A 58,211-nucleotide genomic window follows, 5' to 3' on the forward strand; every position below is an offset into this window, starting at 1 on the left:
ACCTCCCTTTGACCATGTTTTGTGATTGATATGTAAGGAAAAATATAGTTAAGTGGGATCTTATTAGATTCGTCACAATGTATATTTTCAAAATATCAACTTTTTATAATTTTTGCTTATCGATAATTGAAGATATTAAGGATTTAATTTATGCATTAGCAAACGTGACTAAAGAAACGTGTCAACTAAAAAGAAATGGAGGAAGTATAATTTAACAAAAACAAAATTCATGGTTTTTTTTTCAACCTCCATGGCCCTTGCTTTGTAAGGTTTACTATTGTGCACGGTGGTGAAAAATGAACAATAATTTTATTTTTTTTTAATAATTTCATAAATTAAATATGTGTATTGGAAATGAAAAACTATTTGAATTTCAAATATTAAATTAATCAAAAATTTCATTTGAAATTCAAACAAAATTTCAAAGTTAGTGGAGTTTGGGGCCCAATTGAGCAACCAATTTAAAGCTTCCATGTCAAAGTGTATGTGGGGACCACATACATTGATCGTATGTGTATCCTTTTCGCCTTGACCGAAGTAGTGGAATGCATGTGTGAGTGTGTGACATTATTCCAAACACCATACATCTTTTTATTTGGGATTTCATTTTCAGTAAGACAATACATAAACATGATTTGAGGATCAAACATTCGGACGTAAGAGCACTCACAACAATGATCATTTTTTTGTTTCTTCATTCTCTATCTACCCACTTTCTCTCTTCTTCAATCTTTTTTTCATCATGAGCATTTTTAGTGGTCATAATTTTGCTCATCATTCTCTCTCCTACCTTTTTTAATACCCCACAAACATTACTTCTCTCTCTTACACATCACCATATTCATATTTAATAATCTTTTGATTAATGAATTTCAGCATTAGCCCACTAGTACTATTCATGTAAAATTTTGCTCATAGTATGAGCATTTTATAAAATGCTCATGAGCATTTTAACTTATGCTCATTGATGGGGTGAAGTATTTTATGCTTTTTGCTCACCAAAATGTTTATGAGCATATTTTTGCTCACTATCGTGAGTGCTCTAAGAGCAAGGAAATGATCCAATAATTGACATGCATGCACACATACTACATACATAGCTTGTTATTTTAATTATGTCTCAATAACTTTTTGTATTTCTCTATATCTCTCCCACATTACACGAAATTTCTTGTTTTCTGATCTCATTCTATCCTTCCATACGAACTCTCGTGCATCTCTTTAGTCCTTACTCCTATGTTGAATTACATCTCAATACCTTTTCATATTTCTCTCACATAGTTACATACCATACTTAGTAGAGAAAGACATATATCAAATTGACTTTGTAGGTGATCCAATTCAACATGCAGAGCATCTACTGGATATATAATTGCATATTGTATGTATAACATGGCATTTTCGAAAATATTGTGAAATATGAAGTCCTATTAATCAATCAATTAGTATAAATGGTACTATAATTAAATGCCTATAATGATGCTCTAAATTAAATTGTTAAAATGATATTCACATGATGCCGTCCTCGATCACCACACATTATTCATGTCTCTTCTCAATTAGAGATATGAGATATCGGAAAAGATATGTGTCAATCAGTGGGTTTCTCTCTTCCTTCATTAATTTTTTTTATTATTACTATTTTATTTTATGGAAACACCCAACCTTTTTTGTTTTGTCCAAATGCACCATACAAACTTACAACCTATCATACAAACCTTTTTATTTATTTTTTTATTTTTTTTTTGAGGAACCTATCATACAAACCTTAGTCTTAATCACTATGTCAAAATTACATTGGTAAGTTAAAACTCAATCTTACCTAACCACTATTTAAGGGTTCTTTTGACATCGTTTTTTGTTTTCTTAAAATAAAAAAAAACCAAAAATAGAAAACAAGAAAAAAGTATTTCTATTTTTTATTGTCAATTTTAAAAAATACCATGAGTTTAATAAATTTGATTAATTTTTTATTCATTATATGACATATATCATAGATTTTATTTATTTATTATTATTATTTTTTTAAAAAAAATCCCCACAGTGATACCACAACAACCTTGGCTATCATCTATTCCAAAACATTAAGGGGGCGTTTGGTTCGCAAACTGGTATGGAGTTGGAATCAGAAATGAAACCATAGTGGTATGGGTTTGGAACTTGATTCTTAATACCATATGTTTGGTATGATTATGGAATGCAATTTTTTATTTCATTTGATACCTAAAAGTATGGGAATGAGCCAAATCCACCTCCCCCCTAAGGTTTCTAATCCCCAAACCTTGGGGTTTGAGGTATGGGTTTGAAACTCTTAAAATCATAAAACAAACATAAGGTATGGGGTTAAACCATTCTAAACTCATATCTTATACCTTAATTATGTGAACCAAATGCCCCTTAATTGATGTATAATTACACAAATTTTTATTTACATCCTTTTTTCAATTGGAAGAGTATATTTGGGCCTCTTTCCTTGAGCTAGCGCTCCTAAAGCCCATTCATAAGTTTCCTCAATGATTGGCCCAAAGGTATAATTTGGAATAGGATCCTAACCTTAGCATATGTTTTCTTCAGCTTCAGTTCAGTTTAGTTAAGCTCACTTTATATCCTAATTTCCTTCTCTCATAAATAATTCAGTTTAACTCAATTCAGTAAATTAGAACAGGCCCTTATTATGTGCAGTGTTATTTCCTCCTTGACCTGCTTTGACTTTTACTCTATTAATCATTCCTATTTGATCGTTTTTTGTAAATTATATACAAGGAAAGGCATATTCATGTGAGGTTTTGTTAGAGTTGTCTCAATAAATAATATCATAATAATAAAAAAAAATCGTCTTAACCAACCTTATAGAGTGCATGTACTAGGTATGAAACTCGGTCACACAATGCTGCCCCTAAACAATACTTGTATAATTGTACATTTGTACCATATCCTCGTAATTGTTATTGAAAAAATAGCATAAAGTATAAAATTGATGCACTTTTTAATTGCAATTGTTGTTTTAACCGTCTATACTTTATATATCTTACAACTATATAAATAGTAATGATAAGTGAACGATATGATATATGCATGGTTCTTGATGAAATATATATGTAGACCAAATGAAATTATTGAGGGAGAGAGGGAATCTTTATAGCAAAGTTAAGATAAATGTCAACATCTTGTTGAGAGAGTATGTGACATTTTATTCTTGTAGATAAAATTTGTTCCGAAGAAACACAAATACAAATAGACAATACATGATGTAGGGTAGAGGAAGAATAACATGAATCAATAATTCTTTGTATTCAAGTAAATATATAGTTCGTGCACACCGACACTAGCTACTATGAAAGATAAATTGATCGAAAGACATTGTATGTGATCTAGCGAACTAACCATCAATATCGCCAACTTAATAACCAAATCAATTTATAAGCTAAGCATGACAAATTTTGGTATAGTTTCCCTTTCCATGTGGTTAAAAACGTGTTAATATTGCCCCAAAAACGGGTTTATTTTTGAACATTTTATAGGTTTCCTAAATTATAGCACCATTTTCTGTAAAACACCGCTGAAAGTATAGCTTACGCTACTTGTTTAAATTTTAACCCATATCGAACCCACAAGTAAAAGGCGAAATGACTTACTACTAAACCAAGCTAAGGTAGAATCCTTTTAATTTTCATGAAATTGATCAATAAAATTAATACGTAGTATATAAGTTGTGAATATGGTAACGTCTTGCATAATTTGGTGGTGATAGAGTAAATTAAACAATAGTGCTTTAACTTGCATACGTAATTGAATTGACATGTACGTTGGTATGTATGGTACTTGTATAAAATAAACATTTCTTGTTCCGCATACTTCAATTCCAAATTGAATTATGAAATGTCTAGCTTAATAGGGGGTGGCGTTAATAATGAGATCATATATTACCTCCATTAAATGTTATTTGTAATTTTGGGGTATTATTTGTGAGATATAAAATATTCCAAAGTTGCATATAACATTTAACGGAGGTAGTATTATGACTAAGTTCAACTTGTACTATACAGGTTTTATTATAATAGTATTAGTAACTGATTAGTAAGTAATATTCTAGGCATATACTTAACTTGCTATGTTGCATATTGTTTATGCTGTGGACCATATCAGGATGGTCATGCTGCACTATTTGTACCTTCAAATTGCAACAAAATTAAAGAACCATCCTACTTGCCAATATACTTTTGTTTAGCTTTAGTAATTAATAATTTTACTTTAAATTAGTAAAGATTATAATTTTATATTAATAATTTATTTATTTTTTTTTTTTTCACAAAGATTTTATATAACGAACAAAAGTACAACAAGAGAGTCAATACATGAAGTATAACTTTAATTTAAGTTGGTTAAAATCATAAAAAAGTTGATATATTAAATAAATGTAGATAGCCTTTTACTTACTAACATGCAATTTCATAATATTAGTATAATAAACATGTACTCCGTAGTAAAATTTAGCACGCATTTGAATAGTTTAAAAACAATTGCAATTTCGGTAAGTAGTATTGATTTATAAAATTCTTATTTTCACCATAGTATTTTACTTTTAAATAAGGTCATAAATTGTTAGCATCAATGTTCACATTTATGAACCCTAATTTATGAGGATATTTAAAATGATTAATCACCACCATTAATCTCTTGAGAAGTAACTCTCATAACCCCCCATTTCAGAGAATGTTTAAGGTGATTATTCACCTCCCTAACTCCTTTGATGCTTGGGATTCTTCTTTTATGTTCTTTCATGTAAAAAATACATCTATCCGCATAATAGTTTATACACATTCTCTATTGGGCATAAGTTACTTGACTCAAACCTTCCACCTAAAAGTATCTTTGTGTGGAAGTGGTGTGTTAAACTAGGGAACGTGCCGACGAATACAATTGAGCACCTTGGTTGCACCGGAAATTCGTTTTCAAGTTTATGAATTGTATCACAAGACACCAATATTGTTCCATTGTCTATGAGATTATCTTTTTGATCTTACTTAAATATTTTTATACTATTTGTACTAGACTATTCTTTTATTTACAAAAAATGTAACTAACTTAATCTGTATTTGTATTTTTTCACGTAATTTTTATTATAAAACCTCATTTATAATATACATATAATGACCCGGGGCATTGCCCGAGCCAAAAACTAGTTTTACTTTTAAATAAGGTGAATTTGACAAGAACTCCGTACTCAATTATCTTAAATTAGTTGAATCGATCTCAAAACATAGGTTTAAATAATTGTACAAATTCAACTTAAATATCTTTAAAACATGATTCACGAGGGTAAACATTATGATTATACTCTTGATAAATGCAATTGCACAACTTACTACAAATTTAAATTCAGGTCTATGAAAATGATGAAATATTTGATAAACGGTCATAAATTGTGGGAATCATACTGAATTTATACAAAGTATGTAATTTTGCAAGGAAATTTCATGGTCTTTACAATGGCAATAAAACCCTATCTTTTAAAAAAATGTGTTTTTGTACTGTATTCAAATTTTCAGTACCACACAATACCATCTCTAAAGTCTAAAATATGTAATGGAAATTTGTGAAGAATGTAAGGTATCTGGGGAGGAATTAACAGTCTAGCAATAATGTATTCTTTCAATTAGAATAAGAGCTCATCAAGCTAAACCAACCAAGATTTTATATGTCGGCCCAATTATACATATTATTGGGTTTTGGGCTTGTAGTTTAAGCCCAAAAAGCATTTCATGCTAATTCATCTTAAGGCCCATAAGCTTTACCAATTTTTTATTTTTGTGTATGAACATAATTTTTTGGCCCTTACTTGATCTGACCTCACACACTAGACTTTCAAACAATAATAATCTATCAACCGATTGACAAAAAGGGAAATGCGGAAAAATCACAGGCAATTACGGAGTATATTTTAAACAATGTTCCCTTACTGTCTCTAAATAAAAGTCTATATTACGCCCTTATTTGTCTTTTATTCTCTTTTTATCAACCAAATCCCATCATCTCCTTCCACTTTAATCACTTATACTCGGCAAAACACCACTATCTTTATTAACATACTAACCTTTAATCAATCAAATTTCACTATTTTATGGTTACTATTTACCTTTCTAAAACTTGTACTTAAACAAAGACAAATGAGACTCTATTAGTAACGGAAGGAGTAAGATGATTGCTTTATTGAAAACGAGCCTAAGCTAATATCCATAAATCCGAACCCAATTCATTTAACGTCACATGATTTAATTGGTGTAAGTTTGATTACTTAGAATAGCATCTGTAATTCTGCTCAAAATATGTTCCTCGTACATAATATATGACCAAAAAAAGCCTAAAAACGAAGAAATGCACGGACTGAACATGAGTTTGAGGTGGTGTATAAGTTACATAATAGTCATGTTTGTAAGAGTGTAATTCTTACGTTTTACCGTAAAAAAATGGGATTCATTTGATAAAATCTTGGATGCATATATGTATATATACTGCTATCACATGTTATTGTCAAGCATAAGGACGAATTAAGTGGGAGCACCCCTCACATGCAATGCCTTTTCGTTTTTGAATGTGACATATTAAATTGAATTTGTCTAATCTAACCCTAATTAGACTCCCTCCGTCCCTTTTTTACATTCCTATTTGTAAAATTACACGGGAATTAAGGAACTTGGGATAAAACAAAGAACAATAAAACAAAGTACAATGGGGATTACAAGACATTAATTGAGGTTTTTGAGTAAAACAAAGGTAGAATAATATTTAATGTTGCATATGTCATCAATCCTTTGAAAAGAAAAAGGACCAATAATATTTTTTGGTGGAAAAAAAAAGGACCAATTATATTCATCTAAATTGATGCACATGGATTCTGAAAATAAGAGTGAGAATTAGAAAATAAGAGTGAGAAAATAGAGAAAGCATTAATTACAAAACAAAAAAATAGGGATAATTTGGGATATTTGGTAAAAATTTACTTACTAAAAAAGAAAAGTAGGAATGTAATTTTGAAATATCCAAAAAAGAAAGCATGAATACAAAAAAGGAACGGAGGGAGTATAAATATTAGTAAATTGTTGTGAGTAACACACATGATAAGGACTAAGGAGGAAATTTTATATGGGTAATTAATACTGTACTGATTAATTGGGAGTAGTTGATAAAAAGATAATTTAATTGTATCTTTACATCATAGTTACATACAAAAATTTATGCTATGTTAAGCATTAAATATTCTAATTAATTGGATAGACCTACTCATATTTAGTCTTGAATGACTATATAAGTTGTACCATAATCTGTGTATATAAGAGACCCTAAAGGCAGATGATGTGAATAGATCTCTTGAAACCGAGAGAAAAGCTCTAACCACTGAGCTATTCTTCACTCTTAGGCTGAAGTTAGTTACTCAAATTAAATCATTAAACTCGTCACCCTTGTATAATAAGTCGCATACTATAATCGTCTCACATAATTATATTACTCGCATGGTTGTATTTTTTTTTATTTTTTTTGAGGGATGTTGTATTTGTGTCTATTCTAGGTAGCCCTAAAGAGAATATTAAAAAAATAAAATAAAATAAAATAAAAAATAAAAAAAGAATTGGTAATAGAATTTGTTTAATAAATTAGAGGGGCCAATCCAAAGAAAAATAGGGTCAAATTCCAAATATAAATGAACATATATTTCCATTCAACCGTCGTATTGTCCTTTTTAATTTATTTATGCAACTTCACGTGACCTTCTACATCATACGAATATCATGGTCTGTGAACTTTGATTCTAATGGTTTTTTTTTTTTTTTTTTTTTTAGAATATTATCATTTTAGGCGGTTATAATTATTGTATTTTTTAGGAAAAAATAGATCCTCCTGACCCCAGTTGATTTGGAGGTATGCATAGGTTAAAAATTAATTGAGCCAATCAAGCCAAGTATTGAGTCGTTTTGTTTATCCAAACCTCTATTATATGGGCCTCCGCCTTCTACATATTATTAACCGAATCCAAAGCTCCCTAACCCTAAAAATTGAAAATAGTCTTATTCCAGAGTTATTAGGGAATTGGTGGTATATGAGATGTCTTAGTAGTATGATGATCAATCACGCTTTAACCATGAGTTCATGACCGTACTGTTATTATGATTATACTACATGCTGCCTCCATTTCTTACTGACCCATATTCTTAGATATGTGGATAATTTGTCTCTCACTTTTTCATTTTCTTTAGAGTTGTATAATGACTAATTCTTTAACGATCCACTATTACAAAAAACATCTAATAAGTCGGACTTTAGAGTCACCTGTACATAAGGTGCGACTTATAAACCTATCGAGTCGCCTCATACTTATTCGGCGACTTGTTAAGTTGGGGTTAAAATCAACAAAGCACCTAACAAGTCGCCTTATATATATGAGGCGACTTGATAGGCTAACAAGTCGCCCCATATATGCATGCGACTCTATAACCCGACTTATTTGGTGGTTTAAATTAGATTTTCAAAGTCACCTGTACATAAGGTGCAACTCGAAAACCTGTCGAGTCGCCTTATACATATTAGGCGACTCATTAGGTGAGAGTTTGGGAGTTGCCTAATATGTATAAGACAACTTAATAGGTTAATGAGTCGCACCTTATATACAAGTGACTTTGAAAATCTAATTTAAGCCACCGAATAAGTCAGGTTATAGAGTCACATGCATATATGATGCGACTTGTAAACCTATCAAGTCACCTCATGTATATTAGGTGACTCGTTAGGTGCTTTGTTGATTTTAACTCCATCTTAACAAGTCGCCTAAGTAGTAAAAGGCGACTCAATATGTTTACAAGTCGCACCTTATATACAGGCGACTCTAAAAGTCCGACTTGTTAGGTACTTTATTATATGACCACTACCTAATAAGTCGCCTAATACGTAAGACGCGACTCGATAGGTTGATTCTTACAATATATTTAAAATAGTTACAATATCATATATATGTATAAAGTAACTTTGGCACAATGGCAAGAACTTCAACCTTCCAGGCAAAATGCCAGAGATCAAGCATGTTAAGTAGCATAAACATTGACATTATATGAGCTAACAAAAGTAGTTGGAAAAAAATGATTTTTTTACATGTCGCCTCTTTCAACACAAGCGACACCATAGATTAACCTATGGAGTCGCCTTTGTCAACACAAGTGACACAATAGGCGACCTCCTAAAGTTAGAAGCTATTGCGTCGGTGGCTGTAGAGTCGCATTTGAGGTGAATCGTTAGGTCATTTACAAGCGACTTGATAGGGGTATTTTGTAGTAGTGATCCACTATTAGCCTTAACTTGCTTTTGACCAATTCATTTTGACCCTTAAAATAACAACCTTCATATAACTCGACCTGATCCACCCAATAACTAGATATAATCAATACCGCATAAAGCTCTCCCTCAATTTGCTAATATATTCTATCCTTCCTCAATTTTTCTAAATTCTCCCCTTGCTTATTGTCATCAACCATAACAACACACCATATAAACATACTATATATAGAATTATATATTATGGTCATATATAGTATGCTCCACAAGTCCACAAATTATAAAGTTTTTGTCAAACACTATATGTAAGTGTAACAATGGCCATGTGCTAACTTTCAAAAGAAACAACTATTAACACCAAAAGATTGTGAATTTATGATGCATGCGTCCAAATTTCATGCAAAAATTCAATCACAATCCTTACTTCTTTTTGACTTTAACCCAACATTAGTGATTTTAACGCGTTTCTTCTTCACTTTTTGGCAAACATTCTCATGAAAGTTCAGCTGTGAATATATAATCGATTATTATATCAATTACCTTACCAAAATTTAATTATAATGTTTCTTAATTATACTTAGGACTATAAAAAGGATGGGCCATTGTTTGAATTGCTTTTTTCCTTTTCTTAGCTACCAATAATTATTGATTTTTAACTGAAAAGCTGGTGAATTCTTTTAGCTTTTCATAGATTATCTTGATTAGTGTTAGCCCGATCCTAGAAAATACTATGAGTAGAAGCTGTAGAACTAATCATGAGTTGTTTCGTGTTGGAGTACAAATTTTCTTAACGTGTAAGTTATTAAGGATGTAGTTATGTACTCTCTATAAATAATGATTAACTAATTTAGTTGGTTAAAGTATTGAGGATGATAAAGTATAAAACATATTCCTGAACCTCAACCATCAGTTTAGGTTTTGGTTGAGTTAGTCCTGTAACGTGGTTTCAAAAGCCAGTGTGACACAAAGGTCGCGGATTCAAATCTCATCCACTTCTCACTTGAATGCCTATATTGCATCTACGAATTGTTTTAATCTAATATATAATGTTTTGATTTGATCTAATTTGATATTGCATGGTTCATCAATTAAGGTAAAAAAGAAAAATTCAATCACTAACATTTTTGGTCATCAATAAATCATTGCATAAAATTGATAAAAAGTACTTGTATAGTTTGTTTCTATATATGATCATAGTGATAGCTGTCAAAGCTGGAAAATGGTCCAATTTCATTATTTTTTCTCCTCTCGCCCGATTTGCTCATATTATAGCTACATAATTTTCATACAACTAGTAAAATTTGATTGCCTAGATTATACCAACATTGTCCCACCACAACATCTACATGGTTTTATTGAGGAGTGAGTTGGATTCATCATGTATGATTAAATTTTTTTTCTAATCCCTCTATCTCTCTAATTCAAATAAAAGTTTAAAACCATATCATTTTTTAAATAATTTATACAAATAATGGAAAATTTTGTCAATTGCACCATTTAAAGTTTGAAATTTACAAATTGCATCCATTTGAAAAAATTTGCAAATTACAACCCAAAAGTACTAATCAATTATAAATTGCCATCCATTTTAATTTTTTCATCGATTTACACGTCGAAAAATGTTCCATCAAGGTTTTAGGGGTCATTTGAGTTTTTAAGGGTTCAAATTAAGCTCGGAATAAGAAAAAAAAAAAAGTAAGTACCTTGCAATATGGAAAAAAAATAGTTGCACACAAATCAATACATTTTTTATATACAAAACGAGACACTTACGTTATTTTTTGTCAATTTTAAGCTCAATTCGGTTTTTTAAGGCCTAAAATGACCCCCTAAAATCTTTGTGAAAATTTTTTCAGCACACAAAATTAGGAAAAAATTTATTTGGGTGATAACAAGTTATTAATACTTTTGGTTCACAATTTGAAATTCTTTTTAAAATGACTGCGATTTACAAAATACAAATTTTAAATGGTTGAAATTGGCAAATTTTCTCAAATAATTCAAAGAAAGTTTACTTATCCATCTTATCGGTAATACAGAATGATGACAGCGTTCGATAAACAATGAAATGTCAAATGACTAATGTTATGTTGGTAATGCAATTTAACATCATGTGCAAACGAGTGAGTACACAAACAACACAATATATGCTTCTTTCACATTCGCATATTGGCCCTATTTGGGAGTTAGTTGTTAGAGGTTAGCCGATTAAGTTAGCTATTAGAGGTTAGCTGATTTGACTAACTGATTATATTAGTTGTTTGTGTAAAAGTGTTTGGTAAGTAGCGGTTAGCTGTTAGTTGTTTCATAAATAAAATAACCAAAAAACTATAAACTCTTCCAAAAAGCTCCTAATATGAGCTTTTTGAAAAAGAGTTTTTTCATCCCAAAACTCTCTTTCAAATCTCTAACTACCAAACACCCCAAATAGCTTTTTGAGTTGGTCAAACCTCTAACTCCCAAACACCCCCATTGTCTACACATGGATGGGAGACATCATTCTTAATACTTTGTGATACAATCAATAATTTGATACAAAAACAATGGCTAAATTTATGATTTAAAAGGAATGAACAAAAACCCTATCATACCTATTTGCAAGATTTATATTAAATTACTCAAATTTTAGTAGTGCATGTATATATGGTCATGACATATAGTGTTAATACTTAATTATTAGTCATTAGTCAATTGATACTAATTGAAAAAAAAAAAAATTCTTTACTGCCAAAGCGAAGTCCATTATATAGACAAGAGGGATATATATCACATAGTACGATATTGAAATAAATACAATATAGAAAGTTTTTTTTAAAGGAAAATTATGGATCTTATGCTAGCGTGTTAGTTTTCTGTGCGCAGCAACATCGTAGGGTTACTGGTAGAAAAATGAAGTGACCTGTATTATTGAAATGGTAAACCCTTATTATACTTTTTGCGTAACCCTGAAAACAGCATAACCCCTATATTATTAACTAAGTAAGTTCTATATTCGTAACGGAGTAACCATTATGATAGTAACCGAGTAATTTCATAAAGTGGCCAGTTAAAAGTTAGTGAACTTATTGGGGGCTATATTATTTTCAAAAATAAATAGAATGCCTATAATTTTAAGATTGAAGTTTTCAAGAGTTGGGATAATACAAAATTAAAAAATGAAACGTGCAATTATAATATAAATTCCTTCCAATATTGTGTTATAAAAAATTATTGTGTATATTTGTAATATTAAGTAAAGTGGGTAGTTCCCTCAAAAATTAAAAAGTAAAGTGGGTAGTTTATATATTAACTTTTTTATAAGATGAAAAAACATAAGAAATATGCTTGTAGTTGAATGTTGTTAAAAAATGTGCAATTATATATGGAGATATATATTGTATACAAATTTTTGTATGCGGCTGGCCACATGGTGCGGCAAGGGTTACTTGTATGGTGTTACTGTAGGTGTTACTTGTATTCTGGTGTTACTTGTATAGGTGTTACTGGTTTTGTCAGAGGTTACTTGTAGTTGTTACTTGTATTCTAGGGTTACTTGTATGGGTGTTACCGGTTTTTGTTAGGGGTTACTTGTAGGTGTTACTTGTATTCTAGAGTTACTTGTATGGGTGTTACCGATTTTGGTCAGGAGTTACTTGTAGGGTGTTATTGGTTTGGTACGAGGTTTTGGTCTGGGGTTACTTGTAGGTGTTACTCAACCCATTCAAGTAATCTATACAAATAACCCCATAATACAAGTAACATATACAAGTAACCCCATAATACAAGTAACATTCTACAAGTAACACATACAAGTAACTCCAAAAACAAGTAACCTAGAATACAAGTAACCCTTGCCGCACCATGTGGCCTGCCGCACTGAAAAGGCTCTGTATATTGTATGGTAAAATAGTAATAGGAATAGTGAAAGTGATTTATTTATTTAATCTTAAATTTAGAGAAGTAGAAGTTATTGACAACCAAAAAAAAAAAAAAAAAAAAAAAAGATTACACCAAATTGTTGGATTGAGGTTTTGGAGTGATGTGGTTAAGTGTTGGAAAAACAACTCTACAATTTATATATTAGATTTCCATTCTACACTCCGCTGTCACTTGCAAACTGTGACCATAATAGTCTCAACAAAAAAAATAAACACAAAAAGGAGACCCCTCCATGTTCGATTTTTCTGTCTGGCGCGTTTTTTTTTTAATTACTCCTATCTTTAAAGTCTATAATTAAAAACCCTAACTACCATCTTTCTCTCTCTCTTACTTCACTCTCACTCACTCTTACTTCCACTCACCTCCACTGAATCATTCTGCCTTCTTTCAACCAATAGTATCACCAAAATTTCTGGGTTTTTATCTACCAACATAAATAACAACTGGGTACATTTAGATTTTATCTAAATATTCCATTTTTTTGCAATTTCTGGGTCTGATTCCTTGCTTTGGATTAATGTGAGTAAAAAGATCTTATCTTTTTCTATTTCCTGTACTTATTTTATCTACATTTTTGTGGGGTTTGCTTGTGGTTTTAGTGGAGTACTATTGATTGTGAATGTATAATTTTTGGAGAGTCATAAAGGACAATGATGTGGATGGGATTAAATCCTCAACCTGAATGTGAATGTAAATGTGGATGTGAAGTTGGGTGTTTTGGATCCCTTTCTTGAATGTGTGTGTTACATTGGGCTGCATTTTATAAACTTACAAACAAAAGAAAGCAGACAACTTTCCCTTTTTGTAATACCCACTTTTGCTTTAATTTTAATTTGTTTAATTCTTTGAGTGTCAATTTTGTAGACCTAATTATCTAGATCTTGTGTAAAATCTGATTGTCAGAATCTGTGTAAGTGTATGATTGATGTAATTATATCTTACTAATTTTTTAGTTGATAAATGAATATTTTTATCTTGCCATAAAATATGTTTATGTTTATGTAAGGTATAAGTTCCAAGTTGAGTGTTACTTTAATACTCTTTCAGTGTAGTGTACTAAGATTTGAGTGATTTCTTGAATAGATAAAGGGGATGTGCTGCTGATCAACGTTGATGGCTACTGTGAAAATGAAGGGCATTTCAATTGGATTTTTAGTGGTAGTGTTGGTTGCCCATTTTGCTTTCCTGAAGGCAGAGATTTACATAGTGACACTTGAGGAAGATCCTGTAGTGAGTTACCGAGGAGGCGTGAACGGTTTCGAAGCCACTGCTTCTGAGACTGATGAGAAGATTGATGTTACTAGGTAAATTTGCTCATTTGATTCTGGTGAATTTGTCAATTGCTATGATGTAGCCTGTAGGTTTAAGGTTTATGAAAATGTCTGTTATGTTATCTTGACCTATGGTGAAGGCATAAAGCTAAGGTGTTTGTCCATTGTATGATTGTATTTGCCTGTTTGTTAGAGAAAAATTCTCTTGTATTATTGGCTGAAATGTGCCAAATTTCCTAAAATGTCATGTAGTACACTTCAGATTAAATGAAGCTTTTAGTCTTCTTTCAAAAAAAAATAAAAAATGAAGCTTTTAGTCAATACACATGATGGATTGGTGGTGATTATATTAGTATTGTAATTAGACCAATTATACTGCTTTGGTATTTTGAAGTAATAAGTATATTAGAGTACAGTAAAGGACATGTTCCTCATTGAGGCCCAACGATCCAATGTTGAAGGATTTCTCATAATTAACGGGTCACCTCAAAAATGAGTTTTTTTTGGGGAATTTGAGTGAGATTTAGGAAACCGATTAAAGATGGATTCTTTTAGTGAAGAATTAAAGCTAAACAAAACCAAAAGAAGAAACATGAACCTTGGACGAATATCTCTCTCCAAGCATCTAGGCTTGAGCTTCAGTCACTCACCATCTATCTTCTATAGTTCTATTACAAGCTTAGATATTGACTACTGAGGCTAATTTAAGAGAGGGAGTACACATTATAATCTTAAGGTTTAGGTTGATTGTAATCAGGTGCAGTACATGTGTGATACCCTTTTGGGGGGGGGGGGGGGGGGTTAAACTTAATAGCAACAGGTTTTTACTGACATGCTGGAGGGACGTGTTAGGTCAACATAGGCAATCATGTTGAGTTTCTGGCAGCATACCAAGTGCTTTTGGTTGGCTAAAAGACTCAGGTCATGGAGATAATGAAGTGATGAATACATATCTTTGCTCAGTCAATTGACACTTATTCACTTATGGGATTAAGGCTTTGATTGATTGATTCAATTGATACTTATGAAAAAATGTTCTCAGTAATGTTAAATGACTTTCTTGCTGTCAATCATGAACGTTGATTATGCCATTATATTCTTAGTATAATAATTTTATACACTATATAGGTCACAGCATTGAAGGTTTACTTGCATTTTTTGTTTCTTGGGTTTATTTCAGTGAGGCTGTCATATCATATGCTCGCCACTTAGAAAAAAGACATGATATGCTTCTTGGGTTGCTGTTCAAAGGTGGTACTTACACCAAATTATACAGCTATCGGCACCTTATTAATGGTTTTGCAGTTCATACATCACCTGAGCAGGTGAAACTTTATGTTTTGTTTAATATGAAGTATTTTGATGCTAGTTCATGTTCGTTTCTTCTTACTTATGCAACCACAACTTTTAGTAGGTAGAAACCCTTAGAAGGGCCCCTGGTGTGAAATCAGTAGAAAGAGATTGGAAGGTGAAGAGGCTTACAACACATACACCAGAGTTTCTGGGACTCCCAACTGAGGTATGGCCAACTGGAGGTGGCCACGACAAGGCAGGAGAAGACATTGTAATCGGATTTGTGGACTCAGGAATATTTCCTTCACATCCAAGCTTTGCAGCACATGATTCAGAACGATATGGACCTGTTCCTAAGTATACAGGGAAATGTGAAGTTGATCCTGCTACAAAGAAGAGTTTCTGTAATGGCAAGATTATTGGTGCTCAGCATTTCGCAAAAGCTGCAATAGCAGCTGGAGCATTCAATCCTTCTGTTGATCATGCTTCTCCTCTTGATGGTGATGGACATGGAAGGTCAGAACCATATACTTAGTTGGGCTCCTTATTGCTAGCTTATTTTGATTCAAAGTAATCGGATGGGAAATGAAGATAAGGAAAACACATGAAATGTATACCTTTGCAGAGTTTAGTTATATTGTTTATACATGAATTGGTATTAAAGGGAAGGAGGTGGCAAGAAATTTATCTGTATAAAATTTTTACTTTTCTTTCCTTCCAAAACAGCAGATTTTGGTTGAGGCTTGAAAAGAATGTGAAAATCTTAATCTTCTCTCCATTTTCTGTAAAGACCTTCATCAGTTAATCATTAGTAAACCAAACTAAGGAATTGTTTCTATTCCTACCATTCAAATCAAACAATCCTCCCTCATTCCTTCATTTATTTTTTATGCACCTTTAAATCAAACAAGATGTTAGTCATCAAAACATTTAATTTTATTGAAAGTTGCTGTATATCAGATTTGTTTACATATTTTCTTATATATTAATTCTGCAGATTTAAGGAGATTGCATTTTTTGTTTAATCGCCCTTCTATTGTCCATTAAATTCAATTTGGAAATTGGTTTTGATGGAATTTATGTCTGTGAACTCTATATTCATGCAGCCACACAGCTTCTATTGCTGCTGGAAACAATGGTGTTCCTGTCAGAATGCATAGATATGAATTTGGAAAAGCAAGTGGCATGGCTCCTCGTGCCAGGTAAGAATCACAGAGCTTTCTGCTTATGGCTGGCTGTTACATTCTACAGGAATTGAGGAACATAACATTTTCTATATTGCTGCAGAATTGCTGTTTATAAGGCGCTTTACCCACTTTTTGGAGGATTTGTTGCAGATGTGATGGCTGCAATCGACCATGTAAATAACATTATTTTTGAACATTTTGCTGATATAGAATTGGTTTTGCACGTACATGGTCAATATTGTGGGTATGCCAGAGTCTTTCAGTTTGAGTGGTTATAATTCCTCCCTGGGTTTTGGATGAAGTTCGATGAGACTTCTGCAGTATCAAATGAGGGGCATGTGCTTGTGTGTTTGTTGAAATTAGATAGTATAAATGTACTGTCCAGGACACCAAGACTCTGTTCTCCTTTACTCGTCGAATTATAAGTTTCAACAAAAATAAGTAAAGCAATGAGTCTGGGTAAAGCAAAAATAAGCCAAGTTCGCCTTTTTTTTTTTTTTAAATAACAAGGAGAATGGAACCTTAATACATAGTACTTCATCCATTCTTTAAAAAATGCAACATGTCCCTTTTAAAAGTTTCATAACTATTGCCATGTTTCCTTATTTGCTCATGATTTCTCACTATCTCATCCTCATCACAAATGTCCTCCAGTCCCTCTAGTTATTTATCTCAATCCCTCTTCTCATCACATGGGTTCCTAAAATATTTTGTCCCTTACATTTTGCAATTATAAAATAATAGAGGAAGTATAGATTTTTTTACATGTTTAGGGGGTGTTCCTTTTATGTGTTGTTGATAGAGGAAGAATAGGAGCAAATACTAGTTACTTGTGATCTGTTCTTTTCACAAAAAAAAAAAAAAAAAAGAAAAAGAAAAGTCTGGAGGTTGAATTGATTCTGTTGGCTGCTTCAAGATGTCTTTAAACTCATTACTTAAAGCAATCTAATAGATTTTGTTTTTAATTATAATTCTTGAACTCACAATTGATATTTCACAGGCTGTTCAAGATGGTGTTGATATCATAAATCTTTCAGTTGGGCCAAATAGTCCGCCAGCAGCAACAAAAACAACTTTTCTAAATCCTTTTGATGCCGCACTTCTTTCAGCTGTTAAGGCAGGCATCTTTGTTGCTCAGGCAGCTGGAAATGGGGGTCCTTTTCCGAAGACTGTTTTGTCTTACAGTCCATGGATAACATCTGTTGCAGCTGCAATTGATGATCGAAGATATAAAAATCACTTTTTCTTGGGAAATGGAAAAGTTCTGGCTGGAATAGGACTTTCACGTAAGTTTTATGCCTACCCTTCCTTTTGTATACTACCTCCGTTTCATATTATGTGCAACAAAGGCCTTGACACGGACACCTAGACAAAATTTATTTGTGAGTATAAAATGGAGAGAGTAAGATATAGATGCATCTGATGATGCAAAATGGATTTTATTAAGATGTATAAGTTCTCTATATACCATTTTTTTTCCCCCCTTCTCCTTGATCTGAAGTCTGTACTCATGTCAATCTGATGCAAGTATTTTTCTCCCCTTGCAGCTGCCACTCATTTCAACAAATCTTACACCCTTGTTTCGGCAAATGATGCATTGCTAGATACATCTGTTACAAGATTCAGTCCTTCAGATTGTCAGAGGCCTGAAGTTCTGAACAGAAAATTGGTGGAGGGAAAGATTCTGCTTTGTGGCTATTCTTTCAATTTTGTTGTTGGTAGTGCATCAATCAAGAGAGTTTCTGAGATAGCCAAGAGCCTTGGGGCTGCTGGTTTTGTACTTGCTGTGGAAAGCGTTATTCCTGGGACAAAGTTTGATCCTGTCCCTAGCAGTATACCTGGCATTGTTGTGACTGACGTCAGCAAGTCTCTGGTAACCTTCCTGAGATTTTATTCCATCCATTATGTGAACGAGTCTTGAGTAGAAATGGCATTTAGTCGATTTAGATAATTATGCTAATTTCATTTGGCTATTGGATAGTGGATATTTTAAAAAAAATTCCTAGTAAACTATCTGGGTATAAATTGTTTTCTTTTGTTTTTTTAATAACAATATAAAGGCAAGATTTTTTTTTTTTTTTTTTTTTTTTTTACTAGAAAACTTGTTGACACTTTCTAGTTGAATTCTTGTGCTAGATGTGGCAATTATTCCCTAATGACATTATCATCTAATACTTGTACAATTATGCATTACAAATTACAATAGTCTTTAGTTTCTGCAAGCTGTGGTGAATTTTGACTTCCAAAGTCTACAAGATGTTAATGCAATGCATTCTAATTTCTGAACCTCTGTTGTTCAGGATCTCATAGATTATTATAATGTCTCTACTCTACGGGATTGGACTGGACGAGTTAAGAGCTTTGAAGCAAAAGGTCATATTGGAAATGGGTTAAAGGCTACTCTTCACAAATCGGCCCCACAGGTGGCATTATTTTCTGCAAGGGGTCCCAACATAAAAGACTACAGCTTCCGAGATGCAGATCTTTTGAAGCCTGACATTTTGGCTCCTGGAGCTCTCATATGGGGAGCTTGGTCTCCAAGCGGTACTGACGAACCCAACTATGCAGGTATGATTGTCAATTTTATGACAAGTTCAGTTAAGGGTTAATTTTCTCACCTGATGGAAGTTGGAAGCATCCAAGGTTCTGAATTTCTTGATTCTGAACTGAAGTATAGACCAACTTAATATACTAAGTATAATGCTACTGTTGCTCAACCTCCCCCTCCCCGAATGTAAGGCACAAAACCACTACAAATATGCACATACAACTATACAAGTAAGCAATGAAGGTGCATTAAATATTGATCTTGATACCTAAAAATTCCTTAACACAAAGACCTCTTTTGTTGCTGCATGTGTCATTATGAGGCAAAAACTTGTTAAATTAAGGAATATTGGTTGGTAGAGAATTGTTTACAGGCTAATTTTACTCTCCTAACAGGGGAAGCATTTGCAATGATTTCTGGAACAAGTATGGCTGCTCCACATATTGCTGGGATTGCTGCTCTCATAAAGCAAAAGCACCCTACCTGGAGCCCGGCAGCTATTAAGTCAGCTTTGATGACTACAACAACAACAATCAATAGAGCTGGGGTACCACTTCAAGCTCAGCAGTACACTGGATCGTCTGAGGAGATGACCTTGGTACCTGCAACACCATTCGATTATGGAAGTGGGCATGTAGATCCCCAAGCAGCTCTAGATCCAGGACTAATTTTTGATGCAGGTTTGTGCTTATGTTATCTTTCTAAAGCATGCTTTTTGTCAGTGTTCATGTGAATTCTTGTTCATTGCAATTTACAATCAGCACATTTGAAACAAAATATTGCTGGGCAAAATAATAAAAACCAAAAATTAGAGTAAGCATCAAAGTTCTTAACAGCATACCCCTTGTTTATGTCAATATAATTAAAGCCTCTCCTTGTTCTCAAGAATTTCAACCTTTTGTTTAACGCATAACCTCGAACATGTTTTTTATTAAATAATTAAATTAGTCTTCCTTATAGACAAGTCAAGCTAGATTTTGAAAGTAGTTGATACATTGTGTTTGATGAGAAGGGCAATTATAATTTACTATCTCTGCATCTGGCGTGGTGTTCTGAGAGATCCAGGAGACTTCTCTCTCTCTCTCTTGCTCTCTGGTTTCCAATTATTGCAAATTTTCTCGATGAAAATAAGAATCTCTCTAAACCTAACATAAAGTTTTTTTGTTTTTTTTTTTTGGGTGTGTGTGGGGTAATTGTATGCATATTTTGTGTTCTTTTTAGTAATTTCTCTGTTACTTAATTGATAATAGGTATGGTTTTTATATCATAAAAAACAAACATATTTTGATACATGACACAAAAATACCTTAACTTGTGAAGTTGAGGAGGTACCAAGCAAGGTGAAATTGTGGAAACTTGTTAATCAAAAACTCTAAAGAACATAGAAAGGTAAATGAATACAAAAAAAGATAACAATTGAAATGGTTAGCACATTGATTAGGATTGTAAAAGAAATCATATGCTGAGGAGATCAGTGATTTCCAAGTAAGCTGGTGAAGATCAACTTATCTAGTTATCAAACTTGTGCCATGGTGATTACCAAGTTTTCCATGGAAAGGTTAAACGTGCTTAATTGAGAAGTTCAAAATAAATCAGTGGGTTGTTAAGGGATGGATTAAGATGCATTCTTCATGCGTTTGTTATGTTTAGCAAATGAAATGACTTAAAACTTCTTAGCGCAAAAAATGCTTAATAAGCTATTAACATGTCTGATGTGAAGTTAGAAACTCTTGGATACAGGATTCACACATTCACCTTTAAATCTATTAATTTGAAAGTTGTACATTTGGTTTGTGGTTTCGGTTTCTCTTGCCCCACAGTGGCTTTCTCATTCTGCTTAATACTTTGCATACTAATTTCTTGATATTAATACTCTTTGCTTTATTGATCACTTGTCAATATTCATGTCAATTCGCAGGTTATTCAGATTACTTGGGGTTCTTATGTACCACACCAGGAATCAACCCTCATGAAATAAGGAACTTCACAAAATCACCTTGTAATTTTACCATGGGCCATCCATCAAATCTCAACACACCGTCAATAGCAATCTCACACCTTGTCAGGACCCAAACTGTAACAAGAACTGTGACTAACGTTGCTGAGGAAGAAACATACAAAATCTCAGCTAGGATGGGACCATCGATTGCCATTGAGGTAAACCCTCCTGCCATGACTTTACTTCCGGGGGCATCTCGGAAATTTTCAGTGTCTTTGACTGTACGTTCAGTGACTGGATCCTACACCTTTGGCCAAGTTGTCTTAAAAGGAAGCCGAGGGCACAAGGTTAGTATTCCAGTAGTAGCTATGGGTTTCAAGCGATAGGTTAGGGATGCTTGTCATTATAACTTATAACTTACGGTATTCTTTATGACTTGGTAATAAGCGAGAAGACATGGTGTTTTGAGAGTGCTATATATGAATATCGAAGAGGTTTTATAGGTGGGAAACTCACTCGTTTTCTTCCTAGGTGAAGTTTTTTTTTTACTTCTTTTTGGTGGCTAATTTTTGTTGTAATATGATGTTGTATTAGTCTTTAGGTTAATCATAGTATAGATTCAGCTTGACCTCTTCTTCTGGTCGTTTTCGGTGTAAAGAAGCTAGTGAAGCAGTGGAAATGGGGGGAAAGAGAAGGCAAGAGGTTAAAAAAAAAAAAAATTATTGTAAGTTACATGATCAGTTGTAATATTATGAATATTTTGAGTATTTAAAACATAATTTAAAGCTTCCATAATAAACAGGGCTTTAATTGTATGTATACATGCATGTTAATTTCACTATCCCCTTTAAACAGTTTTACAGTTGTTTCATTCATTAGCTTTTCTTTGGTCTGTTTACTTTGCATTTTAGTAATTGTACTGAGATGAATCTAACAAGTTCCCTTGTTTATCTTTATGTATAGTGTACATAACCAACATTGGTCTAAGTCGTGACATGAATAGAAAAAAAAATCAAAGTGGAACAACTAAAAAGAACGGAAAAGGTGTCGAATTGGTCTAGAATAAATTCGTGACACAGATGCGAATTGTTCTATACTTCTATATGATCACTTTCTCTTTGATTTCATTCACATTATGCTATGCTCTTTATATAATAAGTAAATGAGAAAAGTAGGGACTTTGAAAGCTCACAAGTAAGGATTCCACCCATGATTGCTTCCTGCTGATAGGCAAGAAAGTGAATAAATATAACTTGTGTTTTCTCACCACTTAGTTCATATTTCTAACATATAAAATTCTTCATCTAATTGTAATTTAGCACTTCGTGTGATTTTAACAACCCTTTAAATTAATGTCATGTAATATGTGATTATTTTGAGATTAAATATACTCTGTAATGAGATTATTTTGTCGCAAAATTCCTACTTTATTATTAATTCACACACAAAAAATTGTTCGATCGATATTCTGCTTCTGCAGGGGATCTCGACACCAATAGGTTGCTTCTTGGAGAGCCAAGAGATTAAATTTTTCTCAAGAAAAGTGCATAAACTGTGGTGGTTGGTTGACTATCTGGACATCTTTGCCTAGACAACATCAAAGTAAGCAATCACAATAGCACGCTACAATGCAAGTACTTGTTAAGATTAAAGAATTGGCCATGATCTAGTGTCACCTACAAACACCTGAATATTCTTTTTACAGTATGAAGGTGCAGTGAATAGTATGGGGAGCATGCACAAATTCCGACATTAGAAGTAGATAATTATTTTAACTGATTAAAACTTATTTTAACTGAGTAGTTATTAAATTCGTTAATTAAAATTACTGATTTTCATTGATTAAAACTATTACTTTATTGATCTTAACTTATTTTCAAGGTGAAGAGAACATGGCATAAAAGTTAGAAGGATAAACCGGTGAAGGAATTACAATGTTTTTTCCTAGGCCATTTGCTTGATTATTATTTAGTTTTTGGCAATTAAAGCATAGTGGAAGATGATGAACTCACTCTAATAGCCTCTAATACTCTTACTTGGGTTCTTGCTTGTACTTAAGGCCCACTAGTCAAATTAAAACATACTCCGTAATATTAATGAATTAATTAACTTTTTAAATATTTGCAATTTTGCATCATCTGTTTTACTCTCTCTATCCCTATTTCTTGCCCCATTGTAAATAATTAGGTTAAATTTTAAAAATTTTGACTGTAAATTCTCACTAATTTATAAAAGGTAATATACTCAAGTGGAGTCTTATTAAATTCATCTTATTCTATACTTTTTATAATTTTTATGCATATAGAATTTGAGTTATATACGTTTTAAGACGCGTTTTGAAGACCGTGAACAATCACATAAGATAAAAAAAATAGTAATAGAGGGAGTAGCAACTATTTTGACATCAAAACTTAGAAAAATAATCAAATATACTACGAGTAGTATTTATAAATGTTGTGCTATAGAGCATCTACGAGATCATGTAACATTGTGTATATATATCCTTGATTCGAGAGTTATGCATCGATCTTTTATTTATTTATTTATTTATTTATTTTGAGGGGTTGCAGTGATCTAAATTGTTTGAGGTATAATGCAAAAATCTTAAGCCTGTTATAAGATCTAAAATAAAGAATTACGGAGTAAAATTTAGGTTGAGGTAGTGGAGTAGTGATATTGCTCCCACCTCTTATCTAAGGTATAGTGATGAAATTTTTGAGACTCATTTGAGGGATTTCTCTTAGCTCTTCCCTTTTCTTACCATAATAATTAAACATTTAATTTCGAGTTAAGGTAATAATTATGGATAAAACTTTTTTACTTTTTACTTTTTGAGACTTGGACTTTTTTCTTTCACCTTTTGGGATCTATGGTTAATTATTATTAGGCAATTTAACTCATCTGAAAAAGATTACTAACCAACCTAAGCATTAATTAGACTTAAAAAAGTTTGGTGATTCCAAACCAAAATAAGATTGTTAACATCAAACTTTGAAAAAAAAACATAAAATTAAAAAAAAATAGTCTTCTATTTTCCAATTTTCTTCTTAAAACTAAAATAACATACCACAATCCAAAAATCCAAAATTTTTTCTATCAAATTAAAGGAAGTTGACTCTATGGGAATTGCTCAAAGATTTGAAATTAATATACTTGGTAAAAAAAATAATTCTCAATCTACTCTAATTCAACACAAAAAATTTCTAAATTCTAAAAACAAGAACAAACAAAATTAAACACAGTAACAACGCTAAACGTTAATTTTAGCATCACAATTCATGAATACACATAGTTTTTTATGTTAAAAAATAAGCCTTAAACCCTAGTAGAAATATACAAACAATATACTAATAATCTGCACCAAAATCACCTTTAGAGCTTCATTTATTTATTTAATTTTTTTTTTTTTGAAAGGAGAACAAATAGAGGGAGGTTGATGATGAAGAGTAGGAGTTGGAAATTTGGAATGTTGCCTTATTTTATATACTGTATTTTATTTTTTGGGTTAACACGAAATAATTTTTTTGTGGAAAACTTATAAAAATTCTCTTTTGCAAATCAATTAAAACCTAAAACAATTGGTGGCCCCACCGCTTAACTATACTAATTTATCCCACTTAATTTTTTTTCCTAAGTCTCAAAAAGTGAAAGAAAAAAGTCCAGGTCTCAAAAGGTGAAAAATAAAAAAGTTTAGTCCCTACTTATTACCTTAACTCGTTGAAAAATTTGCCAATTACAGCCATTTAAAGTTTGAATTTTGCAAATTATAGTCATTTAAAAAAAATTGCAAATTACAGCGTAAAAATTCTTATAAATTGTAAATTGCATCCCATATCAATTTTTCATTGGTTTACGTGTCGAAAAATATTCGGTTAAGGTTTTAGGGGCCATTTTATTCCTTAAGATTCCTAATTGAGCTCCGAATTAGCATAGGTGTCTCGTTTTGCGTAACAAAAATGTATCGATTTGTAGGCAACTATTTTTGCTGTAAAAACGAGGCACTTACGTTATTTTTTTGTTGATTCCGAGCTCAATTCGGGTCCTTAAGAATTAAAATGACCCCTAAAACCTTAACCGAATAATTGAATCGGGGTGCAATTTACAATTTATAAGAATTTTTGGGCTGCAATTTATAATTTTTTTTAAATGGTTGCAATTTGAAAAATTCTAACTTTAAATGGATACAATTTACAAATATTCCTAACTCATTTAATTTCATTTCTTTTGAAACACATTTAATGTCATTATTAAAATTATTTAAATTACCCAAGAGGATCCAACAAAATCTACCCAAAAAAGTAAAATATGGTACAACCTCCATTACATATTAGTTGCACAGCCCGTCTTGTGTGCGGCCGGCCACACCGTATGACCATTTAAAGTAAACCCTATAATATTGATTTAGTAACCCCTATAATACCGACCAAGTAACCCCAATAACACTGACCAAGTAACCCTTGTAACACTAATGAAGTAACTCCTTTAAAACTGACCAAGTAACCCCCATTACACTAGCAAAGTAACCCCTATAGTGGCTGGTCACACGGTGTGGCCAGCCACATATAAGACTTTGTGTTAGTTGCAACTTTGAGTATTATTTATAAGAGATAAAATATTCCAAAGTTGCAACTAATATGTAACGGAGGTAATAATAATCACATACAATCAATAAAAAATAGGAATAGAATCAATTGAACTATCCATATGTGTTTCGTATGATATAGAGAACACGTAGATAGCACGGATACAAACGAGCAAGGAATTATTATTGATCAAATTATATCGCAATACCCATAAAAATCTTTACACATAATTTCTAGAGAAACTTTATACTTGTAACTTTTTTAAAAAGTGTGATGTGAACACATTTATTTATTTTAAAAAATACTTATTCCCTTGAAGATCGGCTTAGACACAATCACACAATTATATAAAAAAGATGATTAAGATCCACATGAAATAATCATACTTATTACTCCTAATCTCCTCTCTCTTTCTCTCTCTATTACATATACACAACAATTCGTGCAACAACTCCACCTCCAATAATTTTCACTACCAAAAAAAGCCAACAAAATTACATTAAAATATTAATCTTGCTTATTAATATTAATAATCCACCCTCCTTAATTAATTAACGCCTCAAAACTCTTGATTTCTCCAGTTTTTCCTCGTTCATCTTTCCTCATGGTACGTCTTGTCTCTAACTTTTTGCTTTAATTATTATTTGCGCATATATTTGTATGTATAATATCATATGATATAAGTCTACAAGTTTTAATGTTATGTTTCCGTTGATTTTTATGGTAATGATCTTGGTTATTGTTCAATTCGATCGTGCGATTCTTGCATTGATGCATAGGTCGGAGTCAAAGTTATTTTTATCGCCTTAAAGTCATTGTATTCATTTGAAAGGATGTTCATTCACATTATTGTTTGTCTAATTTTTTTTCTTTTTTTATAAATCGAATATAATAGAATAAAATAGAATAGGACAGTGTTCTTGATACGTAAAATAAAGTTATTGTTTAAGAGTTCGAGAATATGATTTGCTAACTGAATTTTTGAGGAAGGTCAAAAGAAACTTTGTTAAGAAATCTTCAACCAATCATGTCAATTTGATTAAATTGAAGGAATAATTTAGATCAAATACTAGTTGTAACCCTCCATTCTACTCTTACGGGGAACGCGGTTTGTACTTTTGGAACTCATTTTTTAATTTGTAATGTCTTAATAATAGAAACTTTTTATTTATTTATTTATTTATTTTTTACAGGAATAATAGAAACTTATAATACTCGTTCCGTCTCTAAATTACATTCATACTTTTCTCTATTATTATGTGAGGAATAAATGATAGAAGTAGGAATGTAATTTAGGGATGAAGGGAGTAATATGAATAAATTATTATATTAGAAGCTATTATAGAAATACTTATCATTCAACCGCCCACTATCATGAAATTCATGGTACATTAAAATTTGAAAGTAGGTGATGTAATAGCGAAATACTTCTTACATATCATTTGTTTTATTGAGATTTTATTTAATTTGTTTGAAAAAATATAGACTTCAAAATTAGGCGGATTTTCTTCGACTATAATCTAAATTTTTAAAAACAAAAAAATTAATTGGTTTGTACTAAATTTTTTTAGGGGCATCGGCATAACTATTTTGGGATTGTTAGAATGATAATCTTATAAACTCATTAAGTTATTAGTGATAGTCCTGTATTATTTTTTTGTGATAGTCCTGTATTATTGATGATTTATGATTGGCTTAGGTTGAAATTGCGTCAAGGTATATATATGTCCAAAGGAAAAACAATGAATATTAAATTCAAATCATAACTGAAATAAAATACGGAGTATAATAGTTTTAAATAAATTTAATTAAAAAGCAAAGTTTGGTCCACGAAAAATCTAATGTAATATATATATATATATATATATATATATATATATATATATATATATATATATATATATATATATATATATATATATATATATATATATAGGGGAGTTTTTTCCCGAGTTTTTAGAGAGCCACGTAGGATTTAATTTTTTCAGCGCGTCATGTAGGATAATAAATTTTAGTGGTAGCCAATTAAATACGATATTATTAATTCCTTTTAGAATTGAATAATTTAAATGACACGTAAGCAAAATTGACAAATGAGATTTCTCAGTTTAAATTAATTAAATATAAAATATTATCTTTTGATATCAGGAATTTTATTTAAATATATAACAAATTTTAGCACATAAATATATATATATATATATATATATATATATATATATATATATATATATATTATATATATATATATATATATATATATATATATATATATATATATATATATAAAATTATTTTAAACAATTCAAACAAACAGTACATCATACGGGGTTTATCTAGTAAAATCATATTACAGAGTATATTATTGATGATAACTAATTAGATGAATGTGATAAATTTTCCATATGCAAATAAATAATTATATACCTTTATTTGATTATTTCTAAATAACGCAAATTACATTCCCTTTTTAGTTCGTTTGAGTATAATAATGTCACACTTTAAATTTTTTTTGGGTAATCTTTTATTGTGTTCACACAACTTTGTTAAGTGTTCATGTATTGCATTCTACAACTGCTTTAAATCACTCATGAACATAAACGTGTCATTATTTAGTTGCAACTGCAAATGTCCGCAATGAATCACCCCACCGAGTGTTCCCAACTCACTCTATTGATGATGCTCAATTTCTAGCCAAAAAGTAGACGTGACAAATGGGTCATTTGGGTCGGGTATGAGTTGGGTCATTTCAGGTCGGGTCAAATTCGGGTTAAGTTCGGGTCGGGTCATTTCGGGTTTCGGGTTGATTACGGGTCAACTGATAATCGGGTCGGGTTTCGGGTCAACATTTCGGGTCGAGTTTGAGTCGGGTCAAGTTTGGGTCGGGGTCGGTTTGGGCCGGGTCAATTTTCGGGTCGAGTCAGTTCGGGTCGGGTCAATCATCGGGTCCAATTTTCGGGTCAATTTTGGGTCGGGTGATATTCGGGTCGATGCATTGGGTTAAATTCAACTCTATATACTACCTTCGTTTCATATTATTTGCAACGATTTGGCATAAAGTAAAGAGGAAAAATGTCTAATCGTTGAAAATAATATGAAACGAAGGTAGTATACATTTATATATATTTTTTTGACGAGAAACTCACTATATTTATTAAGTCTATTTTTTTCATGGAATACAGTAATTGTTTGACTTTAGATTATTTTGTAATTTCATTTGGTATTGAACATTATGTTATGTACGCATTATTATTGTACTATTTTTTTTTTCTAGACTTGTGACTTTTAATTTATTTCGAGCTTTAGTTAATTTTTTTAATCTTATGGACAAACTCTGTAGAATAGTCGTTAAATTTCAATATTTTTACGATTTTTTTAATAACTTATAGAGATAAAAGGCCGAAGAAATCGAGAAAAGTAATGCTCAAAATATATAAATTACTTACACTGTTATACATTACAAATTAATAAAGAAAATTAAGTCAGTTTGATTGCGGTTTTTTTCTATTTTGGTTTGCTCAGGTCAAGTCTTTAGCTTAAATAGATTCTGGTCATGTAAGGTATAAAATAATTTTTGTTCGGGTCACTTTGGATTTCGAGTCTATTTGGGTCAATTAATTTAAGTTAAAGGTCGGGTCACTTTGGATATCGGGTCAACTTCGGGTCTCGGGTCAACTTCGGGTCGGGTCATCTCGGGTCGGGTCATTTCGGGTTTCGGGTTAAGGTCGGGTCAATTCCACTTCGTGTCGGGTCGGGTTGATTCGGGTTTCGGGTCAATTTCGAGTCACTATTTTTGGATCGATTTTGGGTCATGGGTCGGGTCATCGGGTCTGGGTCAAAATTGCCAGGTCTACCAAAAAGAGCCCACTTCTTTATTAATTTCCATTAGCCAATGCGCAGTTGAAGATGTCAAAAATTAGTAAAATACGAAATGGTGGTACTTAACGTATCCTTTTGAAGTAAAAGTTACTCTTGTCTACATCACAACTTTGTGGCTCTATACGACTATATATATACCAAACACAATTACTATGTGTGTTGAATGAAGTTTCATATGATGCTTACACTAAGTGTAAAGATGGTTGGATCTTGGATGTCTCCATACAAATTAATTACGATCAGAGCCTTAATTGTTTTAATTAGACTAACTTTTCATCATAATTTCCATATTATTCTTTACTTTCCTGCAAGTGCTTATTAGTACGGAGTAACCTTTCTTTTTAATGTAAAGTATGAAAGTGCAATTATTAAACTTAATTGTACTCCCTTCGTCCGTTAATTATATGCCTATTTCTTTCATTTATTACTCACATTATCACATAATAGAGAGAAATAGACATATAATTAAGGGACGAAGGGAGTATATGTTAATACTTCGTATGTTATGTGCATGTTAGTCAAAGATCAAACTTATTATGTAGACATAAAGTTTGGCATCAAGGTTATAACTACATGTTGAATTATTGTATGTAAAGGTCCAAGAAGTGAAGAATGAGAACAACAGGGAGGTCACTTTGACATATCCACTCTCCCTAGATGGAATTTCCAAGAATGATTACAAGCCTCCCAATGTTCTTCAAATGGTTTTTAGTCTACTCAACAATGTTAGACCTGGAGCTGATCTTACTCGTTTTCAGGTACGTCCGTAACATGTACATATAACATAAAAAATTTTATTAATTTTTTATTTTATTTTTATATGACTTGAATAATTAGCGTTGTTATTGTAATAGGAAAAAGTTCATAATTTCTTTTAGTTTCATTTTAATTAGAGATATAAATGTTCAAAGTACAGAACATGTTTTCATTGAATTAAAATTCAGTGCCACGAAACCAAAATTTAAAACTAAAACAATATAATTATAGTATAATGTGTGTGTGTGTTTTGCAGCTACCTCCATTGTTTAACTTACCAAAATCACACCTACAATGCTATGGAGAATCAGTGTATTGTGTGAACAAGGACATGCTAAGCAAATGTGCCAACGGAGAGACCGCGGTTGATCGGATGATCTCCGTCATTGCGTGGAGCATCTCAACCATTCGTCCGTTGATGTTCGGGGTTGCCCCTTACAACCCCATTCTTGGTGAGACTCATCATGCGTCTAGAGGCACACTCAACGTCCTACTTGAACAAGTATGCATCACATCTATTTAAACCTTTTTGTTATATATAAATATTAAAGTGTTGGAAGTTGTTTAATGAGATAATATAAAGCAAAAGTACTACAATGGATCAATTTTATTTTAACCCCACAATATTTTTTCTGAATCCGCCAATACTAAGTCAAATGTACAATTTTTGAAACTTCAATAACAAATGGATTCAAAAGACATGAAATTATATAAAATTTGAATCTCCATTTCAAAACAATAAAATAATTAAATTTATACTTCGTATTTATTTATTTTATATGTAGGTTTCTCACCACCCACCAGTATCAGCATTGCATGCAACTGATGAGACGAACGGCGTAGAACTTATTTGGTGCCAACATGCTGTTCCTAAGTTTCAGGGTATTGATTTTATATCCTAAATTTCCACTTAAAAATTATACTTCCTTCGTTTTTCTTTTATTGCACCATAAGGACTTTTACACTATTCATCTAATCTTCTTTGACTATCTTTTGTGATTTATTCATTAAGAAAAATATAATCATGTGGGATCTAGTTAGATTCGTCTCGAAATCTATTTTTCAAATATCAATTTTTTATAATTTTTACAAAAGTATAATTAAAGATATTAATAGCCAAAGTAATGTATTGGTAAGCGTAAAACCCCTCATGGTGCAATAAAAAAAAACGGAGGAAGTAATAAAAACTGTTTGCTTCATAGTAATATATTACCACGAATTAACCTTTAAACATTATTTAACTAACTAATATCTCATGCTAAAAAACATAAGATGAAGAAAACATAACCTCAACCCTTTAGCAAATATATCCCCTATGCATCCCCAAATATTTAAATGAGCTTTCTCGGACACATACCCTATAGGATTATGATAATGAACACATTGAAATCACGAACACAAAGTTTTGACAAATACGAAGTAGCATTTAAGCGCATACTTGAATTGGTTTTTTGATGGTGTTTGGGTCCAATTCACTCCAATTGGGCCAGTCCATAAATGATTCAATTATAAGCCCAAGGTCAAGGTTCAACTCTCCATCCATGCCAAGTCAAGTTAGTAAGCCCAGTCAATGTGAGAAGCCCACTTGGCTCGTGACCCATTTTTCCTATTATGTCAAGGTATAAAATCAATCAATCTTCTCTCTCTACGTTCATTCACTTCAAGCCTCAAGCAATTAATACTCTTGCATAGTTTTCTCTCTCTTAACACCGCACTGACTTAGGCATCGGAGGGGCCTTCCTCGGCACCACCCTCGAGGCTAGTTTACGTATGTTTGCTGTGCAGGAAACCCTCGGCCCAATCTCCACTTGGACCGAGTTCAGTCTTCAACCTACCAGAAAGGACCCGTCTGAATGTCCCATTGTTTTCACCCAAAACAATTTGGCGCCGTCCGTGGAGAAGACTTTCAAAAAGCAAGCCAATCTCAATCGTTCTACACTTTCTTTCTTGGTAACATGGCTAAGAGCCGTAAAAACGGAAAAAGCTCCAAAAATGGCGCTCCTTCCTCCTCGAGAAGGAGCCCAATGGCCCCGGGGAAAGGACCTCTTTCAGCAATCCCCGTCGCCACCTCACTGGTCGTCCCCGACGAGCAGACACTCCTCGGAGAAGGTCAGCTCGGAGAGGGCACATTCGGAGAGATCATCATCTTCGTCAAATAATTCTAGACCGCCGACCATGTCATACCACCCGAGTCGGTCCGAAGCTAAGAGCCCACCTTGAAACGTTCATTCTCGTTCTCAGCCAAGGATGACCCCTCAATCGGGGCCTTCCACGGAGGAGGTAGCGAGAGCAGTCGCTGTCCTCATGGAGGTCATGAAGGCCCAAGCCGAAAATCTCTCGCCGACCCGTGACCGTTCACCCCTTCCGCCGAGAAACGTGCGAAGGAGAACTGGTCAAGGGGAGTAAGGAAAGCCTCCATCTTTCCGAGAGTTGGGGAGCAAATGGGAAGAAGATACTTGGAGGACTGAGAGAGAGAGAGGAAAAAGAACCCTCAGTTCTTCGAGGAGTCTACCCAGCCGAACTCCCGCAGCTACAAAAGCAGCAACTCCACCTATGTGCGGGATGAGCCTGTCCGCCGAAGTGTTCACGAACGCTTAGGCTCAAGGGAGTTTAGCGTGCATAGCCGTCTTTCCTATCCTAAGGGGATTGAGCCTCAGCCCGAATTGTCTCAATCGAGGACGAAAGCCACTTCAACCTCTCTAAGAGGGAGGAGCGAGGTCCCAACGGCCGAACGAAGGGGCAACGCCGTCATTGTCCCTACCGGTTCTCCCTTCCAAAACTGGATTTTGGAAGAGCATGTGCCGACGGTGAAAATCCCGGCACATATCACTTACGAAGGTACTTCGGATCTAAAGGACCACATTGCCTCCTACGAGGGGCATGTGTATCTGAATCCAAGGTTCGAGGCTACCTGGTGCAAATACTTCCCGATGACCCTAGAAGGTGTTACACAAGCGTGGATCACCAAGGGTGTGAAGGAAGGCTCGATAACTGGTTGGAAAGACCCTTCCAACAAGTTCAAGAGAAAATTCTCCACGGCAAACTGCCGAGAGAAAACAACTGCAGAACTTATGGGTCTGCAGCAAGTGGAGGACGAAAGCCTCCGAGACTATCTGACTCGCTTCAGCAACGAGTCATCCAGAATCACAAGTCTGGACTAGGGGCTAGCCGTTTTTGCTCTGTAAAAAGGACTACAAGCTAGAAGCAAGTTCCTAGACTTCATGGTCATGCATCCCCCGCAGACCTTGGAGGAAGCTTTGGACGCCTTGGATAAATTTATCCGAGCCGAATAGTGGAACAAAGATAAAACTCAGCCTCAATCTGGGGCTGGGAAAACAAAACAACCGCGATCCGAAGGCTAAGTCCAGATTAAAGGGAAGACAAAAGCTTCAGAACCGTCTTTACCCTTTGAGCCGAAAAAAGACAAATCTACCCCGTATACGGGCGGATACGAGTCTTATACCCTACTCGCCCTACCTCGTGTTAAGATCTATAGTGTGACAAAGGACGAGCAAAAATACAGAAAGCCGAGGCCATTTCCACAGTGACATCAGCAAAAATACAAGGACCGATGGTGTGAGTTTCACGAGTCACCGAGACACCAACCGAAGACAGTATCCAGCTGAAAGATGAAATTAAGGATATGGTCCGAAAAGGTTACTTGAAAAAATATCGCGAAGTGCCGCGAAGAGAAAAAGGCCGAGAAAGATCCTCAGCAAGAACTCTATTTCCCCCGAAAGAACAACAAGACCTAGGAAAAAGATAATCCTGACACCCTTGCTATTTCGGGAGGGACAAATTCTCGGAGAGAGCGGAAACGCCACTTGAGGGCACTGACCCATCAAGTCAACAATGCTGACATCCAAGCGCCTCAATCTCCGGTGCCGAACATGACGTTCACAGCCGAAGGCCCGAAAATTGCCGGGGGGTGACATTCCCCAACGAAGATCCACTGGTTATAATCATAACGGTAGCTAACCACAATGTTTGGCGAACCCTCGGTGACGGTGGTAGCGACTCGAACATTCTGTTTCGTTCGGCCTATAACTAGCTGAAGTTGAAGACCAAGCATTTAATCTCGATACCCTACCCGGTATCAGGATTTAACGGGTCTTCATCATATCCTGACAGGAAAATCACTCTTCCTGTTACCATCAGCCGCGATGAAGCAGCCAGAAACGTCATGGCCGAATTTTTGGTTATGGACGTTCTATCGATATACATCGTGATCATGGGGGGACCTATGATTCACGACATCCATGGGGTAGTCTCCACGTATCATCAACTGATGATATACATTTCAGACGCCGGCTACCCCGAAAAAATTCAAGGCAGCAAAAAAGAAGCTACCCGATGTAACTACCTCAAGCCATCCACAAGTCGTTCTGAAGACGACGAGGATGAGGAGGAAAAAGAAAAAGACATGGAACGGAGCGCAAAGAATCCAAAAGGCCTAAGTGCTTCGGCCCAAGGAGCCCTGGCGAGAGAAAGCCCTTCAGAAAAGGAAAGAGCTGGTTTCTCCTCTAAGCCGAAAGACTCAGAAAACCAGCCGAAGTTTGGGAGACCTGCCAATATTGATAGCAGGCTTGATTGCGAAGAATCTGGCCCCAAATCAATGGAGCCGGATCAGCAGACTGAATCAATAGAGTTGACCTAAGGAGACCCTGAAAAATGAGTCACCATCGGATTGGATCTCGATCTGAACGTCTGTGTGGAACTCATACAACTTATTCGGGACAACAAAGATGTGTTCGCTTTCTCGGCAACAGACATGCCTGGAATTGACCCGAACCTCATCTCTCACAAGCTTAATGTCAATCCCACATATCGACCCATTAAGAAAAAGAAGCGGAATTACTCCGCAAGCAAGAACCGAGACATCGCAGCCGAGGTCAAAAAGTTGCTAAATGCAGGTTTCGTCGAACCCTGCCAATATCCAGAGTGCTGGCTAATGTTGTAATGGTTCAGAAGGCAAATGACACCTGGAGAATGTGCGTTGACTTTACGGACCTAAATAGGGCTTGTCTAAAGGACTTCTACCCCTTACCGAGGATTGATCAACTAGTCGACTCGACGAGTGGGCATGCTCTACTTAGTTTCATGGACGCATTCTCGGGGTACAATCAGATCTTCACGCACCCCGACGACCGAGAAAAAACAGCATTCGTTACAAACGCTGGGGTGTACAACTATAAAATGATGCCCTTCGGACTGAAAAATGCAGAGGCAACGTACCAAAGGCTGGTTGATTAGGTCTTCATTGAGCAAAAAGGCCGTAACATGAAAGTCTACGTTGATGATTCTATTGTCAAAAGCAAAGAAGTGAAAGACCATGTCACGGACCTGGCCGAAACCTTCGCCACCTTAAGAAAGCACCAAATGAAGCTGAATTCGAAAAAGTGTGTCTTCGGCATGAGGTCAGGAAAAATTTTGGGCTTCATGGTCAACAAAAGAGGGATTGATGCCAATCCCGCAAAAGTGCAAGCAACGCTCGATCTTCCTGAGTCGAAAACAATTAGGGACATTCAGCGGCTCACCGGGAGAATGACCGCCTTGTCTAGGTTCATCCCTAGAGCCTCAGACAAAGGGATACCTTTCTTCAAAGCCCTAAAACTCCCAAATACAAAAGAGCTCATCTGGGAAGACGAGCAAAAAGATGTCTTCAAGCAGCTTCGAGAGCATCTAGCTCAACTCTCGACGCTGGCTCGTCCAGCCGAAGGAGAAACTCTGTACTTATACGTGGCAGTTAGCCCAGCCACTATAAGCGCAGTGCTGCTGAGGGAGGAAGAAAAAGTTCAGCAGCCGATCTACTTTGTCAGCCACACTCTTACGGATGCCGAGACTCGCTACCCCCTACTTGAGAAAGTTGCATATGCAGTAGTGGTAGCCGCTCGGAAGCAGAGGCCATACTTTGATTGCCATCAAATAGTGGTCTTAACTGATCAGCCACTGGAAAAAGTCCTCGGCAAATTTGAAAAATCTGGTAGGCTAGCGAAATGGGCCTTCAAGCTCATAGAGTTCAGCATCAGCTACCAGCCGAGAGCAGCCATCGAAGCTCAAGCTCTGGCGGATTTCCTGGCCGAGTGCTCGTATCAAGAAACGTTAGATGAAGAAAAGAAAATCTAGACCGTTTTTACGGATGGATCCTCCACCGTAGATGGTTTGGGGGCAGTGGTAGTGATAACCTCCCCGAAGGCAAGTCCTTTGAGTATGCACTCAAGTTTTCTTTTAAAGCTTCGAACAACGAAGCTGAATATGAGGCAGCAATAGCTGGCCTAGAATTGTGCATCTCACTGGAAGCCGAACATGTCTGCCTAAAAAAAGACTCTCAGCTCGTCGCAAATCAGATCCGAGGCGAATATGAGGCCAAAAAGCCCTCCATAATAGCCTATCTCGCAAAGATCAAAATAATCATATATTACGAAGCTAAGAACTTTCGAAGTTCAGTTGATCCCAAGGGGTCAGAATGCATAAGCCGACGCACTCTCTAAGCTCGCTAGCTCAACTCTAACCGAGTTGAACCGATCTGTATATGTGAAGGTGCGCCGAGAAAGAAGTGTTGACGAAGTACCGGAAGTGTGCGGTGTCGACCACGAATCGAGCTGGATGGATCCCATCCTAGCTTACAAACTTCGGAGAGAAATTCTCGAAGATAAATTTTTGGCCTCCAAACTGAAGCGAACTAGATCAAGGTTCCTCGTCTTCAAAGGATAGCTACTGAAAAAATCCTTCTCAGACCCATTGCTGAAATGCGTGGGACCAACAGATGCTGATTACATTCTTCTGGAGATTCATTTCGGCATCTGCGGGAACCACATCGGGGTAAGGACTCTGCCCTACAAGGCATTAAGGGGAGGGTATTATTGGCCCAGCATGGTCTCATATGCTAAGGAGCTAGTCAGAAAATGTGAGAAATGTCAAAAATTCGCACCAGTCATCCATCAGTCGATTCGAGATCTCCAGCCAATCTTGAGTCCGCTTCCATTTGCCCAATGGGGTCTGGACATCTTGGGTCCCTTTCCCGATGCTCCATATCATAAAAGATGGCTGATAGTCGGCATATACTATTTCAGCAAATGAATCGAGGCCGAGGCAACCTCGAACATTACAGGGCAAACAGTCAGAAAGTTCATCTGGCAGAATATTATCAGCCGTTTCGGAATTCCGAAGGTTTTTGTCTTTGACCATGGGAGACAATTCGATAATTTGCCGCTGAGACGGTACACTAATCAGTTCGACATCAATTTGGCATACTCAGTAGTGTGTCATCCGCAAAGCAACGAACAAGCCAAAGCTGCAAACAAGCAGATGCTCAATGCTCTCAAGAAGAGGGTTGAAGATCAAAAGTCCAAGTGGATAGAGGAACTTTCAGGAAACCTCTGGTCACTTCGGAAAACTGAAAAAGAGGCTACGGGTCATTCACCATTTGAGCTGGTGTATGGGGTTGAAGCTGTTCTAGAAATCGGCTCTAAGAGTCTGCGAGTGCACCACTTCTCGGCCGAAAATGAACAACTCATGAGGGAATCCCTCAACTTCCTGGATGAGGTCAGAGACTTAGCCCGAGACAGAATGGCTACATACAAACAGAGAATCAACAAATTCTACAACCGAAGAGTTCATACGAGGCCTCTCAAAATCGGAAACCTTGTCCTTCGAAATGTTGCAGCAGTGTAGAAGAGCCGAATTCATGGGAAACTCTCATCCAGTTGGGAGGGACCTTATGAAATTTATGATGAGCTTTAGCCTGGAACACACCGAATTCTGCAGTTGGATGGAATTGAGCTGAAAAATCATTGGAATGCTGATGTACTTAAGAAATATCACGTGTAAACCTTTAGGGGTTGAACAGTCTATATAAGTGCACTTTCAATGGTTAATAAAAGGCCTTAGAGCCACCATTTCTACAAAATTTTTCAAGTTTTATGCTTTATTTCTCTTCCTTTCTCATTTTACAAAAAGGGTTCTCCTTCGGCACTGTCTGAAACATCGCCCCCTAGAGGCATTATGTTTCAGTTTTCACTGAACCAGCCTAAAATGGAACAATGATCTCACCACCAAAGTATCGCCCCTTAGAAGCACTATACTTCGGATAGATCAGTTCATGTGGGCAAAGAGACTGTGGATGAGTCCGAGGTATTGCCTTAAGCTAGCCCAGTACCTCATGTAGTCGTTGTTTGAGATATTGCCAAAGCAACGACCCTGTGTCTCAAACATCCATTCCGTTGGATGGAAAAGAAAAGCAGAGAAGAAACAAGAAAAATATCAAAAACTACAGAAAAATTTTACTTAGAAATTATGCTAAGGTAAGAGATTCGTGTATATTAAATAACTAGCAATCACCTTAGAAATCCGAAGACAATCACTTCAGATTTCTGGGGGGGCAAGGAACACTCAGATTACCTTTAGAAAAGTAGAAAAAAGTAAAGAAAGGCTGAGCTACAAGAACAAGGCAATGGAAAGAAGAGAACAGTGCATATCATGAGAAAATATGCTCGGATACCGAGCTACATCAAATCAAATGTTTCAAGTGTGAACATAGCAAATATTAAATCGGCAGCCACCCACAAGCGGAAAATTACAGCTGCCGAACTAAGTACAACTACTCAAAAACAAAAGTAAAGTTAGAGTTTGTACAATCAAGGCAAGCTGAAGCAAAATAAACTTAAGGGAAAAGCAGATGCAGCAAATACACAATTCAGAACACGTTGACCCGCAAGATTCTGAAGATGGCTTCCCGAGTTCCTATGCTCCAGTGAGGTCTGGTAGAGCAGATCTGGGATCTTTGGGATCTTCAACACCAGCTGAAGACGAGGCAGTTTGAGCCAGAGCCTTCTCAGATTCTTTCTTCTTGGCTTCAGCAGAGAGCCTCTCTTCTTCTTCAGCTTCGACAATGGCCTTGGCTACCTTCGCGTCCCAACGAGCCAAGAATTCACTCTTAGTAGGATGAGCAATGGTCAAATGGTAGTCGTTCTCGTTCAGTGACCATTCTTCAGCTGTGTCCTTATTAATTTGGGGGTAAACATGTAAAGCGAGGCGCCGAGCTGCCTTGTACCCAATGTCGAATCCCTCATCATACTGCTTCTGAGTGTAGATCCGAACTAGAAATAGCTCTCGGGCAGCGTCGAGGTCAGCTTGGACCTTGGCAGCTTCCTCACCTTGGTTCTACAGCTGATTCCGGACGATAGACAGCTTAGTTTGAACTTGCAACTCAGTGTCCTTGTCCTTCAGCTGAGTGTCCAACTCTTGCAGCTTCTTATCCTTGGCCTCAGCTGTAACCTCGGCATCAGCAAGTTGGCATCCCTGGCTTTTATCTCATTTTGGAGGCGCTGAATTTCGGCAGCCTGCTCTTGCTCTTTCTTCTTGACTTCAGCCTCACGAGCAGCCACCTGATCTTCTACTCAATCCGAGCCCGGAAGCCAGGGATATCCGCAACCCCATACTCGTTGATCAGAGCCTCGCCCTGGTTAATGGTGGGAGAGACACGATGCTCCATATCCTGGCAGAAGGCGATGAACGCAGAAGCCATCATTTTGCACTCTTTTTCGGCGTCAGCAGTGGCCTTTTCGGCCTCGGCCTTCTTGCGTTCAGCTTCCTTGAGCTTAGCCTTTATCTCGTCGCGCATTAGGATGGCCAGGAAATGGTTCTGAGTGGTCTGCAACATAGAAGGGCGGATGTTAAAAAAAAAATAGAACTTAAGTGCGAGAGTTTACCTGCATCAAAAGCCTCTGATTCTCAAGGAAGGGATCTGGCACCCTATCCAAAACCTAGGAGCAGCAGCTCCAGCAGTCCAGTACCTTGATCTCTCCAACTTAGAAGCGTTGGCAGGATCGCCGAAGTACAAAGTGGCTGAAGGACGCCACACATCAAGCGTAACTCTGGCGTGATCAGGGACCGAAACAAGGGGAGTCGAGCCAAACCCCATCTCAAAGAAATGGAAGGTCCCAAAGGAGCCAGCTGCTGAAGAAGAAGACACATTGTTCTGCTACGCTGCAGCTTTCTTCTCTTCCCCAGCTTCTCGCAGTTTTTCCTCAGCAAAAATTCGGGGGATGTTCTCCAGGATCTCTACATCCCCATCCTTGCTGCCTCCCTCGGCAGAGGGATCCAGCTTCTCAGCTTCGTGCTAGATCTCTGCAATGAAGGACTCGGCCACGTGTTGAGGGGACAACACCCCTTCAACAAAAGATTCACCCCCCGAGCTGCGGCGGATTGCTCAGGAAGGAGAGTTGGTTGCATTACTTCCTCCTCCCCGCGTTTCTCGGGAGGGGGAGGAGTCTTCTCAGCCTCACCTCCTTAGGCAGGCGCCTCAGGAGGGGGAGGAACTTCTTCTCGTTGCTCCTCAGACCCATCCTCCTCAATTCGAGGTCTCTTTGGTGGAAGAAGGCCATCCACGAACTGCTCAGGTTTGATAACTGCCTTTCTTCGGCGCAACAACATCTCCTCTTCTGAAGATTCTTCCTCTTCAGAATCCGTTCTATCTTCTTTTTCTTCCTCCTGCAACAGAAGAAGACAGGGCGGCAAGGAGTAGAGCATGAGTGACAGTCAGGAAAAAAAAAAAAACCAAGACAAGATCTTGGGGGCTTACCAAAGATAGCAGACGTGCGTCCTCAGCTTCCCCGTCCTCTTCCTCTGATCTTCTTCTTCTTCCTCTTCTACAGTTCCAGCTGCTAAGGCCTCGGCAAATGCATGAGTTTCGGCTCCAACACTGGCTATAGCTAGCTCTTGAGGTCCCAAAAGGAAGAATGGATCTTGCTTCTGCCACCAAGCTTTCTTCTTCAAGTAATGGGCAGAGATGACAATCGAGAACTTTTTGTCCTTCAGGGCAATTGGTCGACCTGCAGATTTTAGGAAGTCCGGAGTCCGATTGGTCACTTGTCTCTCAGAGTTAATTCCGAGCAAACGATAATTGATTCTAGAAGTTGCCTCGGTCGGTACTACAAAGTTGAAATATCCTCAAACGAAGACAAAGAAAAAAAGAAATAAAAATAAAAATAAAAAAGCCTCGGCCCCAGCCAAAATCCTTACCCACTTGGTACTTTCGGCTGAGGCCGACGACAACGAACATCTTCTCCTTTAATGCATAATGGTAGCAAGGCAACCAGGTCTCGAACACTTGGGCCCTCATTCCTCTTCCCCCGGGGTTCTTCACCTTGCCGAAGAGGTCCAACAGCCTCTTCTCTTCCCCGGTGAACCCTTCTTAAGGATCGTCATCCCCAATCTTGCTTATCTTCGGATCAGGTTTGCTCAAATACCTCGGCGCACCATTGAAATTTGGATGGCTCTCTTTGTAAGGCGCCCGAACCTAGATCCATTGGCCACACCAATCCTTGTCCGAGGTATCGTTCGGACGAGAAGTAAGATGGCCTCGGACAGTTTCAATTCGCCACCAGCCAGGCCCATGATTATCGTTAGACTGGTTATTCCTGGCCAGGTTATGGAGCTTTCGAAAAACGTAAAGACTTGGTTTCAGACCATAAAAAAGGCAGGTCCAGAGGAAAGTCATCAGCCTTCGGATGCTGCCAGGAATCAGATGGTAGAGGGAGATGTTGTAGGAGTTCAGCACATCCACTATGAAGGGGTGCAACGGAAACCGAAGATCACCCTGCAGTTGGCGGATGTAAGCCCCGATGTAACCGAGTGGAGGACGATGAATCCGATCCTTAACAGTGGGCATTTGGCACCAATACCCATCCTCCTCGAGTATGTCGTAGTAGATCTCCACTTGTTCAGCAAATCGATAAGTGGCATCATTATTTATCCACCAAGGGTAAGGGTCAGTCCTCATTATTCCTCGGTTAGCCGTGACATCCCTTAACGGAGGATTCGCACCTTGGCCAAAGGTGCTAGCCGACCCTGAGCCGCGCTGCGGCGCCGAATTTAGGGGCACTGCCGCAATGGGCGCCCTCGCACCAGAAGATTCCCCTCTCTCAAACTGACGAGGGTTACGGCCTGTCAACGGCGGCATCGCCTCTATTGGCCGGTTGTGCAGAAGACTTGGTAGAGGAACTTCTTCATCCCCCTCAGACTCAACAACCCTCTTACCTCGGTCTTCGGCCATCTCAGTCGTCGGAAAAACGAAGAATTCGAGAAAAAGAAAGAAATTCAAAAAAACAAGGGTACGCTGGAAACTAAAGAAAACCAAAGTAGCTTAGGGGAAAATTACCTTTATCATAAGCAGAATTCGCTGATCTACAAGGTCGGAGCAACGGATTTTTGTTTTGAAAGCTTAATCTCAGTCAATAAGCAGAAATAGGAAGTCGCACCGGGGGCTCGCTGTGGGATTTTGCGCAAGTTTTAGTGTAGTTTGCAAGGAAATGAGGAGAGAGAGTGGGACGAGTGGCCTATATATTTCTGGAAATGGGAATTCTAGGAGTCCGCGCCATTAATCCCCACTAACTCACCTTAAAGTAACCGTTAAACACCCTCCCTCCAATGAAACTTCCCACTAAACTTTCCAACTTCCTTAATCTCTTTTTAAACGGCAGCTATTTCACTAATAACTGTCCAATTCAAATTTTTTAATTAAAATCATTTACTTCCCTCCTTTTTGCAAGCCAAAACCCGACCCGTCATCCTTCCAAATCGGGTTTGGGGGGCAAGTTGTTTGGGTCCAATTCACTCCAATTGGGCCAGTCCATAAATGATTCAATTATAAGCCCAAGGTCAAGGTTCAACTCTCCATCCATGCCAAATCAAGTCAGTCAGCCCAGTCAATGTGACAAGCCCACTTGGCTCGTGGCCCATTTCTCCTATTATGTCAAGTTATAAAAGCAATCAATCTTCTCTCTCTACATTCATTCACTTCAAGCCTCAAGCAATTAATACTCTTGCACAGCTTTCTTTCTCTAAACACCGCACTGACTTAGGCATCGGAGGGACTTTCCTCGGCACCACCCCCGAGGCCAGTTTACGTATGTTTGCTGTGCAGGAAGCCCTCGGCCCAGTCTCCACTTGGACCGAGTTCAGTCTTCAACCCACCAGAAAGAACCTGTCTGAAGGTCCCATTGTTTTCACCCGAAACACTCGATATTTGAATATTTTTGATCTTAAAGGCTTATCTATGATCAGAATGCATATCATGATCTCGAGTCCATAATATAATTGCTTGAGGTATTGATAGTATAATGGATAACAAATGAATGGTGATAGGCCCAAAATAATGGTTAACCACTGATGTTGGGCCATTTAAGTAATGGGCCACTGATTGGTTGAAGTTCTTATCATAAAATTAGCTAATAAATAAGTAATAAATAACACAGTTAGTTTTTTTTTTTTTATTTATTTTTTTATTTAAATATATATATATATATATATATTTTTTTTTCAGTCTTTTTTTTTTTTTTTTTTAGGAACTACCATAGAAACAGTGGTTCATGGGAGAAGGAAGCTAAATCTTGTAAATAGGGGAGAATGTTATGTGATGAATGCTCCAAAGTTGTTGATAAGATTATTGCCAAAGCTTGGAGTTGATTGGGTAGGAAATGTTAGAATCAAATGCCAAGAAACTAGTCTTGAAGCTGAATTATCCTTCAAAAGTGGTACATTTTTAGGTTTTGGAGGCAGTAGATCTGTTAAAGGAAAGATCATCGATTCATCTACTTTCAAGACATTATATGAAATTCATGGCCAATGGGACAGGTGATTGCGTTATTTTCAAGTCAAGTCATATATTTAGCATGTGACACGGAATACTAATTTCTATATTTATACATCTCCAGGATTGTAAATGTAACGGATACCATGGATGGAAAAACTAAAGTCCTATACGATGCCAGAGAGGTTCTTTCTACACTTCCCGCCTTAACTCTAAGGGATCCAGAGGTACTCAAATTTTGGACGAATTTCTTATTGTTGTATTAGCTCTAAACTCTTTTCACAATTTTAATTTAAGATATTAATGATTTAGCACATAATTTTTCAGGGAGTGTGGCAAAGTGAATCAGGGGTAGTGTGGGGAGAAGTGAGTAAAGGAATTCTAAGCAAAGAGTGGGACAAAGCAAGAGAAGCAAAGAGAACAGTTGAGGAGAGAGAAAGAGAACTCTTAAAACAAAGGAAATCAATGGGTGAAGATTGGTTTCCAAAGCATTTTGATTTATCTTATTCCCCCGAATTTGGTTGGGAATGCACTCCTAAAGAAAAGATCATTCCACCTGCTCCTATTATTTTCCCAATTTAATTTTACCTTTTTTTTTGGATAATGTTAATGATTAAATGTAGTGGTAATTTAATTTAATTAGACAAGTACTGTATTTTTAATTATTTATGTTACAGCTAGTTTAAGTTTAAAAGACAAATTGAATTAAATTAGAGTTGAAGTGGATGCATGTATTCATTATATCAAAATATATAATGTGTTAGCCTTTTTTCTATGACGAATATTATACTTATATATGGGAAATACTCTAGGTTTTATTGGGAGATCAATTAGATGACACTCTAAAACCATTAAGTATTTAAGACTACTTATATTATTTTCTTTGTAAGAGAAGCTCTGGAATCCTCCATCTATAAATGTACTCTTATTTGATCAAACCACGTAAATTCTTTTGTTTATTTACCTTTTAATGAATTACTTTCTCTTATTTTCAATTGATGTATTCTAAGGATTCACTAGGCCAGGAGATCTGTCCCAATCACTATAGAAGGATTTATTCACTTGGAGATCGAGACATTGATAAATGCTAGTACTATGATATACAAAGTAGTTAGTGATAGAAAAAAATAAATCGATCCCGAGCTACAACGTAGCAGATAGAGGGGTAGTTTATATATTACAAAATCCTTGATGATTCGTCTCCTCCTAACCAGTACAAACTTCTGAACAAGAATTGAATGAAACAAATGGGCAATGTGTCATGTGTGAATCACATTAGTTTCTTCTATGATTGATGGAGTTATTGCTAGTACAACCATGAACTACTTCGCATTTCTCAAAACCATTAAACTAAGGCAGCATAAACATTCAAGCATTGCTTATTTGATGAGTAGTATTATTTATTTGTCTCCTCAATCAACAATTCAACACTAAATAGCTAGTTTTGTACTTCTTTCTATCTCACCTCATCATATCGATCGATCATAATGGTATGTAACTCTCTCACTCTCTATTTTTACGTGTTTTTTTGTTAGTCGAAAAATGAGCTAGTGCAATGATTTAGGGACAAAATGTACATGAGTACGTACGTACGATCCGAGGAGATTATTCATAGCTTTGATGCATGCTTTGTTATCGTGTTCAAACCTTCTAAATTCAAGGGATCGGACTTACATTATATTTTCTAGCTTAAATTTTCTTTCACTTTTACATATGTTGTTTGTCTTTTATTTCCTACTATGATCGATTTGTATATAAATATTACAATTGGTAGTTGCCTGAGATGCTTGTGTAGGTTGATGGAAAACCATATATAACTAGCTTAATAAAATGTTTCGGTTTTTAGTATACAAGCAAGTATAGATTTTTACATACGGTGTACTATAAGTTTTAAGTTACGTAAGTCTTTTTCAAAGGTTGAGGTGAAGTGGCGGCATCATATCTCACCTATGTGTAGCCTAGTCTAAGGTTTTCGAGTTTTTCATAATTGCACGTTGTTACTCATGAGTTAGAGGTGATCAAAGTTAGCCTAACTAGAAAAGTGGTCGAGTTTAAGCAAAATTTTACTATTAAAATAAGTTATAATTAATGAGGACTACCCAAGTTCAATTTTACTATTACAATAAATTATAATAACGTCTAATACAAATACAGATAAATGAAAATTAACTGAATAGAATGCTCCTATAACACTATTGTCAACGGCTACACTTATTAGGAGCACGTTGCACAGACAGTCATTTGATTGACCAAATTAATTATCAACATTCAATGTTCAACTATATTTGCTTTACAAAGTAGCTTCACTTAGCATTTGCGCATCTAACATCTCCACTTATGGTCAAACAATATTACCTCACAATGCAACGTTTCATTTATTTGTTTACTCATTTTTTTCAAGAACCATCAACAACTACTCCGTAAGTTTCAATATGTTTTTATTTCTCATTTTCAATAAGTTTCAATATGTTGATGTATTTAATTTTACATGTAGAACCATTATTTAAATTATGGAGTTAAAAATTATAAAGTTCACCCATAAAATAAAATGTTTAACTTAAGGTTTATTTCATCACTTAATTTCCATTTATCTGAATTTATCGATTTTATCGGAACTTAGTACAACTTATATTATAAAACATAAGTCATGTCCTATTCATCCGATTTTCACTCAACAGACCTTATATACGGAGTAACTTAGTTGGTGGTTATATGTATGTATGTATAGGATCATGATTTGAAGACTGAGAACAATAAGGATGTCATATTAACATCTCCTCTCTCTCTAGAAGGGATTTCACCGGATATTGATTATAAGGCTTCCAATATTCTTCAATTGATTTTCAGTCTCTTTAAGAATATTAGACCTGGAGCTGATCTTACTTGTTTCAATGTAAGGTTTTATCTACTTTTATTAAATTTTATGCCACGTACAAAGTTGGTCATTTTATGGGAACAAATGAGTAGATAAAAACTAAAAATGTCATAATTGTGTACTTTAATCTTACACTTGCTAAATTTCAAAAGCGATCTATCATTTATTCATTTAAAATTAGTATTTGGGCCCGGATGCCCTGGGCCATTATATGGGTTGATCATCACAACATAAAAATATCGCAAATTTAAGATGCACCATACCTAGAAATAGGTGCACCACGCCTATACTTTTGAACATTTAGTAAAAAAATCTGAACAATTGCAAGTTTTGAACATGTAGTAAAAACATTTGAAAATCGCAAATTTTGAACATTTTCTTAAAAAATCTGAACAATTGCAATGCATCATGTCTATAATTTTGAACATTTAGTAAAAAAAATCTGAACAATCGCGAATTTTGAACATTTAGTAAAAAAATCTGAACATCGCAAATTTGAACATTTAGTAAAAAAAATTTGACAATCACAATGCACCATGTCTATACTTTTGAACATTTAGAGCACTATCAGCAGAGATAAAAAAAAAATTCCCTCACCACTCTCTCTCTAACTTTCCCTCTCCTCCACATCAGATTTTTAAAGAAAGAATTTTTTCCATCCCACCAACAACAAACCAAAAAATTCCCTCACCACTCTCTTTCTTACTTTTCACTATACCCCACTATATTCTCTCTCTTACTTATTTTCAATTATTATAATAATTATTATTCATATACTTGATGATAATAAAATTGTGACTTTAATTAATTACGAACTAATTAAATAATAATGATTAGTGGAAGACATAAGTAATAAAACTAGAAATGCATTACATTAATAAAAAGTAAAATATGATTACGATACATGATGATTAAAGCGTCATTAGATTTTAAGGGTTATTGTCACCAAACTTTTCCCAAATGTGCTCTATCAAGTCATCTTTCAAGGATTGATGAGTTCGTCTATTGCGCATAGCATCCCTTATCTCCAAATATTTATTAATGTTGATAGGACGTCCTGTTTGAAACTGAAATGTCTCATCATTACACACTTGAATGATACAATTATGAAATTTAAAGAGTAAAAAACGATATTTTCATAGTATCAAAATATTGAAAAATGGATGTCTATTTATAGATCAAGTTTTTTTTCCGTTGGTAATTTTAGTTTTTTTTTAAAAATAATTTACTGTATACAAAATAGCCGTTTTACACTAAAACGGTAATATATTTACTGTTAGAACAAAGCTCTTCCAAAAAATGACACGTGTAAGAAGATCAATGGCTGACAATTAAACTCACCACAACATTGTATTTTTACCGTTGAAATATTAATTAATGTTAACTTTATGGTGGGCCCCACACAAAATTAATAAAAAAAAAAGAAAAAAACACAAAAACCTGCGCCATACCCCATCAAAAGTCAGCAACAATCAAGTTGAGAAAATTTTCTCCAAGAGAAAAAAATCTCATTTTTTCTAGATTTTTTTTGAGAAATTTTGTTGGTGGGATACTTTTTTTGGGGGAAAAAAAATTCTAGAGGAGAAAATTTTCTCTATTGCAAGTGCTCTTAGTAAAAAAAATATGAATAATAACAAATTTTGAACATTTAGTAAAAAAAACCTGAACAATCGCAAATTTTGAATTATTAAGAGTCAGACAAATTTTGAAATAAGTTTGTCTGACTCGTAATAATTCAATGGTTTTGTAATATAAATTGAACATTTAATGTATGCAAAATGAACATTTCTTTATAAAATATGAACATAAAAGTTGCATGTTTATGTTCAGTTTTTGTGAAGTGTTCATATTTTTTTACTAAATGTTCATTTTTTGTAAAATGTTCAATTTTTTATACTAAATATTCAAAAGTATAAACGTGGTGCACATAATACTAATTGATAAAAATATCACATGGAGTATTGAAGGGGCCGGGTTATTTACGTGGTACATAAACCTTTTTTTTTTTTTTTTAATTGACAAAGGCTAAACCTTCTAGTAGAGGGGAGTAATATTTAATGAATGTGAATCAAATCCAAACTTTTGAAATAAATTATGTTTTTACTCTAGTTTATTACGTAATAACAATAAAATGTGTACATTTTCAGCTACCTCCCTTGTTTAATTTTCCAAAATCACAACTACAATGCTATGGAGAATTAGTCTATTGTGTAAACATGGACATGCTTAGAAAATGCGCCACCGGAGAGAATGCCATCGACCTGATGATCTCGGTTGTTGCTTGGAACCTCTCCGCTCTTCGTAGGCCGGTGTTTGGGGTTGCCCCATTCAACCCTATTCTTGGTGAAACTCATCATGCATCTAGAGGCACCCTCAACGTTCTAGTTGAACAAGTACGTACGTACGTGATTTACTAATTTAATTTAATACTCTGTATTTTGTACTCCAAATTACCGTACATGTATGTGGCATATATACATACGTATTTGTACCATCTTTTGCTGCCCCTTGTTTGAAGTTTTCTCATCATCCGCCAGTAACAGCATTGCATGGAACTGACGAGGCTAACAATGTTGAACTCATTTGGTGCCAACATAATGTTCCTAAGTTCTATGGTATTGTCATTACTCCTTTAAAATGCTTATGTACATTTTATTTTCCTTAATAATCACTCAACTATTAAAGCATATGTTCGGTATTAATTACAATTATGGCTAAGATAATTATATAATTTATTTGTATTAATTAATTATTCATTGTTTGTTTGAACCAAACAATACTATTAGAGCACAAGTTTGCATGTTTGGTTCTATTGATCAATTTCAGTTTGGAAAAATTTGATGCCAGCAATCTCAAGTACTTACGCATGGTCAGTTTTCTTTAAAGGTCAAATTATTGATAAACTCAAGGCGGTCCTAACATTAAGGGTTATGTGCTTCTCAATAAGGTCACTAACATATTTTTTTAACCAATTTAACCGGTGAGTGTCACATGTATGTCTTGTTTCTTTTAGGCTTAGTTTTTTTTTAAAAAAAAATTAACCCTCCACCCTTCTAATCACCCACCCTTTCCTTCGAGCCATGTTCTCTTCACCTTAAACAATACAATACACAGTATTCAGTAAAATAAATAACTAAAAATTCAACACGTGACAATTTTAACCGGTTTGCCAGTTCATAATAAATAGGCTTAGGGATTGTTTTAAGAAGTACCCCAAAAGTTGAGACTGCCATAAGTTGAACAAAAAAATTAGCGCTTTTTATATAAACAAGTCCATAGTTAGGACTAATAGTGTCAATTCTTTTTAATTTCTAGTTTTTACTATGGTACAATAATTACAGTATTTATCTATCAAGTAATGAATTTTTACCAAATATTTTTAGACAATTAATTAATTAATTAATTAATTAGTCAAACTAGCTAATACAACTAACCAACTTGAATAACTAATTTATTTTCTTCAATGTTAATTGTTCTCTAATGATCTAATGCCTTTGTTAAAGGAACTGTCATAGAAGGAGTGACCCATGGAAAGAGGAGGCTAAATCTATTAGAAAAGGGAGAAAGTTATGTGATGAACTCTCCAACACTACAATTTAGATTATTACCAAAACCAGGTGCTTCTTGGGTAGGAAATATGAAGATTAAGTGCCAAGAAACGGGTCTTCAAGCCGAATTATACTTCAAAAGTGGTTCTTTTTTGGGCTTAGGAGGAGCTAATGGGGCTATCAAAGGCAAAATCTTTGATTGGTCAAAGAAATTATTATTCGAAATTCATGGTCAATGGGACAGGTACTCGTAATTAATTTGTCGTCAATTTATATGAACTATGTTTGACATTAGTCATCACACTATATTGGATCTTGAGATCAATTATCATCATCTGCCCTAGTGAATCTTTAAACACCCAAAAAAAAAAAAAGTATTAGCATGAGTATGTGACTTTCATAATGTTTTCATAATATGAAATCATTAGCATAAATACACAAACAAATAACTAAATTTGAAATCTATTGCTTTAGGAGTGTTTATATAAAGGATATTATGGATGGAAAAACCAAGGTCCTATACAATCCAAAAGAGGTTGTTTCTGCACTTCTCACCCCAATTCTAAGGGACCCTAATGAGGTACGTCGCATATACACATTTGTTGTTTCTTAATTAGTTTAATAATTTACCTCCTATGGAGTACTCTTTCTAGAGATTGGGTGGACAAATTCCTAGTATGTTATACCTTTTTTTACTTCAACTTTTTATTTTTTCCCCTTCTATTTAGTATGGAGTATAACGTAAAGACCAGAGAATAAGATCTAAGTATGTAGGTGGAAGTCAAGTGCAATATACACCTCGTGACCTTGTAAGTCGTAACAATCGATAATCCTAATCATGAAAAATGAACATATATAATGTGTTAGAAATCAGATATTGTGATTACTTCTGTCAAATATTTTACCGATTAAACTAGCTTTGTTATAATGGCATGATTATTTTAATGATTATTTAATTTTATTACTACTTGTATATTAAAAAGGGGGTGTGCCAAAGTGAATCGGCAATAGTATGGGCAGAAGTGAGCAAAGCTATTCTAAGCAAAGAGTGGAATAAAGCAAGAGAGGCAAAGAGAACAGTTGAAGAAAAGGAAAGAGAACTCATGAAGCAAAGAAAATCAAGGGGAGAAGATTGGACTCCCAAGCACTTTGATTTGTCTTACACCCCTGATTCTGGTTGGGATTGCTCGCCTAAACAAAAGATTGTGTCACCGGCTCCGATCTTTCTACATTGTATTTCATTCAGTTCTAATTAGATAGTCACATTATACTTGTTCAAAATTACTATATAAAGGTGACACTGTAAGTCCGTGACAATTAATCATTTAAGGTTTACATGGTATCATGTTGACAAATTATCAATCAAAATTGCAAAAATATTTGCTTGATTGTATCAAGGCATAGTGTCACGGTCCGGGAGATTGGGCCCCAAAACGTGCGGCACGCTCTAGCCTTTTGGCAGCAAGAACGCTAGCCTTAACTGGAAGAGGGGCTTGTGAGCACAAAGCAACACAAGCGGGCAATTAATCACAGGAGCACTCTCGTCTATTTGAGTGACGGAGTGCGGGTGGTCGGTGCTTGTGACGGTCGATACTTCAAGGCGGGCACAAGCGGATCCGAACCACGAGTTCTTAGTGCGTTAAGTTGGTTTGGAGAGGAGCTATTATGCAAGTAAGACACAATATCTATAAAGGTCTAACAACAAACAAGCATAAGAGCAAGGCAATACTTGGTAGAAGGCTTAAGATTTCATTAATCATTCACCCTCTAAAGAGCTTTAATTTGATTATAAGGAGAATTCCTAGTGAACACTGAACTGACAGTAACACAATAATGGGATCTCAGGCCTAGAAAACATAAACTAAACACTAAGAAAGCATCTAAAGGGAATCTAATACATCAAAAGGAGTCGGATTCTAACATCCTCCCCCAGTTAAGTTGTCAACGACCTCGTCGACTTACAAGAGTTACAATCAAAATTAGAAAATCCTAAACTATCTTGAGTCTCTGGTGCGCCGTTGAAGCGGCTGACTTCTTGGATCTTTGCTCACTTTAGATCGAGATCTTCGTTGTTGTCGAGGAGCTTGTCTTTGGGGTTGCTATGCTCAAACAACTTGTTGAGAGCTTCATCTCTAAATTTCCTCCTGGGAGTGGTGTTTGTAGTGGAGAGCTGCTTCTACGATCATCTGTTGGGGAGCTGCTTCCTTTAGACTGTGGTGGTGGGCTTCAATTTGTGGCTGGTGCTTTTGGGTGACCATTGTTTCTGTGATCCCCTACACGTGACCTTCGTTATTTGCTCGACCACTGTTTTCCCTCTCTCTTAGGAGGTTCTCCTTTAGTGTCTCTTTGGGGTCTCTGGGCTCGTCGCTCTTTGCTTCGAATCGGGTGTTTGATTTTGAGTTTGGCGGGGGTGTATCTTGGATGTTGCCGACTCGCTGAGCTTCATCTCCCGCTTCAAGGTGTCTGTGGCGCGAGCTTGTTTCTTCGATGTCGCCTTCTTCGGTGGCTCCATCACTCGCATTGCCGATAGGTATCGGACTTTGGGTTCTTCTGGGGCGATCATTCTCATGGAGCTCATCCTGTAGATCGTACCCATTCTTTAAACTGGACTGTTGTCTTTGCTGGTCTCTTTCTCTTGCACGGACATGGATGACAATCACTTTTGGATCTTGTCAAGCTCTTCTTTATGCTCGCACTCCCACCATTTGTGTGGGCCTCGACAAAGTATGCAATTCAGCGGCCTAGTATTTGCTGAGGATGTGCTAGCCTTAGAGTTTCCGGAGTTGTGGGAGGGGGTCGATGTTGATCTCTGCGCATCACCTCCTCCACTTCTTCTCTGATATGTATTGACGGTGTTGGACGATACTCAAGAGTTGTTCTCTGTACCCTTTGGAGAGCTTGGAGTCGGGCTATTGGAGCGTGTTGACGTCCCGCTTGAATCATTCTCGGATTGACGGCCCTTCCTGACTGAGTAGTCCATCAATCTCTCAGAAGCGCACATAGCAGCAGCGAGGGTATCAATCTTCTGCCTTAAAATCTCTCGTTGCGCCCATTCCTTTAACCCATTGACAAAATTGAACACACGATCTTTCTCGTTCATGTCTGTGATGTCCAACATTATCGCCGAGTATTCCTTCACATAGTCGCGAAGAGAGCCCTTCTGGCGGCACTCCTGCAACTTCATCCGAGCAACAAAGTCTGTATTATCCGGGTAGAATTGTTCTTTGAGTTCCTCTTTAAACTCCGCCCATGTATCGATCTTTATCCTTCCTGCTTCGATATCTGCGTGCTTGGTGCGCCACCAAAGCTTGGCATCTTCGGACAAGTACATAATGGCAGTATCCACCTTATGATCGTTACTCAATTGACATATTCAGAAGTACTGCTTCATGTCGAAGAGGAAGTTGTCGACTTCTTTAGCATCTCTAGCGCCACTGTATTCGCGAGGTTTGGGCGGCTTTACCTTCGCCGCACCAATACCAAGTGCGTCTCTACCCACAACGCGCATCAGGGTAGCACATTTCTCAAGTGCTTCATCGGCTTGTCCTTGAACAAATTGCAATTGTTCGCGGAGAGCATCTCTATCTTCCATCAAGTTTACAATTTGCTCAGCTTGCTCGTGTACAATGACTTATAGCTGGGACCATTCGTCCGCTTTCGTCTCGAGCCAACCGAGTCTTTTCTCTACGAATTCCATCTTCGTGCAGCCCTCCTTGGTGTCTACACGGATTGCTTGCGACGAGGTTTGGACCTCGGCTTTGATACCAACTGTCACGGTCCGGGAGATAGGGCCTCGAAACGTGCGGCGTGCTCTAACCTTTTGGTGGCAAGAACACTAGCCTTAAGCGAAAGAGGGGCTTGTGAGCACAAAACAACACAAGCGGGCAATTAATCACAGGAGCACTCTCGTCTATTTGGGCGACGGAGTGCGGGTGGTCGGTGCTTGAGATGGCCGATACTTCAACGCGGGCACAAGCGGATCTGAACCACGAGTTCTTAGTGCGTTAAGTTGGTTTGGAGGGGAGCTATCATGCAAGTAAGACACAATATCTATAAAGGTCTAACAACAAACAAACATAAAAGCAAGGCAACACTTGGTAGAAGGCTTAAGATTTCATTAATCATTCACCCTCTAAAGAACTTTAATTTGATTACAAGGAGAATCCCCAATGAACACTGAACTGACAGTAACACAATAATGGGACCTCAGGCCTAGAAAACATAAACTAAAATCTAAGAAAGCATATAAAGGGAATCTAATACATAAAAGAAGTCGGATTCTAACACATAGGTAGTAACACTATAAGCTAAGTTTTTATTTGAAAGTTCATTCTTGCTCCTCTGTAACTTGATTTATACTATGTAAGCCTTTACCGGTTCCGTTCATCTTTCCTATTTAATTTTCTTCATTTTAGTTCATTAGGTTCATTCGAATACAATAGTTATATTACTAGTCTAAATTATAACAAAATAATGACACCGTGACAATTAATTAATTGAGAACAAAAGATTATATTTATATATCATGCTTGTTGACAAATAATTAATGAAATTCAAAAATTAGTTAGATTTAATTGATGCAATGCATCTGAATTCTGATCCCAGCATCACACTATAGAAGGATTCACTAGAAGAGGCATGCATCGATAGATGCTACTATGATAAATATAATATAGCATGTTTTGGTAGAGTACGACAAATTTTATAAATGAAGATAATAAATTACAAGTTCGATCAGTATCCCGAAAAATCCTTAGAATGAGTAGCTCCTAGCCCCTGCTTCTAGTAGAAGGCGCTCTGGTGGGATCCTCACGGACAGAAAAAGCCTGCAGTCAGAGTGATCGAGTGACGATGTGGTGGTGAACCTCTCATTCGAATTCAGTGCTCTCCGAACCGTGCGGGAGGGTGTAAGTTTTCACTTTTTATAACAGCAATAACTCAATTTATCAGAGAAGAAAGTCAAGAAACTAATGTGATCCACACATACAGTACATTGCCCATTTTCCTTCATTCAAATCAAGTTCACAAGTTTGTACCGGTTAATCAGTGAGGATTTTTGTCATACATTTTATGAATTACGAATTACTCCATCCATTTTTAAAGTTCGTTAATTGTTTCACAGAAAAGTCAAAATAACAACTAAGTTTGAGATATGACTATATGAGGGAATATTATTAAAGAAAAAAAAATCTGAACTCATAATAGATAATTTATTTCAACTATAAAAATTGGTGCATGTAATGATGTAATAGAAAACAGGTTATGTATGTATAGTACGCCATGATACAAAAGAGGTTATGAAGTATTTTATACCCCATCCGTTTTATATTATTTATAACGATTAGACATCTTTCTCTTTATTTTATGTCAAATCGTTGCAAAAAAAATGAAACGGAGGTAGTACTTGCTCCATTTCTCCATGCGCAAAGTTTTAGGAGAAACTGAAAAAAGTAATAAAATATGGAGGTAGTGTGATAGGTGAGTGAATAAAAAAGGTACGGAGTAAAAACCAAAAGTAGTAGAGAGAATTGGAGGAGAGAATATGAAATTACTAAAATATTATTCATATTGAGTCTACTAATTGAGAGAAATAAATTAAATATTATAAAGGCTTTATTACATATAAAGAAATGGAGCAAGTATTTAAAAATGGAGGGAATATTACTTTACAGGTATACCATGACGATAACATGGTGAGATGGTAATTGATCATTAGCAACACCATTGATGTATAGGCTGCATACCTGCATCTGTAGTTGTCAAGTGATAGAAACATGCAATGCTTGTCGGTCTACTGTCTACGTACCTCAATTAAGGACGCAAAATAAATTTAATACGTAATATACTTGTATACTTATTATTTACCATTTCAACCACCTAATATACATTAGAATTCTTCTTGTGAATAGGGTTTCCTAATATTTATTTCTTCTTACCTTCTAAAAAAAAATAAAATAAAATAAAATAAAAAGTTAACCACCTAATATCTCAATGCTCGATCTTAACCATCTAATAATTAAGCCGTCAAAGGCATTGTGCATGTTAAAGCAAACAGACTATCTTTTTAATCAAATGATGGTGTCTCTCTACGTGTAAAATAATCAACCGTACTTTTCAATGTATAGTCATAGGGCTTGGTAGGTGGAAAATAAAAATTAATAAAATGATGAGAGATTTAAGCCCCATTTTATTTATTTAATTTGATTTTTATATTTGTCATTGTCAACACACAAATTTGACTTTATTATTATGCATTGAAAATTTGAAAGTGAAAAGTATACTCTCGATCTGTAAGATTGATATGTGAAAGTACATGATTAGTTTGACTTATTATGACAAAATTAGGATAAATTTTGATAAGTTAAAAATAAGTTTACATTAAAATTATAAAGGATTTTTTGATAGAAAGTACTTAATAATATCCAAATTTTATGAGAAACTACCTAATAAAAAAAATATTGTAAGAAACTACATGATAAATGGTAAAATATTGTAAAATATCCTCTCCGTTTTTTTTATTTGCGTCACTTTGAATTGCACAAAGTTTTAGAGGAATAATATAATATTGTGAGTGGGTGAATAAATTATTATAGTAAAAGTAAGATGGAAACCATGAAAGTGAAAGTATGTGAGAGAGGATAGATATTTTTATTATTTTAGTGGGGACCATGAAAGATAGAGAAATGATAAAATAAGTTGAGTGGAGTTTAAAGTAAGAGAGATAAATGATAAAATATAGTATAAAGTTACCAAATATAGAAGTAATGCATGTAAAAAAAAACACCCATAAAAGAAAAGTGATGCAAATAAAAAAAACGGAGGAAGTACTACATTTGGTCGTATTTTCAATGTTAACTTAATTTTTCGACGTTGACCATCTTAAAAAACCCCTTAAAATCACCGTTTTTATCCCCAAAACCAACATAACCCGCTTGACACTTCCTCCACCACACCGGAACCACCCTCCATCCCCAAAGCACAACGTCTTACACCAAAAACGATCATCTCGTAGCCTGAAATATCCCCTAACTACCCCAAAAATAGCCTTACCACCTTAAAAACCAACCTTCGTGGTGGTTTCGTATTTTGAGGTTGGTCAACTCTGAAAAATTAAGTCAATGACGAAAATCCGGGCAAATGTAGTATTTTATAACATTTTATTATTTATTAGATAGTTTCTTACATCTTATTTTTTATTAGGTAGTTTCTTATAACATTTTTTTATCAGGTTGGTTCTCGCAAAATCTGGATTTTATTAGATACGGAGTAGTTTCTTACAATAACTTTAATTTTAGATTATGTGTGCAATTCAATAATTACAAGTACACAAAATGAGATATTTTTACAATTATTCTATCTAATTCTGTACTACCTCTTTACTACTTAGCAATTCTGTTAGTTACTTGTCAATTGTACGTCCTCGTTGTTCTTTTCTTAATCGAAATATCTATGATATCCAGATGTGACACATAAAAAATATATAAATAAATAAAATACAAATT

General features: G+C 35.4%; 5 protein-coding genes across 7 annotated transcripts; all 5 read left to right on the forward strand.

Annotated features, from left to right (window-relative positions):
• Positions 1-13,451: 13,451 nt before the first annotated feature.
• Positions 13,452-22,294, forward strand: LOC145579921 (subtilisin-like protease SBT2.5). 3 transcript variants are annotated; one of them, XM_081637225.1, is made up of 11 exons: positions 13,452-13,758; positions 14,323-14,543; positions 15,691-15,835; positions 15,925-16,319; positions 16,910-17,005; positions 17,091-17,163; positions 17,991-18,276; positions 18,538-18,863; positions 19,291-19,558; positions 19,934-20,218; positions 21,457-22,294. In XM_081637225.1, exons 2-11 carry the CDS (start codon positions 14,353-14,355, stop codon positions 21,861-21,863), a joined length of 2,472 nt encoding a protein of 823 aa, XP_081493351.1. In that variant the 5' UTR covers positions 13,452-13,758; positions 14,323-14,352; the 3' UTR covers positions 21,864-22,294. The 3 variants fall into 3 exon arrangements, with proteins under 3 accessions (XP_081493351.1, XP_081493353.1, XP_081493352.1); XM_081637227.1 differs by lacking the exon at positions 13,452-13,758 and adding an exon at positions 13,895-14,043; XM_081637226.1 differs by lacking the exon at positions 13,452-13,758 and adding an exon at positions 14,002-14,149.
• Positions 22,295-26,499: 4,205 nt separating this feature from the next.
• Positions 26,500-31,597, forward strand: LOC145577653 (oxysterol-binding protein-related protein 4C-like). The gene is made up of 4 exons (XM_081635132.1): positions 26,500-26,667; positions 30,536-30,697; positions 30,952-31,197; positions 31,481-31,597. The coding sequence occupies exons 1-4, from the start codon at positions 26,665-26,667 to the stop codon at positions 31,595-31,597; spliced, it is 528 nt and encodes a 175-aa protein (XP_081491258.1). The 5' UTR covers positions 26,500-26,664.
• A 6,406-nt stretch (positions 31,598-38,003) lies between these two features.
• LOC145577654 (uncharacterized) lies at positions 38,004-38,369 on the forward strand. Its single transcript, XM_081635133.1, has one exon. The coding sequence runs from the start codon at positions 38,004-38,006 to the stop codon at positions 38,367-38,369; it is 366 nt and encodes a 121-aa protein (XP_081491259.1).
• A 5,677-nt stretch (positions 38,370-44,046) lies between these two features.
• LOC145578672 (oxysterol-binding protein-related protein 4C-like) lies at positions 44,047-45,105 on the forward strand. The gene is made up of 3 exons (XM_081635966.1): positions 44,047-44,330; positions 44,411-44,513; positions 44,614-45,105. The coding sequence occupies exons 1-3, from the start codon at positions 44,113-44,115 to the stop codon at positions 44,866-44,868; spliced, it is 576 nt and encodes a 191-aa protein (XP_081492092.1). The 5' UTR covers positions 44,047-44,112; the 3' UTR covers positions 44,869-45,105.
• A 1,011-nt stretch (positions 45,106-46,116) lies between these two features.
• LOC145577655 (oxysterol-binding protein-related protein 4B-like) lies at positions 46,117-52,963 on the forward strand. Its single transcript, XM_081635134.1, has 9 exons — positions 46,117-46,143; positions 47,015-47,179; positions 49,309-49,554; positions 49,680-49,776; positions 50,665-50,953; positions 51,184-51,289; positions 51,693-51,942; positions 52,004-52,011; positions 52,766-52,963. Exons 1-9 carry the CDS (start codon positions 46,117-46,119, stop codon positions 52,961-52,963), a joined length of 1,386 nt encoding a protein of 461 aa, XP_081491260.1.
• Positions 52,964-58,211: the final 5,248 nt, after the last annotated feature.

This window comes from Chenopodium album, chromosome 14, assembly GCF_948465745.1.
Source record: "Chenopodium album chromosome 14, dcCheAlbu1.1, whole genome shotgun sequence".
Lineage (NCBI taxonomy): Eukaryota > Viridiplantae > Streptophyta > Magnoliopsida > Caryophyllales > Amaranthaceae > Chenopodium > Chenopodium album.

Bases quoted from the DNA above. Each gene is read 5' to 3' on its own strand.
- LOC145579921 (XM_081637225.1), top strand. From the start codon at position 14,353: ATGGCTACTGTGAAAATGAAGGGCATTTCAATTGGATTTTTAGTGGTA. The intron at 16,320-16,909 runs GTCAGAACCATA...ATATTCATGCAG, and splicing joins GATGGTGATGGACATGGAAG to CCACACAGCTTCTATTGCTG. The intron at 19,559-19,933 runs GTATGATTGTCA...CTCTCCTAACAG, and splicing joins TGACGAACCCAACTATGCAG to GGGAAGCATTTGCAATGATT.
- LOC145577653 (XM_081635132.1), top strand. The intron at 30,698-30,951 runs GTACGTCCGTAA...TGTGTTTTGCAG, and splicing joins CTGATCTTACTCGTTTTCAG to CTACCTCCATTGTTTAACTT. The intron at 31,198-31,480 runs GTATGCATCACA...TTTTATATGTAG, and splicing joins TCAACGTCCTACTTGAACAA to GTTTCTCACCACCCACCAGT.
- LOC145577654 (XM_081635133.1), top strand. From the start codon at position 38,004: ATGCTCAATGCTCTCAAGAAGAGGGTTGAAGATCAAAAGTCCAAGTGG.
- LOC145578672 (XM_081635966.1), top strand. From the start codon at position 44,113: ATGAATGCTCCAAAGTTGTTGATAAGATTATTGCCAAAGCTTGGAGTT. The intron at 44,331-44,410 runs GTGATTGCGTTA...ATACATCTCCAG, and splicing joins ATTCATGGCCAATGGGACAG to GATTGTAAATGTAACGGATA. The intron at 44,514-44,613 runs GTACTCAAATTT...ATAATTTTTCAG, and splicing joins TAACTCTAAGGGATCCAGAG to GGAGTGTGGCAAAGTGAATC.
- LOC145577655 (XM_081635134.1), top strand. From the start codon at position 46,117: ATGTTTCGGTTTTTAGTATACAAGCAA. The intron at 47,180-49,308 runs GTAAGGTTTTAT...GTACATTTTCAG, and splicing joins CTGATCTTACTTGTTTCAAT to CTACCTCCCTTGTTTAATTT. The intron at 51,290-51,692 runs GTACGTCGCATA...TATATTAAAAAG, and splicing joins TTCTAAGGGACCCTAATGAG to GGGGTGTGCCAAAGTGAATC.